General features: G+C 57.9%; 2 protein-coding genes and 1 long non-coding RNA gene across 3 annotated transcripts; 1 reads left to right on the top strand and 2 right to left on the bottom strand.

The window, feature by feature from the left end:
- The first annotated feature begins 8321 nt into the window (after positions 1–8321).
- CKMT1B (creatine kinase, mitochondrial 1B) lies at positions 8322–31409 on the top strand. Its single transcript, XM_074966723.1, has 9 exons — positions 8322–8621; positions 18484–18682; positions 22064–22159; positions 25657–25878; positions 26778–26863; positions 29710–29833; positions 30046–30180; positions 30644–30769; positions 31183–31409. Exons 1-9 carry the CDS (start codon positions 8473–8475, stop codon positions 31297–31299), a joined length of 1254 nt encoding a protein of 417 aa, XP_074822824.1. The 5' UTR covers positions 8322–8472; the 3' UTR covers positions 31300–31409.
- On the bottom strand, positions 11149–19018 carry LOC141995467 (uncharacterized). The gene is made up of 3 exons (XR_012641323.1): positions 18874–19018; positions 12025–12091; positions 11149–11323 (listed from the first exon to the last, which is right to left on the bottom strand). It is a non-coding gene; the product is annotated as an uncharacterized LOC141995467 (long non-coding RNA).
- A 325-nt stretch (positions 31410–31734) lies between the features above and the next one.
- On the bottom strand, positions 31735–56664 carry STRC (stereocilin). Its single transcript, XM_074964528.1, has 28 exons — positions 56607–56664; positions 54317–55312; positions 54188–54212; positions 51947–53225; positions 50173–50235; positions 49790–49900; positions 49445–49611; positions 48779–49046; positions 47076–47257; positions 45761–45893; positions 45037–45219; positions 42828–42866; positions 42316–42483; positions 41916–42059; positions 41743–41801; positions 41512–41635; positions 41253–41344; positions 39607–39742; positions 39325–39524; positions 39152–39242; positions 38223–38391; positions 37660–37829; positions 36091–36246; positions 35741–35883; positions 35278–35426; positions 33982–34079; positions 32870–33017; positions 31735–31808 (listed from the first exon to the last, which is right to left on the bottom strand). Exons 1-28 carry the CDS (start codon positions 56662–56664, stop codon positions 31735–31737), a joined length of 5625 nt encoding a protein of 1874 aa, XP_074820629.1.
- Between the last annotated feature and the right edge of the window lie 235 nt (positions 56665–56899).

The following is a 56899-nucleotide window of genomic DNA, read 5'->3' as shown; positions in this document are numbered from 1 at the left end:
CTGAGCATGTGGGCAAGATTCACCAGCCAGATACCCAGGAAAGAATTCTCTGTAGTAACTCAGATCCCACCCCATCTAACAGAGGTTCCATACTCTCAGAACTCAGAAGGCAGTCACTGCTCAAATAGCAACAAATCTCAGGACTTCTAAGCCTTCAATATGCCCCATCTCCTCATTTTAGGGTTTTTAGAGTATGTGCATTACAGTCTTGTATTTAAGGTGGAGCAAAGTTTGGGAAAAGAAAGAGACTTTGGACATGAAATCCTCCATCTACAGTGAAAACAGGTAATTACATTTCTGACCAAGCAGAGACCAAGGTCTTACATTCAGCTAGATAACTTACATCCAAGAGTCTTAATAGAGTTGATGGAAGAAATCTCTGGCCCATTTATGTGACTTCTTAATACATCTGAGAATACTGGGGAATTCCAGGAGGCTGGAAGATTGGTAATCATAGAATCATAGAATATCAGGGTTGGAAGGGACCTCAGGAGGTCATCTAGTCCAACCCCCTGCTCAAAGCAGGACCAATCCCCAACTAAATCATCCCAGCCAGGGCTTTGTCAAGCCTGACCTTAAAAACTTCTAAGGAAGGAGATTCCACCACCACCTCCCTAGGTAACGCATTCCAGTGTTTCACCACCCTCTTGGTGAAAAAGTTTTTCCTAATATCCAACCTAAACCTCCCCCACTGCAACTTGAGACCATTACTCCTTGTTCTGTCATCTGCTACCACTGAGAACAGTCTAGAGCCATCCTCTTTGGAACCACCTTTCAGGTAGTTGAAAGCAGCTATCAAATCCCCCCTCATTCTTCTCTTCCGTAGACTAAACAATCCCAGTTCCCTCAGCCTCTCCTCATAAGTCATGTGTTCCAGTCCCCTAATCATTTTTGTTGCCCTCCGCTGGACTCTTTCCAATTTTTCCACATCCTTCTTGTAGTGTGGGGCCCAAAACTGGACACAGTACTCCAGATGAGGCCTCACCAATGTCGAATAGAGGGGAACGATCATGTCCCTCGATCTGCTGGCAATGCCTCTACTTGTGCATCCCAAAATGCCATTGACCTTCTTGGCAACAAGGGCACACTGTTGACTCAATATTGTTGTGCCAATATTCAACAAGGACAAGCAGGATGACTTAGGTTGCCAGTCAGCATGACATCAGTCCAGTGATGAGCTGCCAAAATCTTAACAACTGGTTCCCTCCTCACCCCACGAGGGGGTCGTGGCCCACCCCCGCCCCCCGGGACTCCTGCCCCATCCAACCCCCCGCGTTCCTTGACGCCCCCCCCAGTACCCCTTCCTGGAGGTGAGTTGGGGCGGGGAGCAGTTCCCCTGCACAGCCCACCCCGCCCCCCCACCCCCGCCACAGCTCACCTCTGCTCCGCCTCCCTGGGCCTGAGCACGAAGCCACCGCCTGCTTCTCAGACGCCCAGGCTTCCCGCGTGAACAGCTGATTCGCAGGAAGCCGGGGGCGGGGCGGGGGAGAAGCAGAGCGGGGTGGCGCGTTCAGGGGAGGAGGCGGAGTGGAGGTGAGCTGGGGCTGGGTGTGGGGCGGGGAGCTGCTGGTGGGTGCTCTGCACCTACCAAATTTTCCGCATGCTCCTGGGCTGGAGCACCCATGGAGTCGGCACCTAAGGCGCCACTTTTGGCCAGTGGTTAAATTTAGAAGCCCTTTTAGAACCGGTTCTCCCTCACAGGACAACCGGTTCTAAAAGGGCTTCTAAATTTAACAACCGGTTCTAGCGAACCAGCTCCAGCTTACCACTGCATCAGTCTCAGGCAAAATAATTGAAAAATGTATACAGGATTCAATCAATAAAGGAAAACAGGTCTTGTCAAATGAACATAATTTAATTCTTTGATCAGATTACAAATTTGGGTGACAAAGCTAACTGTGTTGACATATATATTTAGGCTTTGGTAAGGCATTTGACTTAGTATCACACAACATTCTGTTAAAAACTTACACCATACAATATCAATAAAGCACATGTAAAATTGATTAAGAACTGGCTGTTAGATCTCAAAAAATTAGTTGGCAATGAGAAATCATCACTGAATGGGGTGTTTCAAGTGGGGTGTTTCAAGTGTGGGGGGTCCATTTTAGTTTTGATGGTATTCAACATTTTTATCAATGCTTTGGAAATAAATATAAAATCATTGCTGAAAAAATTTGTGAATACCACAAAGCTTGGTGGATTGGTAAACAATAATGGGGACAGGATAGTCATATAGAGCAAACTTGGATTGCTTAGTAAGCTGCTTCTATTCAAATCAAATGTGTTTTAATACAGCCAAAGGTAAGGTCATACAGAGGTACAGAGAATGCCTACCATACCTATAGAATGGGGGACTGTATCCTGGAAAGCAGTGTCTCTGAGAAGGATTTAGGGGTCATAATGGACCAGCAGCTGAACATGAGCTCCCAATGCGATGCAGTGGCAAAAACAGATAATGCAATCCTTGACTATACATCCATAGGACAGGGGGATCATGAATAGGAATGGGGAGGTGACTGTACCTCTATATCAGAGGGGTAACCGTCTTAGTCTGGATCTGTAAAAGCAGCAAAGAGTCCTGTGGCACCTTATAGACTAACAGACATATTGGAGCATAAGCTTTCGTGTGTGAATACCCACTTCGTCGGATGCCTCTGTATGGTATTGGTGAGACCAATACTGGAACACTGCATCCAGTTCTGGTGTGCACACTTTTAAAGTGATATTAAAAATTGGAGAGGCACAATAATATTTGGGGACTGGAAAAAATGCTTTACAATGAGTAACTGAAGGAACTCTGTCTGCTTAGCTTATCAAAAAGAAGATTGAGAAGTGATTTGTTTAGAGTATATGAGTATCTTCACAGGGAGAAAACACCAGATCTTAAAGGTCTCTTTCACCTAGTGAAGAAAGGCATAGCAAGAACCTATGGCTAGGAGCTGAAGCCAGACAAATTCAAATTACAATTAGGTACAGATTTTCAGCAGTGAGGGTGTTTAACTTTTGAAACAAGCTTCCAGTGAAAGTTGTGGATTCTTTATCTCTTGATGTCCTCACCTCAAGACAGGCTGCCTTTCTTATTGTAACTCTCCAGCTATGCAGGGCATAACAATTCCTATGTGCAATAGTCTGCACTGACTATATACATGAACTCTCTCTATATATGCTGTCTGCATATATATACTCTAAGGCAGTGGTTCTCAAACTTATTTGCTTGGGTCCCTCTTCTTTGTGTCTGCAGCTGTTTACGTGCCTTCCCCCTGTTCCCCCCCCCCCCCGGCACCAAGTACATATACCGCCAGCCAGCTCTGAAGGCAGAGCAGAGAGCAGCGGCTGCTGGCCAGGCACCCAGCTCTGAAGGCAGAGCCATGCCAGCAGCAGCACAGAAGTAAGGGAGGCAATGTGGAAATTGATATTTCTCATCACTTTTCGCAGCAGACTTAGCGTCCCATTGCCACCCTTACTTCTGCACTGCTGCTGCTGCCACCCCAGGGCTGACAGCCGTAGCCCCACTGTCTGCTGGTGAGGGATTAACAGGGGAAGGGAGGAGGAGAGCCCTAGCCCAGGGCACTGGTTGTCAGTCCCGGAGTGACGGTGCTCCAGCAGTCCCCACCTCCTGGGTGTGCACAGCCCTTCTGCATGAGCCCAGCCACCCGGGGCTGACAACCAGCATTCTTCAAAAAAAAAGGGCGGGGCACACAGCTCGCACTTCCCTGGACACATTCCCGTGCCTCTCTTGGGAGGCCCACCCCATAGTTTGGCCCGCTGTTCTAAGGCATTATGGTAAAGCTCACTGTGACCTCAGGGGAGTAGGATCAGGCACAAAAGGAACACTACTTGCTCCATCATTTCTGGATGTAAAATGCTGACAGTAAGCTATCAGAAATAAGTTAACATTAATTGTTGATGTATTTGACAATAAAGCCACCAAGAGAGTAGTTATGGCTCATGGTTGGTATCCATAACCTTACAATAGTGCCCTGGTCTGCCAAGTTTGTCTCAGAATTAGTTATACCAAGCAATTGTCAATGTTGGTATTTTCCAGGTGACTCTGTAAATACAACTCACCTAATAAAACTGAGTTAATATGACAGAATCTGGGTTTCTATAACAAATGTAATATAGTTGGCAACCTCTTTATTAACTGATAAATAGTGTTCATGATCCTTTAAATATGCATAAAATACTCCAGATAAGAGAACTACCACAGGGCTAAGAGACAACCCCTACCCCAGAGAGGTCACAGCCAAGGTTTGAGACAATATGCAACAGGTGAGGAAACAGACCTAGTGGGAGGAGGGAGGACAAGGTAACAGTAGAGAGAAGGGCATTAGCGGAAGTTAGTAGTCCGAGGCAGTCACCAAACTAACTAGTAAATCCAGATTTTCCCTCTCCTCCATGCTGAGTTTCTCATTAAGGCCAAGCCAAGTTGGCAGCTTTCAGCTCCTACCATGCACTTGCACTTGGTGCCAAAGGTCATTGTAACTACGTGACAGCAACCACCTACATGCACCTCCCAACAGGTAAACATGGCTCAGACACACCTTACAGCAGTGGTTTATCAAGAAATGCAAATAGAAGAACCTAAGCAGAAAGAACCAAGGTCACTGGAACAGAGCAAAGACAGACACGGTTTTGTCTCAGTGTTGACTTTAATTAAGTACAGTAACTAATGCCACTCATATCCTGAAGTTCTGCTCTGTCTTACCCCCATTGTGCATTCTTAATCCAGTGAGAGAGAGAAGATGTTATTTCTGAAAGGCATGTCCCAGACGGGGACCACAGAGAGGAAGAAGGGAAGTGTGATACCTGCAGCTCACATCTCAGGGGAGAAGGGTCTGGGTGACAGAGGGATAGGTGTGACCCACTATGGGGCAGGGGGAGAGCCAGACCATAGGGTATGTGTGTAACAGAGAGAGAGATGAAGCAGAGGAGAACTCAGGAGAGATAAGAGTGTTGCAATATTACTCAGCTGGCTGATAAGGTAGCTCCATAAGAGGAATGGATTATTTTGCTTATCACACAAAGATAACTGGACAAGTACGAGGGAGTGTTATGAACCAGGCTCCCACCTTTTGTGTAAGAGACAGAGGTGACATTTGAAATAAATAATTCATTCCCTTATCCAACTGTCCAGCAGCACGGCACACCTTACAAACAGCCACGGGGGTTGGAGAAGAGACGCAGGAGGCTGAGCGTGCCAGGTAGAGGCTCCATTAAAAAGCTTACATGGAGCTTGCAGTCTGAAAAGGAAAGCCACACATGAACTGTAGACGAAAAGACAAGCACACATCTTGTTAATAATAATTTTATTATCATGGCGCCTAGAGGTCCCAGTCAGCATCAAGAGGACCTGCTGTGCTGAATACTACACAAATACAGTGAAAGAGAGTCCCTGCCCCAGAGGGCTCCCAGTCTTGTTGGCTGTTTCATACCAATTTTCCCCTAGTCCCAGCCTTGTGACAAGACACAGCTAAGTCCTGGCTTCCTCTTGGGAGCAAATCAGCAGAAAAGGGTGGGAATGTGTAGGAAAGGGGTGAGACCTCCCCTCTGCACTGCCTGTGAAGTGGGGCCAGTGCTCTGGGGAGAAACGTATGCCATTCTAATGGGTGTGCAGTGTGTGCACTCCCCATGCACGCTCACCAGCCCCAGGAGAGACTCAGTGTCCCCATGTTCCCCGAAGAGCCACCATCTCTGCTCTGCCCTCTACATGGACTCACAGACTCCAAGACCTGAAAGGGGCCACTGTGATCATCTAGGCTGACCTCCCATATAGCACAGGCCAGAGATCTGCCCCAAAATAAGTCCCTTTGAACCAGAGCATAGATTTAAAACAAAAAACATCCAATTTTGATTTTAAAATAGTCAGTAATGGTGAGTCCACCAAAACCCTTGGGAAATTGTTCCAATTGCCCTCCTGGTTAAACATTTACACCTTCTTTCCCCTCTGAATTTGCTCTGTGCAAATTGCAAAATGAACAGTATCAGGCATAATCTGCCTCCCACGCCTCCAGCCTCCTTTCCCAAGTATCCAGGGCTGAGGTCTCCCATCTTCTTTCTTCCTCCACTCCTTCCAACCATCACCTTGATCCCATTCCCTCCCACCTCCCCCATCTCCTAGGCTCCTAGGAAAATGGCTCAGGGCCCACACCCTGAGCTCCACTGGGAGCTGGGTGTGGAGCACAAAGAGCAGGTACTGTTGCAGTAGGGGTTGGGACTGCTGCACAGCTGCAGAAAGAGACTTGGTGCCTGGCACATCTTGGAGTGTGGGGCACAAATCTGGCTGTAAGCTCCCTGATCCATGAACCACCGAGAGCTGACCTGGTCCCAAGGAGCACCATAGAACAGCCTCAGGGCTCGACAATGTTGGAGCAGAGGGGCATACGCATCCTCTCCCCTTGGCTCACTGCAGTGCAGCGCAGTCTGCCATGGGCCGGGGCGGGTAAGGCCTGTGAGCACTCCCTGGAGCTTTACAGTGCCAGCACATTCAGAGGGCAAATGTCATTGCACTGTCATTGCACTAAGCCACCTGTATTGCTGAGTGCCTCCATTTTTGTGTGTGCAAATCAAGACACACTGAGCCCATTTTTTAGAAGTGCCAAAGCCCCACAACATTTTGGCAGGTCAATAAGCAGCAATAGACTCAGAAACAGAGGGCAGGGCAACAAGCCAGGGCAACTGCAGGGCTGGAAGGAGGCAAGTCCCTGCCTATGGGAGAACTCCACAGCTGCTTATGGTAAAGGAGATGACTGCCGGGGAAGGAGTCCTGTGGACAGGAATCTGGCGGTCACAGTGGATCACAAGTTAAATATGAGTCAACAATGTAACACTATTGCAAAAAAACCGAACATCATTCTCGGCTGTATTAGCAGGAGCGCTGTAAGCAAGACATGAGAAGTCATTCTTCCGCTCTGCTCTGCGTTGATTGGGCCTCGGCCTGTCTCATTCCAGGAAAGATGTGGACAAAGTGGAGAAAGTCCAGAGAAGAGCAACAAAAACGATTAAAGCTCTAGAAGACGTGACCTTTGAGGGAAGATTGAAAAAATTGGGTTTGTTTAGTCTGAAGAAGAGAAGATTGAGAGGGGACATGACAACAGTCCTCAAATACATAAAAGGTTGTTACAAGGAGGAGGGAGGAAAATTGTTCTCCTTAACCTCTGAAGATAGGACAAGAAGCAATGGGCTCAAATTGCAGCAAGGGAGGGTTAGGTTGGAGATTAGGAAAAACTCCCTAACTCTCAGGGTGGTTAAACACTGGAATAAATTGCCCAGGGGGGTTGTGGAATCTCCTCATTGGAGGTTTTTAAGAGCAGGTTGGACAAACACCTGTCAAGGATGGTCTAGATGATACTTAGTCCTGCCAGGAGTGCAGGGGACTGGACTAGATGACCTCTGGAGATCCCTTCCAGGCCTATGATTCTATGTCCCCCCCAAGACTCCTGGCGCAAGGGGGGTGGTCAGCTCAGCCAGCCGCCTGGCTCCCTGGCAGGGCTTGCCCAGGGCCTGGCTGGAAAGCGGTTTCTAGGTGTGTTTTATTAGCTCAGTTCTGCGTTTGGACTTTGCTCCGGCCGCCTTCCGCACCTACCCTGCCCCGCGGCACAGACTCCCCAGCCTGCCCTCGCCCAGGGGCAGCTCGGCCCCGCAGTGCGCGAAGCAGGACCAGCAGAGCAGGACCAGGCGGGCCACACGGGCCACGGGGCTCGCCCAGGCTCGCATCCCGCCTCCAGCTCTGACCCTCCCCGCAGCCCCGAGCCAGCCTGCCCCGGCCGCTTCCAGCTCCCGGGTCCGGCTCGCCGGCCAGCCCTGCTGCGCTGTCCACAGCCCGGGTGCTGACCCGGGCGCCCGCACCAGGAAACCGCCGCCGAGCCCCGAGGCGGCCCCCGGCCCTGCCCCGAGAGACCCGGGCCGCGAACATCCCCGGGGCCGCACGGCTCCCGTCCCCTAAGCGCCGGCAGGGCAACACTGCAGGGGTGGGGGGAGGGCAACACTGTAGGAGCGGGTCACTGCAGGGGGAGGGTAACAAAACGGGGGGGCTCCAGGGGCCGCAGGGAGGGGCTGTGGCGGGGGGTCCAGGGGGAGCGGCGAGGGGCTGTGGCGGGGGGGTGCAGGCGGCAGTGGCCGGGGCAGCAGGGGGGAGCACCGAGGGGCTGCGGAGGGCGGTGCAGTGGTGGGGGCCGTAGGGGGCGCGGGGAGGGGCTGTGGCTGGGGGGTGCAGGGGGCAGTGGCCGGCACCGCGGGGGTGGGGGGCAGGCTGCCTGTTGCAGGCTGGGGCGGCCAGGCTGGCACGCTGCGCTCCTGAGCTCACTGCGGCTCGCTGTAATCTCCTCTCCTGCCCGCCCCCACCCCTCTGCGGAGCGGTGCCTATTCCCATCACATCCTGCCTCCCTCCCCGTCTCTCTCCCACTCTCCGCGCCTGGCTCCAGCGCTCCCCGGCTGCCTCCCCGAGCTCCAAGCGCCCCGCTCCAAGGCATGGCTGGCACGTTCGCCCGCGTCCTGTGCGCTCGCAAATCCGCCGGCCTCCTGGCCGTGGTGGGAGCCGGGTCTCTGGCCACCGGATTCCTGCTCACCCAGGACGCGGTCAGCGCTGGCGAGAGGCAGCGGCGCCTCTACCCGCCAAGGTACCAGGCGGGGCTCGCTGCTCTGCCGGGACCCTCCCTGGGCTCGGTGCAAAAGCTAGAGGGGGGCTTCGCTCTCCCAGTGTGGGGAGGGGGCGCCCTTGGAGCCAGGGGGAAGCGCCCTGGGGTGGGTGCGGGGGGCGCAGACGCTTTGGGGGCCGGGCGGGCTGCGCGGCTCTCCGGCCCGTGGGGGTTGGGGTGGGAAGGAGCCCAGCCCGGATCGCCCCCGAGAAGAGCCGGTCCCAGCTGGCCGGGTCCCTGCAGGCAGCGCAGGCTGCTGCTGGCGCCCCGAGCCATCACGTAGCTGCTGCAGATCTCGGGCTGCGCCTCCCCCGGCGGCTGCGGCGGAGAGGGACCAATGTCTGCCCCGGGCCACTCGGGGAAAACCCCCAGCCCAGCTCCGCTGCGTCTCCCTCGGGGCAGGGTCGGAGCCGTCCTGGCTCCCGGCCGGGAAAGCTCCGGGCCCGGGATGCTCAGGAGGAGCACGTGGGGCCGGCGTTCACCTGCTGATCCGGATGAAAGCGCCTGGAGCCCGGGCGCGGAGCCCTGCCCGCAGAACGCAGCAGGCGCGCCGGCTTTGCCGGCTGCGGCTCCCGGCGCCCTGCTTCCTCCCCCCGCGGAGCCGCGCTGTGCCCCAGGCAGGCCGGGCAGCGCAGGCGGGAGCGCACCTGGAGCCGGACGGGACGGGCCGGCTCTCCTCCCCCGGCGCCTGCTGGCTGGCTGGGTCACCCGCCGGCTCCGGGCCTGGCCCTGCCCTCGCCTGCCCAGCGCACAGGGGCCGGGCGGGTGGCTGCGGCCCTGCGCCAGAGGCAGGGTCTGGCGGGCGCTGGGGACGCTCTGCGGGGAGGCTGGATCGCCGTGTGCGGGCTCAGCTCTGGCTGGAGGTTGCCTTGGCTGGAAAGCTCCTGGAGTGCGAGCAGGGGGCTGGAGTCCTGGCGGGCAGCGGCTGCAGGGGGCTGGAACCGTTTGTACTGTGGGGGGCTGAGAGCCATTGAACCAAACGGTAACCCTGTGGGATGGAAACCACTGCAAGCCAGGGGGTGTGGTAGCCTCCCAGCACCCTCATTCCAGCACCTATGGGTGCTAGTGATTGGGGCAGAGGATCGGCCTGCGATTCCCCCCCCCTTCCACCCCAAGGTCTGCAGGTTACATCCGGAGTCCTGTGACCTTGGGCAAGGGAGTTCTCTGTGCCTTGGAGCTAAGAGCACCTCCTGCCTCAGCATAGGCCTCCTCCCTGCAGGCTCTGGCTGAGCCCACCGGGCTGCAGCAAGGTCTGTCCATGTTTCATGCTCTCAGGGCCCCTGGAGCAGCCCCTGGCCCTGGGAGTGGCCCTGGGGAGGGCTGGGCTGGGCCCTAGCTCCCAGGGGGCTGCAGCCAGGCTCTGAAGAAGCTGTAGTTCCTGCACAGGGGAGCTTTACCCTTGGGGGAGGACATTCCACAGGCTGGGACGTGGAGGTGGCAGGCAGCCAGCCTTCGACGCTTTGAGGGTTAGAGTAGGTGATATTTGGGTCTCTTTTAACCCTCTGGCTCTAGGCTGGTAGCTGGGGCATGGGCACTATACATACTTTGAAAGGCACAGGCCCTGAGACAGCATGGGAAAGGCCCCATAGCTGGACAGAGCAGCCATGAGTTATCCACATGGCTCACTGCTAGGGTGACCAGATGCCCCAACATTAGGGGCTGTCTTATATAGGCAACTATACCCCCCCCCCAAAGTATCCTGCTTTTCCACACTTGCTATCTGATCACCCTGATCATCCTATGCCTGGCATGTGTGCTCCTGGCCCGGCTTGCTTTCCCAAGAACCCTCTCCCCACCCTCACCCCTGCCCTCAGTGACTGGCCCAAGCGCTCCCACCCAAATCTCTGTCCCCTACCACCTCCAGCATGTCAGGGCTGTGTTTGGGGCCACCAGGGAAAGACATGAGTGACGGGTTGTGACGGTGCTGCCCATGGGAGCCTGCTGTGGTCAATCAGGGTGAACTGCAAACAGAATGGGGCAGACAAACCCCAGACGCTGGTGGATATTTCAATACTTAGATTTACCCAGCCAGCACAAAACAGCTTCTATAGCACCTCCCTGGTTAATCAGACGTCCAAACAATGCAGTTCCCTTAAAGTATCCAGCCTCAGGCCTCCATCCAGACACACATGTCAGATATGATGGTGATCATTGAAAATCTTATTTCATCATATAAAAGAAATGGTTCTCCTGACCCCAAAGGACCAAGCCCCAGACCCAGGTCAAATGATAACTTAGATCTTACCCCAAATACACACTTATAGTCAATTCTTATTAACTAAACTAACATTTATTTAAAAAGAAAAGAGAGAGAGTGTTGGTTAAAAGATCAATATACAGACAGACTTGAATTCAATTCTTGAGATTCAGATACATGGCAGAGATCAGCTTGTCATTGCCAAAAGTCCTTTTAGAAACAGTCCATAGGTTACAGTCCAATGTCCATATTAAGGGTGACTCCAGTCAGTGACTGGGGATCTCAATCCTTATGGCTTAAGGTTCCCCCTCTTGAAACCCAAAGCAGATCTGAGATGAAGAAGGATCATGTCCCAAGGTTTTTATACATTTCCTGCAGCCTTTTGGCCTGAGAAAACAATCGGCTTCACTTTCCTTCTCCCAAACATCCTGGCAATTAGCACAGGGTCATTTATCCATTAAACAGTTCGGACACAGGTTACCACAACCTTCAAAGAGACATACAGACAATAATACTATGTCACTCAAGTGTCTTCCTAAATGTTAATATTCCTTTTTTGATCTTTGAATCAAAGCTACAGCCATAGACAAGACTTGTTTGCTGACATCACAAGACCTGAGCAAACATCTACTCTTCTGTCTCTAACAATGCAGGCTGCATTTCAAAGCTCTCTTCATTTCCATCTCTTCCTAACCAGTCTCTAAAGTTCGGCCATGGGTCAGGTCAGTCTGGGAGTTAATTAACTCTTTCTGGCCCTGTCACCTTTCAATGAGATATTAAATTACACTCATAACATCACAGGGGTTCATGCTAATGTAGGAGGACTAAAGCAATGCAACGAATCAAGAGCACAAGTACCAACCTCAGGGCAGGCTGTTAGGAACCAGGGCACAAACTCCAGGCTGGCAGTGATTTCTGTACAGTACTTAGATTGCACCAGCTAATTACCAAATGTAAACCCCTGAGGCACTGCGACAGTAGCAGCCGTGTTAGTCTGTATCCGCAAAAAGAACAAGAGTACTTGTGGCACCTTAGAGACTAACAAATTTGTTTGAGCATAAACTTTCGTGAGCTACAGCTCACTTCATCGGATACATAGAATGGAACATATAGTAAGAAGATATAAGTTCTCCTGTTCTTTTTGAGCAATATTCTAGTTACCCAAGTCCCAAAGGACCAGTCACTTACCCCAGGTCAGTTGCACCTTAGATCTCACACCAAAGACAGCACTTGTAGTCAATCCCATACAGATTTACTAAATAGAAAAAGGAAATCAGAGCATTATTTACAAAGTTAAAGCAAGCAAACAGACAAATGAGTTAGTCTCGGTTTCTAGAGGTAATAGAAGCTTCTATAATCAGTCAGCTCTATTTGTCCTTTAGGGCTAACCCAACCTAAGTGGCTGGGGATCTCTTGCTTTTGCCTCAAGGCAACCCCCACACACACGTATTCCAAGCAGCAGGGATAATCAGTTCCTTCTTTTTAGGGGTTGTGTTCTCCTCTTCCCACATGCTTTCAACTGCAAAGCTCAGTTGATGGGAGGAGTCTCTTGCTTGATGCATTTTCACTGGGAGGAGGCAGAACCATGACAAAAGTCTTTTGTCCTCTTGTTGAAGGTCCACAGGGAACTTCCAGCTGCAACAAGCCACAGGAGTCCATCTGGTATCGCTCAACCTTTCCTGTTGGGAAGGTCATAACACCTTCTGTTGAAGCTCAGCCCTTCACCCTAATTAACATCTCTCTGCTCCGTGGGGATTGACAGACAGAGGCCCCAACATTATAAGAACTTATTGGACATTGTGTTTTGCCATACGATTTTTCCAACAGCTGTCTGGATAGGTAGAGTCCCCCATTACTACCAGGCCTTGTGTTTGGGATATTTCTGTTATTTGTTCTAGAAATGCCTCATCCACCTCCTCTTCCTGATTTGGTGGTGCACAGTACACCCCTACCACAACGTCATGCTTATTTAACCCCTTTTTACACAACTGGTCTACCTCCCACCTCTTTCTGGATCTCAGAAAGCGTGTATATGCTTGATGTACAATGCAACACCTCCTCCCTTTTTACCCACCTGTCCTTCCTGAACAAGCTATACCCCTTTATACCAATCTTCCAGTCATGAGACTTACCCCATCAAGTCTCTGTGATGCTAATTAAATCATAAGCTAAATGATGTACTAATACTTCCAGTTTTTTCCCCATACTTCTTTCATTTGCATATAAACATCTAAGATGTTGAGCAGATTCCCTTACTGATTTCTTTCTTGATGCTTCTATTGTAATTTCCCATACCCTCCACCCCACCCCAACATTCAACCCTCTCTTACAGTCATCTTTTTTTATAGGCTTTTGTCATCTGTCCCCTTTGAACCTAGTTTACAGCCCTCCTCACTAACTTGCTAGTTGGTGCCTCTTGGTCTGCTGAGAAGAGGTGGGGTGCACCTGACCTTCCTTCCAGACCTGCATCCCATTGTCAAGGAAGTCAAAGCTGTCCCATCAACACTATCTGCATAGCCAAGCATTCATCTCCAGGATGTGTATTTCCCTGCCTGGGCCCTTACCCTCAGCTGGAAGGATGGACATGAACACAGCCTGTGCCCCTGCCCCTTTACTCTGGCCCCCAGAGCCCTGTAGTCACTACTGATCTGCTCAGGGTTTATCCAATTGGAAGACCCAGACTCGCAGTGCGGCTGTGCAGCAAGGCTTATGAGCATTCATGTGATACTTTTGGAACTGTTAAATATTATGCTCATTGCTGGCTGAATTATGTGTCTCTTTATCTGTCAAAGAAAGGACAAAATCTTGCACCAGTTAGGGCACAAAAGTGACTGATCTCTGTAGACTACAATCACCTGGCTTTGGATAATATTCAGAGGCTTTCATTTTGGCTATTTCAGACCAAAGGATTAAAGTGGTATTATTCAAAGCCACTTCTTCATTTGAAAGCATTTTGTCAGGCTCACTCACAAGAAAAAAAGTCATCCAAATGTTTTGTAGATAAAGTTCCTGCTTCAGATTATAGCATCTTGGGTAGCACCAGCTAATGTTATTGTGCTGCATAAAATAATGGTGGACTTGCCTTGTCCATGCTGTGCATGGACTGAAATTGCAGAACCATACATAGTGTTTCTCACCTTGCCTGTAATGGCAAGATGGTTCCACATCTGAGGGAAGTAGGGCTTTATACCTTGGAAGGCGCTTGGAGATGAGCTTTCTTGTTGTACATAAGATCATTGTCTCTCTTCAATCAGCTCAGAAAATGCCATATCACAAGCTGACTATTGTTGCAGTGTAACTGGATGGTTTTGCTTTATGATTAGTTTTACTAAAGTAGGAAGAAAGTCATGGTGAGTGATTTGATTGCTAAGGATGCAGTTTGTCTTTCCCAGATATTCTGAGCAACATGTCACCATCTCCTCTCAGATTGTTCTCCCAAATGTTTCTATTTTACGAAGTTTGCCCTTGTGGGTTTCTCTCCGGCAAAGCACTGCAACAGGACCAGTTGCTGGAGGATGTGCTTGCTCAGGTGGCTATAGAAGTGGGTGAACAAGTTGCTCTCTGACCAGATTCAGAATTTGTCTTTCCTGGGTTCAATACAACTCTGACATGTGCCAAATTCAACTTCCTTGTGTATTTCTGAAAGCACCCCCCAGGAGAGAGCATTGGTGGCACATCATCTAAACTAGAAAACTCATCCAGCAGCCACCAGTAGACTTCACTTCTCCTGCTTTCTGCTGCTGGCATCACCAAATTCTGACGAGCACTGGTGGCTTTTGACAGTTTTGCCTTCTTTTCATTTTCTTGACAGATAACACATATTCAAAGTTTGTGAAGAGTCTCTCTCTTTGATGTAAGCTTTAAGGGGCTTGTATCCTCTATGTCTTCATATATTATAACTTCCCTGTGGAGGTAGAAGTCCCAGAGTATATTGTTATATTTCATTTGGTACAATATACAGATCTAAATTAGCACAAATCTGTATGTTAGCATCCAACTTGCTGTTTTTGTTTAGTTAGCACTTTGATCCAAGTGCAATATGCAGCTGTGAATTGTCATCTCCAACCCTAATGCTGACCTGTGCATAAAAGTATCACTGAATTACAAAGCTAGTTTCTAGAATATTTCAAAGGCTAGTATTGCATGCATAGGCAATTACAAACTAAACCCTTTTGCCAGGCAGACTAGATGTTATTTTGTATGGAGCAAAGCTTACAGCTGGAGAAGATTACATTAGAGAAGTTCATGTATATTTACATCTACCCACTACGCAGTACAAACTAAGAACATGTAATCTACGGCTACTGGTTCACAATATTCAGTGTGACACTGATCTGGTCAGCAAATTTCAGCTAAAAAACATAGAAAACTATTGTAATCCCTCCTGAGATCCTTTGACAATTACAAATATGTGATGTGAAAATATTTCATGTTAGTATATTGCAAAATGTTGATATTCACCACTTTTGTCACGTGCTAAACAGCTTAATTTCTGAGAAAAAAACTTGTTGATGGAAAACCAACACAAATCTTTTGATACATTGTTTGGTAGTATTGACCCAAACCCCATATTAAGGTTTTGAAACTGACCAGTAATAACGGCAGTCACAATCACGTTGCAGTGTCTCTGTAACTGTGCAAAAAATGACTTTCATTCTGGGTACCGTTGTTTCACCTCACCTACAGGCTTATGCCACCACTTGACAGCTCCACATCATACTTCATCGAAACATACATAACAGAAGCTTTCTAACGATCTATGATGGGAGGGGGGTGTACATGAAATTCCAAAAATAAGCTCCTTTGTTGAGAATTGCCCCATACCTATTGGCTTGGCCTTGCCTTGAACAGGACCCCAAAGGCTCAGAGACCACAAGCCAAAGTACAAGAACCCAATATATATTATGGCTGAAAAGGAGATTTAACACAATCTCCTGATTTGGGGCAGTGAGTCAAGATTGTTTGGGGCAGGCAACCCTGCAAAGGTCAAATGGGGGTCCCCCCAGTATTCAGCAGCCAGTAACTGGAGCCCCAGATGCCACGATGCTTTCTCCTAGGAGATTGACAGTATCAGGCCATGACCCGCTTCGTACAGAAGTGCTCTGTGGCTGTGACGGACAGACAGTACACAATGAACAGGTGCCAGCAGGGGGCTCAGGAGGAGTGCTTGGCACACTCCTTGGGTTTTGTAGGACCAATCAAAACTTGTGCCCTGCAGATGGTTTCCTTCGGCAGCTCTTTACAAGTGGAGCCCTTAACGCCTTACAAGAAGCTGCATTCTGCTGAAATGTCCAGCCCCGGCTGGAGCTGCTCAGCCAGCTCTGCAGACACTGAAAGGCCTGGGGGCTCCCCGCTCTTCCCCTGGGGAATCTGCCCAGCTAGAATTCACAATGTCATGGGGAAGAGGCTGTCGATGCACACCTGGGACCAGCAGCGTGTGTCCATGACAAGGTGCGTCAGGTTGTACATGGGGCAATAGCTAGCTTGTGGCAGAGGGCAAACACCAGTGTGAGGAACACTGGAACCAGCCAGGCTATGCTGCAGGGTGGGACACGCTCTCCTTGGAGCTGAGGTGGTCTGGACCAGCTTTACTCCTGCCAGCCCCTACTCCTGCCAGCTTGAGGCAGTATGGGAAGGAAAGAGCGCTCAGCCTGGAGCAGACTGGATTTAGTCCCCCTATGGAGCAGTCAGCCCGTGGCCAGTGGTGTCTGCTCAGAGCAGTCAGCAGAAGCTGTCCCTCCCTTTCTCCCCACCCTGGATTCAGAGAAGCTGCAGGGCCTTGCCTAGCCCGAGGGCCCACTGTTCCCATGGAGGCAAGAGAGGCAGACACATTCCTGGGGCCCCACAGTGGAGGCGACTGCAGTCACAGAGCTGTGCGTTGTATCGCATGCCGGGTGGGGGAGGCAGCAACAGAAGGGGACTGTGATTGCTACAAATACCCCTGCCCCGAGGGCAGCACCTGTGCTGAACTGCAGTGTGCTGCTCCCGAACACCAGGAACCTACCTCAGCGGGCCAACGTCTGCTGAGCTCTGGCCCCCCAGCATCCAGCTCCCACCCAGCTTCCCTCCAATAGCCTGACGAGGCACCCCTCACGGGGCTAGAACACGCTGTTTGCAGTGGGGCTCACTGGTCACCTCTGTATTTTCCTAGGAATGGGAATGCTCTGGGTACCTCTGTCACCCCCTAACTAGGATCAGAGCACCTACAATGGGGGCTGGGGACAGCATATGCTCTCCAGGACGGAGACTGGCCCCATGACCCACGGCAGCCGCTGTCTAGCACTGAAAGACTCATGCAAAGCCTTTCGCCCTTTTGTCTGAGCTAACAGGTGCTTGTCTCAGATTGCCCCATTAGCAGGAGGAAGGGTTCAGCTCACAGAGGCTGTGGCCAGGTGCCCTCCCTGCCAAGCCCCCAGTGAACACAGGAAAAGCACAAAGCTTCTCTAAGCCGAGAATGAGGTCAGGAGAAGAACTCTTGTTAAGCTGATTAAAGGCAAGCGTCTCCCTAATGCAATAAACTGCACCATTGGGAGCAGTTCTTGACAGCTGCAGATTGGGGTCACTGGATCCTTCTCTGTCCTTCTGTGCGCCCTTCCTTCCTGTCCAGACACCAGCAGCCAAGGTAACACCAATGAAGGAGCCAAGGGGTGCAGGGACCCCAGGGGCAGTGGCTCACAGATCTATCCCTATTAGGAACAATCCATGTGCTTGACCCTGTACAAAACACACAGGATGTGGGGCCAGATTTTCAAAAGCCGTGGATGGCTAAAGTTGCAGACAGGGGCTAGTGGGCTTGTGGAGAGCAGGCTGGACACCTAATTCTATTGACTGGAAGAGAAGAAAATATGGATCTGAGGAGAAATAAACCAGAATGGAAGCTCCCAAATTCTTAGAGCCTTCAGAAAACCTGGGCTGGGTTCTCCTGCCAGAGCAGCCCCAGCCCCCTCTTTGCCCATTCTCCTCACTCCTGCCCTGCAGCCCCCCACTAGCCCAGCCTGGGCTCCCCTTTTCTTGCCACATGGATGGTGAATGGAAAGACATTTATTCTGTTTTGCACCAGCAGCGAGCTCAGGGCTGTGTGGGACAGGGGAACACAGCCTCCACTCAGAGGTGCTTACACAGGGGCAGGCCAGGGAGGAGATGGTTGTGTTTGCGCCTGGTGGAAGTGACTGGGGAGTAGGGGCTGAGCAGAGAGGGGTGGAGTCCAGCACCTCAGTGCAGGGAGGCAATTCCTGGCACGGGGCAGTGCGGGGGAGGTAGGGGCAAGAGTCACTGTGGAGTGTAGGAGAGAGTGAGGTGGAGCAAGGCCAGAGGAGGTAGCAATGGGACTGGAGCTGGAGGGAGGTGAGAGGAAGCCAGTGCCTTGCATGGGGCCAGAGACGGAGATCCTTGGCATTCACATATGGGAAGCCACGAACTTGCTGCTTCAGCTAGGCTCCCATCAGTCTGCAGGGTCCAGTAGCGATCTTGGCCGACGTGGTATTCCCTCCACTGAGGCCTCCTCTCCACTGGGGGCGGAGGACGTGGAAAGCCGAGAGGGAGCAGATCCCAGTGCCCTGACACACGAGCAGGACACACTGAAATCCAAAAAGGCCAGTGCTCCAGCCCAGAGGGTTAAACATTCCCCATGTTCTGTTCTCCCCACAGCGCCGAATATCCAGATCTCCGGAAACACAACAACTGCATGGCAAGTAACCTGACCCCTGCCATCTACGCCCAGCTCTGCGATAAAACCACCCCCAACAGCTGGACCCTGGACCAGTGCATCCAGACAGGCGTGGACAATCCTGGGCACCCCTTCATTAAGACTGTGGGCATGGTAGCTGGTGATGAAGAGTCCTACGAGGTGAGCAGCTGCCAGAGCTGCAGAGCAACTCAAACGCGTCGCATAATAATCTTAGCAGCACAAAAACCCCCAGCCTCAGCCAGACAGCATCTCATGCCCCAGCACTCACGAGCCCTGCACCATCACCCATAGCTTGCGCATGCATCTCCTTGGCCTCACCACACTGTGACCTCTTACCGTCAGACATTTACCTGATGGAGAATAGCATCTGCAGGGACATGGGCTCCTAGCCCTCCTGCTTTAAGGGCCCAGGGGTCACCAGCTGGGGTCAGGATGACCTGCCCATCTCCAGAAAAGCACTGCACAAGCAGGTGCATTATGGGACATCTGATCCTTCCGGACACACCCCAGCACTGGGCACTCTAAGGGACCCGATGGGGATCAAGAGGCGGGGCGGGGGGAGAGGGGAGGGATTCCAGCCCCTTACAGGCCATTGGCTGCTCCTTCAAGTGGTTCCTGGTTTATTAGAGTCTGGGGAACTTGTTCTAAACTAGAGGCATGTCTGCCTTGTTGAACATTAACCTGTACCAACCACTGATGCTGGCCAAAGGGCAGGCCAGAGGTATTCACATGTGCTCCTTCCCTGCCCTATATTCTGACCCCATAAACCCTCCCCACACCCACACCCACACAGGGCTTCCCTTCATTCTGACCCCATAACTACCACCACCCCCTGGTCACCACACATGGCTTCCCCCTTTCCCCCCACGCCAGTCACCACATGGGGCTTTTCTCCCCCACCCCAGCCACCACACAGGACTTCCCTTCATTCTAAACCCATAACCCCCACTCCAGTCACCATATGGGGCTTCTCTCCCCCACCCCAGTCACCACACAGGACTTCCCTTCATTCTAAACCCATAACCCCCACTCCAGTCACCATTTGGGGCTTCTCTCCCCCACCCCAGTCACCACACAGGACTTCCCTTCATTCTAAACCCATAACCCTCGCCCCAGTCACCACATGGGGCTTCCCCCCCTGCCCAGCCCCAGTCACCACACAGGGCTTCCCTTCATTCAAACCCCATAACCACTACCCCGCCCCAGTTACCACGCGGGGTTCCCTATACTCTGACCCCATGAAGAAGCGTGGCCTCACCAGGTGCACCCCCTGATGGCTGGGTGTGGCACAGGTGTTCTGGTTCCTTGGGTGGCTCTGATCCTGTGATGGATCACAAACCAAATGTGAGTCACCAATATGATGAAGTTGAAAATAAGCTAATACCATTCTGGGGTGTATTAACAGGAGTGTTGTATGTAAGACATGGGAGGTAATTGTTCCGCTCTGGTGAGGCCCCAGCTGGCGCACTGTGTCCACTTCTGGGCACCACATCTAGGAAAGATGTGGACAAATTGGAGAGACTCCAGAGGAGAGCAACAAAAATGATAAACGTTTAGAAAACCTGACTTTGGCGTCATTGTGGATAGTTCTCTGAAAACATCCACTCAATGTGCGGCGGCAGTCAAAAAAGTGAACAGAATATTGGGAATCATTCAGAAAGGGATAGATAAGACAGAAAATATCATATTGCTTCTATATAAATCCATGGTACGCCCACATCTTGAATACTGCATGCAGATGTGGTCGCCCATCTCAAAAAAGATATATTGGAATTGGAAAAGGTTCAGAAAAGGCCAACAAAAAAATGATTAGGGGAATGGACCGGCTTCCGTATGAGGAGCGATTAATAAGACTGGGATTTTTCAGCTTGGAAAAGAGACAACTAAGGGGGGATATGATTGAGGTCTATAAAATCATGACGCGTGTGGAGAAAGTAAATAAGGACATGCTATTTACTCCTTCTCATAACACAAGAACTAGGGGCCACCAAATGAAATTAATAGGCAGCAGGTTTAAAACAAACAAAAGGAAGTATTTCTTCACACAACGCACAGTCAATCTGTGGAACTCCTTGCAAGAGGATGTTGTGAAGGCCAAGACTATAACAGGGTTCAAAAAAGAACTAGATAAGTTCCTGGAGGATAGGTCCATCAGTGGCTATTAGCCAGGATGGGCAGGGATGGTGTCCCTAGCCTCTGTTTGCCAGAAGCTGGGAATGGGTGACAGGGGATGGATCACTTGGCGATTACCTATTCTGTTCATTCCCTCTGTGGCACCTGGCATTGCCCGCTGTCTGTAGACAGGACACTGGGCTGGATGGACCTTTGGTCTGACCCAGTCTGCCCGTTCTTATGACCTGTGAGGAAAGGTTAAGAAAACGGGGCATGTTTAGTCTTGAGAAAAGAAGACTGAGGGGGACCCGATCACAGGCTTCAATTACATGAAGGGCTGTTATACAGAGGATGGGGATCAATGGTTCTGCATGTCCACCGAAGGTAGGACAAGAAGTGTTGGGCTTAATCTGCAGCCAGGGAGATTTAGGTTAAATATTAGGAAAAACTTTCTAACTCTCAGGGTGTTTCAGTTCTAGAACAGGCTTCCAGAGGTTGGAAGGAAGGTTGTGGAATCTCCATCACTGGAGGTTTTTATGAGCAGGTTGGACAACACCTGTCAGGGCTGATCTAGGTTTACTCAGTGCTGCGTCAGCACAGGGGGCTGGACATGATGACTTCTTGAGGTCCCTTCGTTTCTATAATTCTATTATTCTAAGCCCATTACCCCCCACTACTTTAAGGGATGTCCCTAAACTCTAACCCCATAACCCCCCATCACTGCGCAGGCCCCCATATTGCAAACACATGCCCTCCCCATCACTGCCTGTGAGTGCCCTACACTCTAACCCCGTAAATGCCCCCACCACTGCACAGGGAGCCTACACCCTAACCCCACAGCCCCCCATTGGCAGGGGTTGCAGCACTGGGGGGTGGGGAGGTAGACACGGAGGTGGGAGGGTGCACCGGGGCTCTGGGGGTTGCAGTGTTTTGGCTGCCCAGTGGGGAGGAGGGAGCCTGGTTGGTTTAGGGCATTGCTGGGGGTGGCTGGGATGATCAGCGTTTTGCTGCCACAGCTTCATTTCTGTCCCAGGCAGAGTCTTTGCTGCACCATCTCTGAACTCCCCTGGGTTCCTGGCCTGCCTGTGCCCTGTGCATTCGCCCAGTCAGTTTCTTCTCTGTCCCTGCTCTGCAATCCCTGTCTCCACTGGCCTCTCCCTGGGAAGAGGCTGCAGCTAAGCTGCAATGCCTGTGCAGCCCACAGGCCCACTGGGTGGAGGGAAGGTCAGCGTTACAAGATGCACTGGACCCTACACGGAAGATGCACTAGGGAGCGCTCGGGCTGCAGGACAGTGCTGCAGGGACAGGCCATCTCCCCTTTCCCTGCACTGCCGGGCCGGGCACAGAATGGAGAGTAGGCCTATCCCCCAGCAGGCAGATGGCCCCCTGCTCCCCATGACTCCTCTCTAATCCCTGCCTTGTTTCCAGGTGTTCGCGGACCTGTTTGACCCTGTGATTCAGGAGAGACACAATGGTTACAACCCACGGACCATGAAACACCCCACGGACCTGGATGCCAGTAAGGTGTGTAACACCCTAGGGTCAAACGGTGCCAGAGGGCCAGGGCTCACTGGTGTCAGGTAATGATTCCAGCTGGCCTGACCTCTGCAGCGTCCCCAACTCCCTTATGGCCTAACCTGTATCTAATAGTGTTGTGTCAGGTGTCATTGGAAAACCGATAACACGCTGAGCAACAATAGTCTTGCATGGAGCATGTACCATAAACACCCAAGGGAAAGGAAATGGGAAGGAACTATGGCACTATGGTATGGTTCAAGCCGACAGGCCTGGCAGTGGGTAAACAGGTGTTTGCCAGACAAAGGAAAGGCTGACCCCCTCCTTCCAGGTGCAATCACAATTAATAATCACTGTCAAGTGGCCGTTCACTGGCCTATCGGAGGCTGGAGGGACAGATCGATTTGTGTTGTAGAAAGCAGCAGTGAGAAGACACCAGCATGTAGTCTTCTTCATCAGACTCCACGGCACCTTTCCTGCAGCTGGGGCATGGTACGAGTTCACTGGGCTAGCAAAGGGAGGGCAAAGAGCCCCCAGTGATCGTTCACTGAAGAAGACAAAGGAATTGAGCACATTGAACTTTGTGGGAACCCCTTCCCCGGGGGCGGGCAGCCTCTTGCTGGAAGGACGTATGGTAAAAATCTGACCTTGAACCAAGGCTGGAGTGGTGGTAAGTCTTAGTCACTACAACGTGTTTTATTTGCTTGTAGCCATTTCTGATTTTATCCCTTACACTGGAACTCACTACAACCGATCTTGTGATTAAATACACGTTTTACTTGGAGTCTAGGCCAGCCCAGTGCTGTGTTTGACTTGAGGTGCTTGTTAGCTTCAGTTAAAGCAACAAGCTGCTGTGGTTTTGTCTCTTCAACAGACCAACCAATCTTACTACTCCTCTGAACGTTCCAGGAGAGGGCTGGACGCTTCAGGGCAGACAGTTTTGAGGAAATTTGGGACTGGGGGGACTTGGTGAACAGTCACCAAGGCTGGTGGAGAACAGAGAGTGGCTGGGGTGTAACAAACCAGCTGCTGGAGTCAGAGTTGCGGGCTTGTCTGCTGGCTGGGAGGGTCCAGACAGGGAGCTACAGCATCAGAGCATTTTACGGGGTTACGGGACAAGCGGTGAGACAACCCCTCACTGGTCTGAGTTGTACCCCAAGCTGTCATCATTTCGTAGTCAAACAAGATTTTCACCTGGCTTGCTGTGTGGACTGAAGTTTTCCACTCTAAGCACTGGTAAAACCGTGTAAGTGATTGCCAAGTGCCCAGGCTGGGAGCAGTCAGAGAAAGGTTACAGGGTTATTGTGTGTATTTTGGGTACGAGAACTACAGAACAAAGACATTTAAAATGAATGCTGGTGAAACAGCCGCATAGCTGGAGCTGGCTAAGGTAGGAAAGGAGCAAAAAGCCCTAACAAGAGATGCTGAGAAAGCAGCAGGAGAATAGCAGAAATAGGAACCAGAACAAAGGGAGGGAGAGTGTGAATACCAACAATGGGACATGGACAGCGGAGCCAAAGAGCACTAGCAGCTGTGCACCAGTGAGCCCTGGAGCCACTGACAAAGGAGGAGGAGAGACTGCAGAGCCTGGACATGAGGGGAAGCCGTGGACAGAGCTCACAGGTGCTCTCTCTCCCCAAGGAGCACCCAGCTGGGAGGTTCATAAGGGCCCAGCGTTCCGTAGCAGCTACTCGAGGCAGCTTTATATGTTTTTAATGGAACGGATTTTACACAAGCATTGAACTATGGGGAATTGACAGAGGCCACACTGCAAAGGCTCCCGGTGGCTCCTGAGGTGAGGAGAACATTTCGAAACCTCAGAATGAAGGACAAGCTGAGTCCTAGAGACCGTGTGTATAAACCATGTGGTTTGATGAAAACAGGGGCAAGGGGAAGGAGGCAGAGGGCTGTGAACAGCTGTTTGATCTTTTTGCACAGGAGCAATGTTCTGAAGAAGCCAAACAAGCTATTTGGGATAAATCCCTGGCCTGTCCCCAAAACAGCAACTCCGGCTGATTCCTATGTACAAGCCAGCGTGGCCAATGAGCGCAAGCCACAGAGGAAAGGGCAGAAGCCCAGTGTTAAGTGAGGGGGGCATTTTGTCCCTGGGAAGAGAAAGGGTGGTTGGGAGTCCAGGCACTCACCTCCCCAGTCTTGCTCCCTTGCTAGAAACCACCATCACAGACCCCCTCTTCAGGAGAACAGTCCAAGAAGGTGCTACCAGAAATAATGGCCCTAAACTAAGAGAAGATAAGCCTACACCCTGCCCAACCCAGATCACTGCAGCTGTCATTAACACAGAGAAGCCTGCGGGGCCCCTCGTTAATTTTGTGAGGCCTGACTCAGAGAAAGTGGCTATGGAATTTATGAACGTTACCAAGGTGAATGGCAAAGAATGCATAGGAGGAGGGACCCAGTGCCCAGATTTCTCTGGCCAGGGAAAGCATGGTCAGAGAGACTGGCATGTTACCTGGCCGGGAGGTAGAATGCCTGGCACTGGGCAGATATAAAATTCCTATACCTCTGGCTAAGTGGGAAGGGTCAGATGGGGTGTTGGGCTGCATTCCTACGGAAATGCTGCTGGGAAATGCCGGCTGACCCGTGTCTCAGGCTGTGAACGTCAGACACTATGGTGAAATGGAATATAGTTCTGGGACCCCGAAGGGCATGGGGAAGACCCAGACTGCTTGGGGGAGGGAAGACATGTCTAGCTCTGGCTAGCAGAAGAAAGCAGTGTGCTTTCGGGTGTGGGGGGGGCCATGGAGCGGAGGAAAGTCGCTCACGTTCAGAGCTGGGAGTTAGTACCTAGGACTGAGGACACTGTCCCACTTGTCAGCTGCCAGAGTTTGCAGATGAGCAGAGGGCAGATTCTGCTGCAGAGTGCACAAGGAGCTGTCCTGGAGGGGAACCCACCAAGGGGAAAGTTGGACAGGGAAGCTCCCGTAGGGAAAGCCGAAAGCCCTGGGAAACCTTACAAGCACCTAGTTGTGCAGCCCAGCCCTGTGGGCAGTTAATGGTGCTAGGCCATAACTGCCCTTTTGCCGGTCTGGGTTGCACCCCAAAATGTGACATACAGGCACAATCAGAGCCCAGTACCCCTGGCACAAGGGAGGACACTGCTTTAACCCCCAACTGGGCAGAATGGGAAATGGAGGGCAAAACTCCTGGCTCCACCCATTTATCATTATGCCCCACCCACACATAATGAGACTCCACCCACTCACCCTGGGGCATGAGTCTTTTGGCAAAAATAATCAGCAGCCCAACGCTGGTTCCAGGCAGGCACTGGCTGCAGATGCTGATGCAGCCCTGGGGGGGGCAGGGGAGGGGGGAACACATTGTAACCCCCACATCTCACCCTCTGGGGGGCTTTTCAGACAAGGACTGACCCAGCTCCTACCAGCCAGCATTGGCTTCCCTTCCCCACCCCATCTGCCCCTCACTGATGACCCAGGCTTGCTCCCATCTTGGGGCTCTCACCTCCCACAGCCCGTTTCTACCCCCAGATTAAGTCCGGCTACTTCGATGAGCGCTACGTCCTATCATCGCGCGTCCGGACGGGGCGCAGCATCCGCGGGCTCAGCCTGCCCCCTGCCTGCACCCGCGCTGAGAGGAGAGAGGTGGAGAAGGTGACTGTGGATGCCCTGAGCGGCCTAACAGGAGACCTGGCCGGCCGGTACTATCGCCTCAGCGAGATGACGGAGAAGGAGCAGCAGCAGCTCATTGATGTGAGCAACCACACGGGGCCCAGGGCTGCCACGGGGTGATGGGGGACACAAACATCAGGGCCACCCCAGGGAGTGGGGCAGGGCCAGGGCCAGCCATGGGGCTGCTGGGGGCCGGGGAAGGGTATGACACAGATGGGCCAAAACTGGCAGGTGCCCTGGAGAAAGAACCCCAGAAATACTAGCTCAGCTTCTGCCCTTTTCTTCTCCCTGCCACTGCCCCCATCCCCCTCCCACCCCCTGTCCACCTGCCCTTCACACTCCTCAGTGGCTGCCCCTGCCTGCCCCACCCAGGTTCCCTGCCCTGCATGGCAGATGGTATCCGCTGCGTTGCTGGCTCTGCAGCAGGCTGGCTAGGTGCTCTCCTCCCAGACCGTGCGCACGCTTGGGCACAGCTGCTGGGATCTAGCTGGCTCCACAGCGGGCTGGCTGCAGAGGGGAACAACACAGCCATGCTGCTTAGTCCCAGGGGCCACGGACCCTGCAGCCCAGCACCTCCTGCGGCACTTCCCACTCCTTGTCTCCCTAGGATTGGCCTCCTGGGTGCTGCCAGCATCCTGCTGGGCCCTGCAGCCTCTGGACGCGGGGCAATTCCGGGCAGATCCAGCCAGAGCCTCTTGAGGCTCCAGAGCAGTTCCAGCCCCGGAGCAGACGCTAATGAAGGGGATCCTTAGGGACAGCCACTGTCGATCTTGCTGGGAGTTGGCCCTGCCCAGTGATTACAGCACAGATTGCCAGAGTGCAACTTGCAGGCCCCAAAGGCAGCTGGGTCCGCCCTGCACTGGGGAGCTGATCAGAAGGGGCACAGAGGAGGGCAGAGGCCAGAGCTCAGGGTCTGGGCAGGGTATCCCCTGGGAACGGTACTTGTGGGTGTCTTGCTCACGCCCCACCTCCTTTCGCAGGATCACTTCCTCTTTGACAAGCCCGTCTCCCCCTTACTGACGGCATCAGGAATGGCCCGGGACTGGCCCGATGCCCGAGGAATCTGGTATGGATCCACTGCTTTCATCTGGGCAGCTGACACCACACAGCCTGTGGGGCAAAGGGGCCTGGCAGAAATACCAGTAGGACTCCAGGCATTGCCCTTAGCCAGTTGCCATGGCCACACAAGGCAGCACAATACCCACAACTACACCTCCTATTACCCCCCCCATTCCTCTCCACACACACCCCCTTATAGCCACTTCCCTCTACAACCAGCCCCCCATAACCACACGGCCTCCACCCGCCCACCATGACCACATCCCCCTCTCTACAACCCCCCTCCCATCATCTTTCTCATCCTCCTCCATACACCCAGTTCAAACACTCCTGAGGGCTGACTTTATCTTCAGAGAGATCAACTGGAAGTTATCTCAGCCCTTCAATGTCACCACTCACTCACTACCAGGCAGGTTTCTAACCCGTTAATCAGTCTCGGGGCTCTTCTCTGACCCCCTCCAACTGATCAACATTCTTCTTGAACAGTGGGCACCAGAACTGGACAGAACTCCACCAGTGCCAGATACAGACGTTAAAAACCCTCTCTACTCTGATTTGAGATTTGCCCGTTTATGTATCCCAACATCGCATTAGCCCGTTTGGCCACAGCATCGCACTAAGAGCTCTTGTTCAGCTGACCATTCACCAGGACCCCCACCTCTTTTCAGAGCCCCTGCTTCCCAGTAGAGTCCCCTAGTCTGTGAGCATGGCCTAGAGTCGTTCCGACATGTTTACACTTGGCAGTAGGCAAATGCATATAAACTCATGCCCCACACATGTCTCATACCCCTGCTGCCCCCGCCCGTTATAACCAGGCCCCAGCAAGGCGCTTGCTTTTCCAAGAGAAATCATTTGTGGCTTGTTTGTGCTGTAGGAGCCAAACTTGGCTCTCCCCAGACTCCTTAGCCCAGGGATTCTCACAACCAATTTTCTGGTGGCCTCAAGGTGCGGCCGCCAACCCTTGCTGGTGGCCGCTCTGACAAACCTCTCTGTGCCTGCCCCCTGCAACCCTTCAGCGAGAGCCCATGGCCCCGGAGAAGGTGGGGGGGACTCACCAGTCACTTGCAGCGTCCCAGGCTCCCCATGCCCTGGGCAGGTTGGAGTGGGGGAGCTGCCCGGGGGAGCCCCAGTGACCAAACACCATAGCCACCTCCGTGGACAAGAGCTGCCCCCGGTGCTGCACACACTGGCCCCTCGTGTCTCCAGAGGCCCTGCCCAGAGCCCCTGGGGAGGCTGCGTGGTGCAGGGCGTCGACCCTTGCTGGTGGTGCCAGTGCAAACCCCAAGGTGGCACAACCCACTGCCTCGGGAACAGCTAGTCAGGAGCAATAGCTGTGTGCTGCCAGGAGGGGACGCGGCTTTGCCCCCCCCAATCTCTGCCCATGCTGTGGAGTTTTGTGGCTGCAGACAAATACGCTGGTGGCGGTATTTGAGACACGCTGCCTTAGGGAGTGTCCCCACTGCACTTACACACCGTGGCTGGCCTGTGCCCGCTGGCTGGGGGTGTGGGACTGTTTAACTGCAGTCTTCAGAGTAACAGCCGTGTTAGTCTGTATTCGCAAAAAGAAAAGGAGGACTTGTGGCACCTTAGAGACTAACCAATTTATTTGAGCATAAGCTTTCGTGAGCTACAGCTCACTTCATCGGATGCATACTGTGGAAAGTGTAGAAGATCTTTTTATACACACAAAGCATGAAAAAATACCTCCCCCCACCCCACTCTCCTGCTGGTAATAGCTTATCTAAAGTGATCACTCTCCTTACAATGTGTATGATAATCAAGGTGGGCCATTTCCAGCATAAATCCAGGGTTTAACAAGAACGTCGGGGGCGGGGGATAGGAAAAAACAAGGGGAAATAGGTTACCTTGGATAATGACTTAGCCACTCCCAGTCTCTATTCAAGCCTAAGTTAATTGTATCCAATTTGCAAATGAATTTCAATTCAACAGTTTCTCGCTGGAGACTGGATTTGAAGTTTTTTTGTTGTAATATCGCAACTTTCATGTCTGTAATCGCGTGACCAGAGAGATTGAAGTGTTCTCTGACTGGTTTATGAATGTGATAATTCTTGACATCTGATTTGTGTCCATTTATTCTTTTACGTAGAGACTGTCCAGTTTGACCAATGTACGTGGCAGAGGGGCATTGATGGCACATGATGGCATATATCACATTGATAGATGTGCAGGTGAACGAGCCTCTGATAGTGTGGCTGATGTGATTAGGCCCTATGATGGTGTCCCCTGAACAGATATGTGGACACTGTTGGCAATGGGCTTTGTTGCAAGGATAGGTTCCTGGGTTAGTGGTTCTGTTGTGTGGTATGTGGTTGCTGGTGAGTATTTGCTTCAGGTTGGGGGGCTGTCTGTAGGCAAGGACCGGCCTGTCTCCCAAGATTTGTGAGAGTGTTGGGTCATTCTACGCTTTCCACAGTATGCATCCGATGAAGTGAGCTGTAGCTCACGAAAGCTTATGCTCAAATAAATTGGTTAGTCTCTAAGGTGCCATAAATACTCCTTTTCTTTTAACTGCAGTGTAGCTGTCAGGGTTTGGCTGCAGCTGCTGGGATCTAGCTGGCTCCGTTCCAGCAGGGGCAGGATCAGTGCTCTCGGCCCAGACGGTGTGCAGGCTTGGCCTGGTTGCTGGGACCTCACTGGCTCCCCAGCGGGCTAGATCAATGCTTTCCTCCCGGATGGCGGTGCCACCTGCAAGCCAGAGCTGGCCCAAGAGTCTCCCACCGTGAGTCTGTCACAGGGGCTGACCCTGGCTGGGCACCTCCTGCCTGTGGGCTGCCCAGCATCTACCCGGCCCAGCTGTGGCTCTGGATGCTGACAAACTGTCCTCTCCCCCAGGCACAATAATGAGAAGACCTTCCTGATCTGGATCAACGAGGAGGATCACACCCGCCTCATCTCCATGGAGAAGGGCGGCAACATGAAGCGGGTCTTTGAGAGGTTCTGCAAGGGCCTGAAGGAGGTGAGCGCAAGGACGCCCCGGCCTGACCCTCCCGGTTTGCCCAGTGGAATGGCCCCCTGAGGGGTAGGCTCAGCCCACAGTGCCCAGTGTCAGTGGCTCACACTGGGGGGCTGCTGAGCCCCAAGCCCTGTAGCAGCCGGTCCAGGCTTTGTTTGGGCAGTGCTGGGAGAGCTGACCGGGAGGCTGACCTGCACTTGTTCCTTGGGTTCCAGGTGGAGAGACTAATCCAGGAGCGAGGCTGGGAGTTCATGTGGAACGAGAGGCTGGGCTACATCCTGACGTGTCCGTCCAACCTGGGCACTGGGCTGCGCGCAGGGGTCCACATCAAACTGCCGCTGCTGAGCAAGGTACAACTGCAGCTGTAGCTGCTCAGAGCAGGGCTGAGCCTAGGGGCAGGTCAGACCTCACAAAGCCAGGAGAACAGCCATTGAGGGTCCCGGGATTTGGGGCTTCTCTCAAAGTTGGGGGACAGGTACAGCAGCTGCTTGGTGTGAGGAGCAGTGCAGACAGCTCCGTCTGACACAGATCCGAGGTGGCCCTGGGCCCAGCCGCAGACCAGATTGCGTCCCATCTCCAGGAACAATGCCTACGGCAGGGCTTCCCGCTTCAGTTCCCTGCGCTCTCCTCAAAGGGCCCTACAGGGAAGAGACTCCCCACTCTCATTGGCTGGGCTCCCCGTCCCACACCCAGGCCTGGCAGCCTCTCCAGGCTCCTAGCTCCAGAGGCCCCAGCCCTGCTCTCCTCGACTGCCTCAGCAGGGACCCAGTCTCCCCTGCAAGGCGTTGACCCAACACCTCTCTGTGTTTCCAGGACACCCGATTTGCCAAGATCCTGGAGAACCTGCGGCTGCAGAAGCGTGGGACGGGCGGGGTGGACACGGCCACCACCGGCAGCACCTTTGACATCTCCAATCTGGATCGCCTGGGAAAATCTGAGGTAGCTGCCTGGGCCGATGTTCTGGCAAAGCCTGGCACGGGAGGGCACTGCCAGCAGGGTGGGGGCAAACGGCAGGCCAGCCGGCTGAGGGAAGCGCTGGGCTCCTGGCCCACGGACGGAGCCAAGCGGAGGGCTGTGGAGGAACAAGGGTGCTGTGCTGCTGTCTGGCACTGGGGGCCTAGGCTGAGGTGCGGGTGCCGCCTGCGATTACCACAGCCAAGGGTGTCCCGTGCTCGTGGGTGTGCAGGGCCTGCATGCCCAGCGCCTTACAGGAGCCAGGCCCTGCTCGGGGAGGGCTCAGCCAGGGGGCGGGGAGGGCTACCAGGGAAGTGTTGTGGGGGCCCGGAGGGCTGCTGGCTGCAGCGCTGCAGGAAGAGGCGGTGCCTGACTCAGGCTCTGTGTTCCTGCCTCAGGTGGAGCTGGTGCAGCTGGTGATAGATGGAGTGAACTACCTGATCGACTGTGAGCGGCGGCTGGAGAGGGGCCAGGAAATCCGCATCCCCTCGCCTGTTCCTCAGTTCAGGCACTAAACACGAGCCCTGCCTGGATGGGTCCCATCCCTGGAGCCCCCCCACCCCCGTAGCCTGACCGGTCCTGCTGGCCGTTGTGTTACCCCAATGCACTGCACCAGCCGCCATAAACCTCTGCGGCTCTAAGCCTGGCTCTGGCTGGTTCTTAGCCCCCAGCATCCGCTGGGGCTCCCGTCTCAGCTTCCCAGGGCCCTTGGCCCCTGGCTGGGACGCCCTGAGCCCACTCCTGGCCCTGCTTAGGGAGAGGGCTCCAGGCCAGGCCCTGTTGACTGGCTCAGCGCCAGAGGCTGCAGCTCCCTGGCTGAGCCGGCAGCAGGTGCCGGCGCCTCCCGACCCAGGCAGCCGTGGTGGCGGTCGCGGCAGGACCAGCGAGCACAGCGGGCAGCAGGCTGAAGGGTTTATTATAAACACAGGGCCCAGCCGCCCCTGCGGCTCTTACCCAACGCTGTACATCAGACAGAGCAGTGCCAGGGCGCTGGGGCCAGGATGGGGCCGGGCGTGATTCCTGCCTGCAGGAGGAAAAGGAACGTTAGCGCGCAGCTGCCTCCTCCCAGAGCCCCGGGCGTTATGCCACCTCCGGCCCTGACGCCGCTGCGCACGTCCTTAGTCTGTGGTCATGGAAATGCCCTGCCTGCCCATGGGCACGCCCAGCCCCCCGGGTACACGCAGACATGACCGCGTGCCAGCCCATGGGCACGCCCAGCCCCCCGGGCACATGCAGACATGACCGCGTGCCAGCCCATGGGCACGCCCATCCCCCGGGCACACGCAGACATGACCGCGTGCCAGCCCATGGGCACGCCCAGCCCCCCGGGCACACGCAGACATGACCGCGTGCCTGCCCATGGGCACGCCCAGCCCCCCGGGCACACGCAGACATGACCGCGTGCCAGCCCATGGGCACGCCCAGCCCCCCGGGCACACGCAGACATGACCGCGTGCCAGCCCATGGGCACGCCCAGCCACCCGGGCACACGCAGACATGACCGCGTGCCAGCCCATGGGCACGCCCAGCCCCCCGGGCACACGCAAACACAGCTGCACACACAGCCCCCCGGGCACACGCAGACATGACCGCATGCTCAGCCCATGGGCACGCCCAGCCCCCCGGGCACGCAGACACAACTGCACACGCAGCCCATGGGCATGCCTAGCCCCCCAGACACAACTGCACACGCAGCCCATGGGCACGCTCAGCCCCCTGAGCACACGCAGACACAACCACACATGTGGGGGCTGATGCCAGGCTCTGTGGGTTGGGCCTGGGGGCTCAAGGGCTGACTCTTCAGCAGGGATGAGAGGCTGGGCCCAATCCTGTGGCAAGGGGTGAATCCCAGGGCAAGACCCCAGCCCTGCCTGCTAGTCTATACCCCTGAGACCAGCCTGTGTGTCCTGCCACCCAGCCCCAGAGGGGAGGTGGACGCCCCGGCCTGACACGGGGCGGCTGCGAGCTCGCCAGAGGGAGAGGGCAGAGGCATGTGGGGCTCGGCCGGGAACATGCAGGAGAAACTGTTGGGGGCAGGGGGTGGGAACGAGGGGTGCGGGGGGGTGCGAGGAGCTGAACTCTCACCCCTGCCATCCTGGGTGACCTCCCCCTCGTACTGGGCACTGGCCACTGCTCGCCTCTGCTCGGCGCTGAGCCGCGCGTGCTGCTGGGGGGTCACGGCTGAGGCCTGGGCGCTGGTGAAGCCCAGCAGCTGGGCTGGGCTGAAAACCACCTGTGGAGGATCCGCAGCGTCACAGCACGGAACAGCTGGGCCAGTACCTGGGTCAGCACAATGACCACGGGGCTAAGGCCCTAGCGCCCTGGCTCTGCCCACGGGGGGTCCCAGGCCCCTGCCCCCCCGAGCTCTGCCCACGGGGGGTCCCAGGCCCCTGCCCCCCCGAGCTCTGCCCACGGGGGGTCCCAGGCCCCTGCCCTCCCCGAGCTCTGCCCACGGGGGGTCCCAGCCCCCTGCCCCCCCCGAGCTCTGCCCACGGGGGGTCCCAGCCCCCTGCCCCCCCCGAGCTCTGCCCACGGGGGGTCCCAGCCCCCTGCCCCCCCCGAGCTCTGCCCACGGGGGGTCTCAGCCCCCTGCCCCCCCGAGCTCTGCCCACGGGGGGTCCCAGGCCCCTGCCCCCCCCGAGCTCTGCCCATGGGGGGGGAGGTCCCAGCCCCCTGCCCCCCTGAGCTCTGCCCACGTGCGGGGGAGGTCCCAGCCCCCTGTCCCCCTGAGCTCTGCCCACGTGCGGGGGAGGTCCCAGCCCCCTGCCCCCCTGAGCTCTGCCCATGGGGGGGGTCGGGTCCCAGCCCCCTGCCCCCCCCCGAGCTCTGCCCATGGGGGGGGTCGGGTCCCAGCCCCCTGCCCCCCCCCCGAGCTCTGCCCATGGGGGGGGTCGGGTCCCAGCCCCCTGCCCCTTGAACTTTGCCTGGGGTGGGACCCAGCCCCTCGAGCTCTGCCCACAGTGGGAATCCCAGCTCCTTGCCCCCCTGAGCTCTGCCCACTGGGGGGGGATCCCAGTCCCCTGCCCCCCCCCAAGCCCTGCCCGTGGCAGAGGTCCCAACCCCCACCTCCTTAGACTTGACCCCTTTGTCCCCAGTCAGAATTCAGCTTTGTGGTTCGTTATGCTGGAGCTAGGCCCCAGCCACACGGCAGTGCAGGAAGAAGGGGTTTTGTGGGCACAAGCAGGGCTGCAACTCACGGTGAATTTGGGTGCGGGGATCACCGCGATGGCCAGCGGGGTCAGCGCCTGGATTTGCTCGGGGGCAAGTGAGGACAGGGCGATGTCCTGGAGCCCAGCTGGAGAGGGACATGGAGCAGGGCTGGTCACCACCCCAGGCTCTCCCTGGCCCCATAGCCCAGCCCCAAAGGGAACCGGGCACCAGAGACCAGCGCGGGCGGGACCGGGCTAGGTGGACCCCATGGTCTGGTCCAGTGCGGTGGTGGTGATCAGGGATGCACAGAGATTTTGGGGGGCCCAGAACAAAATCTGAAACTGAGCTTCTCCCCCACTCAAACCTACCACCCCTGAGGAGAGCCCCTGGAGAGTGTGTTGGGAGGTGGGTCTGAAAGGGGGCCTGGCCTGCACTCACCAGCCGAGGCGGCTCCTGTTCTGTGGGGCTGGGCCCAGCACCCCCCCTGCAGGTGTTGCGACCAGGGGCAGAAGTTCGCAGCACCACTCATGATTGGCCTGGCCATCCGTCCATCATGACGAGAGAGGGGCCACCGGGCAAACCTCAATGGTGCTGCATCCCCGTGCACCAGGTCGTAACATCACCAGGTTTGGGGGCCCTGTCAAACAGGGGACCCAGGGCAAACGCCCCCTCCCCTCCCCTCCCCACCCGCCCCCCAGGGAAGCCCTCATGGGGGCACTGACCTAGCTGAGATCAGTCTTCTGGTCTGGCAGCTGGAGCTGGATAAAGTCAGGCTGGAAATAAGGCCTAAATATTTACCAGTGCGTCATTAATCACTGGCCCCACGGCCCAAGGGCCTGGGGGAGTCTCCACCACTGGCCAGGCTTACATCCTGATTGGGGGTTTTCTGCTCTGGGTCATTGTGGGGTTGGTCTCTGGCCTGTGCTAGGCTAGTCGGACTAGATGGGCACAGCGGTCCCCTCTGGCCTTGGGATCTGGGACTCTTGAGGGGAGGGGAGCTGAGCTGGTTCCACTGAGCTGGTTGGACCCAGGGGCCTGGTCTAATGTGGTGGGGGAGGTTCCAGGCTGGATGGGGCCGTGGGTCTGAGCTGATGCAGGGGGCCAGGGCGTTCCAGGCTAGATGGGCCGTGGGTCAGAGCTGATGCAGGGGGCCAGGGCGTTCCAGGCTAGATGGGTCTGGTCTGTCCTACACACAGGGGACGCTAGGAGTTGCAGGGCACTGGCCAGGCAGTTCTGAGCAGAAGGCCCATTCCCACACTCCCCCACTTCACAGTCCTCGGCTGCTCTGCCTCCCACCACCTCTCCCAGAGCCCCACTGCCCCGCCCCACCCAGCCCCCCTCACCTGCCAGCGTTCCGATCTCAGTGAAGATTTCGGGGCCCCAGCTGCTAACGGGGCCGAATGCCAAGCGGGACGTCAGCAGCTCAGCCAGCGTCTCCAGCTGCCTCTCCGAGCAACCAAGCCGCAGGGAGCCCACGAACGGGGCAGCCTGGCTGTGGGAGAAGGGAGCAGAACCCATGTCAGACCCATCCCCCTGAGTCACTGCCTCCGCCCCCAACACCGATGGCCAGCTGAGACAGGGCTGGCACCCAGGAACCTCCCCACAAGTGCCCCCAGGGCTGACACTGCTCCCCTGGACCAGCACACACGTCTCACAACCCACTGCTGGACAACTCCCAATTGCCTCTCGCTCTCTGGCTGCTGGACTCAGAGCGGCATTAACACCTATAAACCGGGACTCTCTGAACTCCAGCCCCCAAAGGGCCCCTCCCAGTCCCTCCCTGTGGCTGCTCCCCCAGTCCCAGACCTGAACTCCCGGCTGTTCAGCATCCGCATCTCGTCGGCACGGAGACCACACAGGAGGTGCCCGAGGGCAGCCAGCTCTGGGAGTGCCAGGCCCTGCACACTCACCCCACTCTGGCGCAGAAAGCTGGAGACCGTGGCTTGCATCTGGGGGGAAGAGCGGCCCCTGTCAACATAGCCCAGGGCAGGCCCCTCAGCCCCAGCCAGACTCACACTCAGCAGGCAGCAGGGCTGGGCCCCAGCCCCGGATTCCCATGAGCCAGGGGCTGGGCTGGGAGGCGGAGCCAGGGGCTTTTGGGGCACAGGAGGGCTGGGCTCCTTGCCATGGCCCAGGGGCACTGAATGAGGCCTTACCTGTCTTGCTGTCCAGCCTTCCAGGACCCCCAGGACAGAGAGGGCCCCCCAGTTGGAGAGCTCCAGCTCCTGCAGCTCCTGCTCGCTCAGCTGGGTGGCCAGTAGGCCCAGCTGCAGGACATGAACTGGCTGCATGGGCTGGGCGGTTCCAAACAGCTGCAGGGAACGAAGGACAGGACAGCACATTGCAAGCATGGTGCCCCGCAGCACGGCTCCCCCTTCCCTCAATGGGCACGGCTCCTCCCAGCATGGCTTCCCCTCCCCGCAATGGGCACGGCTCCCCCTCCCCCCAATGGATGCAGCTCCCCCCTCCCCCCAATGGGCACGGCTCCCCCCAGCACAGCTCCCCAGGCTTTCCTATGCCCGAGCCCCTCGGAGGAGCCCTTCAGTGTCCCAGACCCTGAGGGTCCCACCCGACCTTCAGGGCAGGGCACGTGGCCCCCCCACCTCCGAGCCTCTGGGCCGCAGCCCTGCAGCGTCTTCCCCAGGAGCTCTGCCCTGCCAGTCCAGCTGGGCCGAGCTGCAGTCTCTGGGCGAGCGATGCCCAGCAGCACGCGCCTGCAGTGCCGGCAGGCGGCCTTGTCCAGCCAGAGCAGGTGTATTCGTCCCTGCGCACGGCCTGGGAAGGCCTTTGGGCAGCACAGAGCCGCCCGGGTTCAGCCATTATCCAGCCTGGCCAAGCCAGGCTCCCCGAGCCAGGCTGCTGAACCATCTTGGTTCCCCTCCCCCCGGCCCCGTTGTGTCGGTCCCAGGGGAGCTCCTGGGTCTCCCCAGAGGCCAGTTCTGATCCCAGCCCAGCAGGATTCTGTCCATGGCCGGAAACCTGCAGAGCTCACGTTGTTAGCTGTGAAATAACCCTTGGGCTTCCCATTGTCCCTCCAGATCCTGCAGTGATGTGGGTCCGTAACGGCCCATTCCTAGAGAGCTGGGGCCAGCCCGTCGGGGCCCTGCACAGGAACGTCCCCCCAGTACTAAAACAGACACGTCCTTCTAATACAAAGCGAATGGGGGTCCCCTTGAGCTGCTCAGAGGCCTAAGGAATTGCTTAGTGGGCTTACGCCCAGCGCTGGCTCTGCACTTATCTCACCCCAGACAGTCAGACTGACCCAGACAGCTCATGCCCTGCTTCAAAAGCGGCTTTTAACCGTTCGCTCTGCATCTAGCAATGCAAAGCACAGAGGGAAACTGAGGCACATACAGGCATCATAAAAATATTACCAAAATTCTCATATTTGACACAGCCTAGCGAGCACACCTCTCCCCCCCCCCCGTTCCCCACAGCAAGCCCAGCTTCCCCCACAAGCACAGCCCCCGAGCACTGCTGGCTGCCCAGCTGAGTGAGCCTAGATCCCCCCTCCCCCACTTGATGAGTACAGCTCCCCCCACCCTCTTCCCTGCTTCAGTGAGCTTAGAACCCGCCCATCTCCCATTCCATGCCCCACTCACACCCTTCAGTGGTACCAATGCCGGCTGGGACCTAACCACGCCGCTCTGTCTGCCCCAGGCCCCAGCAGTTTCAGCCAGGGCTCTGGCCACACCAGCGCCCCAGCACACCGGCTTGTCTCTCACCTGCTTGGCTTTGCCCAGCGCGGCGTGGAGCTGCTCGGGCGAGAGTGCGGGGTCCTGACTGATGAGACCCAGGCAGCCCTCGAAGTGGGACAGAGCCATGCTGGCGATCTGTGCCGTGCTCCAGGCCGCAGGGTAGGTGGCACGCATGTCAGCACAGCTGGGAACAGGGTCTGCCAAGAACAAAGTGTGAGCGCCCTCCGGCCAGGGTGGTGTCACCGAGCTCTGCCCTGCCCACCCCATTCCCCACAGACACTGCGGGGCAAGGGAGCTGGTGTGTCTGGCATTGGTGGAGCCTCCCCCTGAGGGGGGGCCTACCCTGAAGAGGAAGGACACATGGAGATGGTACTGCGCTGGAGGGGGGGCCTGTCCTGGGTTGGGAGGACACACGGAGATGGCACCGCGCCAGCTAGGGGGCCTGCCCCAAAGGGGAAGGACACATGGAGATGGCATCCCCTGGGGTGGGCTGCCCGGGGGAGCAGGAAAGGTGATGGTACTGTGCTGGGGGAGGGGATGGGGCAGAGCACGGGCAGTGCCAGTGGGGCTGTGTGACCCCGCAGTCTCACCTTGTCCCCCCACCGGGCTGCTCCTCACCAGCCAGGCCACCAGCGCCTCTTTCCGGCTCCTCACCCTTCCCTGGGCACCAGGGGTTTGGCACAGCCGGCCTGGCTCGCTCTGCTCCCACGCCTGCTGGCTCTGCAGCAGCTGCTCCAGGGTGTCTCTGCTCCGCACCTCCTGGGGGACACAAGAGTGAGCAGGGCTGAGCATGGAGCTTGCTGCAGCACCCACCTGAACGGGGCATGGCTAGTGTGGGACACACGGGGGGCACAGCACAGGATATGTGGGTGAAGGGGAGGGCGGGGCATGGCACGGCATGGGGGTTGGCGGGGCAGGGCACAGCCCAGCTGGCATGAGAGGCCCAGGACAGAGGAGAGGGGTGGGCCCCAGCACAAGACGCATGGGGGGTGGAGGGCAGGGACCAGCCTGGCCAGTGTGGACACGCAAAGGGATGGGGTGCAGCTGGTGTGGGGTCGGTGGAGGGACAGGGCGATGGGGCAACAGGGTGAAGCACAGGCAGGGCGACGAGACCCAGGACGGGCGGAGGGATGACGCGCAGGAGGACGAGGCAGAGGGATGGGCAGGGTGATGGGGGCAGGGTGATGGGGCGATGCGGGGAGGGGGCAGGCAGAGGGACAAGGCGGAGGGATGGGCAGGGCGATGGGGTGCAGGGACAGACAGGGCGATGGGACGGGCGGAGGGACGAAGCACAGGAGGAATGGAGGCATGGGCAGAGGGATGGGGCGGAGGGACAGATGGGGCGACGGGATGGGCGGAGAGACAGACCGGGGTGCGGGAGGAACAGAGGAAGGGGCAGAGGGACAGGCAGGGAGACAGAGGGAGGGGACGGGCGGAGAGACAGACCGGGGAGAGGGACGAAGTGCGGGAGGAACGGAGGGATGGGCAGAGGGACAGGGCACGGGGGCCCCGGTCTCACCCTTGGGATGAGCCGGATGCTCTCCACCGGTAGCAGGAACACCAGACGTCCCAGCTGCTGTATGTCCAGGAGGCTCCAGCGCTGCGGCGGGCTGCGTGGGAAGAGCAGGGTGAGGCAGGAAGAGGCAGCGAGTGGCGCCAGGGCCGGCTCCGCAGGGCTGGGGCCCGCCTTACCCTAGCACCCGCTCCGTCAGCACCAGCCTCCCCAGCTCCTCAGCAAACCCCTCTGCCAGGCAGGCCGCTTGCAGCTCCTCCAGGCGCAGCAGCAGGCTCTTGGGCTGGATGTGGGCAGCAGCCTCCGTGCCTAGGAACCCCAGCAGCGGGCCCAGAAGGTCCAGAACTTCGCCTGGGATCTCGGTCTCGGTCGGCGCTTGCTGGCAGGAGAGGGAGCAGAGCGGGTCAGGCCCTGCCCTGCCCTCCCTGCAGCTGCCTGCCAGGAACCCCTCCCCTCCTTACCAGGAGGCGCAGGGCCCTGTGGGCCAGGGCAGCCCGGCGGTGGGGCGGCAGTGCCAGCAGGCTCTGCGGGCGGCTGCTCACATAGTCCAGAATCAGCCTGACCGAGCTGTTGGGCAGTTTGTCCACAAGCTTCACCCTGAAAGAGCCAGAGACACCTCACTGCAGCCGGCAGGGCCGGGGTGGGGGGAAGCAAGGCCCAGCGGGGGGCAGGGCCCATGACGGGCCGGGGCAGAGCCAGGCGACGGAAAAGGCCAAGGATACAGCAGGGCAGGGCATGAGGCAGGGCAGGACTCCGGTTGGGGTGGGGTGGGGCCCGGGATGGGGTGGGGCAGAGCCAGGCAAGGGGTGGAGGGCAGCGGCTGCGACAGAGAAGTGCAGGGTCGGGTGGGGCAGGGCCCAAGGCAGGGCCCAGCAGGCACTCAGGAAACGCACCCACAGGTCTGGGGCACCAAGTCAAGGGTCCTGTGGGGACTGCTCCCCACAGGCTCTGGGGCTATACTGGCTGGGCCGGCGGCTGGGGGAAGCCGGCTCCCGGCTGTGCCTGGCCTTTGCCCTCGGCACCAGGAAGGCGAGGGGTATGGCACCCAGGGCCGGTGAGCTGTCTCCTCCCTCTGGAGACAGGAGCCTCCAGCTTCGTGCCGTCTAACCTCAGGGGTGCCTGGAGAGCAGCTTTCCTGAAGTCCTTCTGGCCAAGTCACCGCCAGTAACGCCCTCCTGGGCTTGCCCCCTGGGCTCGCTGGGCTTCTCACGAGGGGCGGGGGGGGGACGGGACGTGTCTGGTGTGGGGGCTCCTCCTGCTGCTTCAGGAGCCACTCCAGACCTTCCCACCTCAGGGCGTCCCCCTTGCTGACTGTAGCCTCCCCCTTTTAAAGCCCTCTGCCCTACCATGCCCGACTAGCAGGGCCAAGGGGTGGGGCTACCTGAGCACAGAGCCTCAATGGGGGTCTCAGTGGGGTCTGTCACACTCCCCCTTCTCGGCTCCCACCAGGCTGCTGCGAAGGGACCCAGCCGCTAGGTCCCTGGGCAGTTCAAGCCTCCCAGAATCCAGCCCCCAGGGTGTGGGGTGCTCAGGCAGAGCTGGGACTCGCAATCCTGGCTCTGATGGCTCAGACTCAGTGGCCCTGGGGGCGAGCTTCCCACCTGCCTCCCGGGAATTGAGTGCCAAGAGCAGAGACGTGTTGGGCTCTGTGTCCATGTGTGTCTGTGCTCTGACTGCCGGGAGCTCCCTCGTCCTCAGCAGGCCACCCTCTGGGGTGACCTCCAGCAGGGGGGTCTGCACAGTCAGCACTGCACCCGTGGGAATCTGGCACCTGGCCAGACTGCAGGTCTGTACCCTAGAGTCTGCCTAGGGACTCCAAGCTTGGGGCAGGGGTGGACCCTGCAGGTTTGGACTTCCCGCACAGCAGTGTGGTGGTAGCCAGCAGGGGGCACCCAATCAGATCTGTGACCCCAAGCAGGGGTCCCAGTGCAGGGGGTATCCATGCATGGCTGGCGGGGGTACCGGTGAGAGCAGGGAGGGGTATACAGGTCAGGTATGTGTGTGTGGGGGTACCCAGGTGGGAGAGGAGGGGGGACTGGCTCAGCACTCAGTACTCTTCCTGCAGCTGTTAATGCCCCATGACAGGTGAATCAGCAGGACAACCTACGGTAAATCCATGAGGAACTTTGGTCCCAGCCACACCAGCTCCTCCCCAGAGAGTCCCGGCCGCCTGCAGATTTCCTCCCAGACACACCGCCTCTGAGGACACAAAGTGAGGCTAGGCAAAGGAGACACACAGCCTCGCCTGGACCCGGCCAGGGCAGGTGTCCACAATGCATGTCTCAGAGCGGGGCTGGGGGCGCCATCACAGTGCAGAGGGCACCGGACGTCCAGGCCAGGGTCACAGTGAGCAACTCATTTCTTACCAGGCTCCCAGGCAGGCTGCTGGGACACGCATAGAGAACCCGGAGAACCCCCAGGAAATCCGCCCTCCGACTGAACTGCTGCAGGCTGGCACAGCCCATGCCAGCCGCCAGAGTCCCCAGCGCCCTGCCAAGGGGACAGTGTCAGACAGCACCTCGTCCACCACCCCACTCGAGCAGAGCCAGCCCTGGTGGGGCCAGACGCTTGGGCTAGGCCCTGCCACGGTGCCTCACCGAATCATATCCTGGCTCACATTGGTGCCCGCTTCAACCTTCCTCCAGAGGAACTGGGCCTGCGGAGAAGCAGGGAGGGGAGGGGTCAGCCAGGCACAGCAGCCCAGAGCCCTCAGCCCCGCTCTGCCATGGGAGCTTGTCTCCTCCCTCCAAACCTGGCGACAGCATGTTACCTGCTGCTGGGACCAGGGCAGCTCCCAGAACCGGTCGCTCTGCCCCAGCAGAGTCGCTGCATCCAGGCGCAGGAGTTTGAGGGGCACCAAGGGCAGGAGGCAGTCTGGCCAGATGCTCCGGGCCGGCTGCTCACGGCTGAGCCTCTGAGGGGGAGACAGAGCCTGTGACCCAGGAGAACACGGCACCATGGGCGGGCAGAGTGAGAGCCAGGTCCTGCTGCATAGGGAGCTGGGCTCGGCACAGCTATCCGTGCAGGCCCCTCAATACCCCCCCGCCCAGGTCCTGCCCACTCTGCACCTCCAGTGCCCCGACCTCTGCCCCCGAGCCCAACATCCCCAGACCCTCTCCTCTCCGCCCAGCAGCCCTCAGCGTCCCCTCCAGCCCCCAGCCCCCTGGTACCTGCAGAGCCTGCAGCAGGGCTGCCTTCTGGGGGGCCGAGAGCAGAGGCAGAGCGGTGGCCAGGCATTCACATGCCTGGGCCAGGGTGGGAGTGGGAATGGCCTGGAGGGACTCGGGCCCAAGGCCTGGCAGCAGGGGGCATAGCCTGCTCACCACACCCTCCGTCACCTGCCAGGCAAACAACAGAGGAGGAGATTTGGAGGGGGGAGGTGCGAGGCTGGGGGGCGTCCATCCTAGAGCCAGGAGAGGGGGGGCAAGGGGGCTGTGCCCAGAGCAGGGAGGGCTGGGGGGGGGCATAAGGGGCTGTGCCCACAGCAGGGAGGGCTGCGGGCCTGAGGGGGCCAGTGGGGGGCCCAGGGGTGGAAGGCCATTACCAAAGCAGAGACAAATTTTAACAGGGCATGAGAGAGGGGGGCACCACATCTCAGGCTACGGACACTGGGCCTGCTCCCACCCTGCAGAGCACTTCAGGGGAGTCGGGGCAGCTGCTCTGGGGAGAGCCCCACACTCACATTCTCGGTCCGGACAGCCTGCGTGAGCAGCACAGACGCCTGGAAGAAAAGATGAGACTGTGAAGAGCTGGAAGCTGGAAACCTAGCCTGGGGCTGCGGGCCAGGCCAGGGGCAGCTTGCAGGGCACGGAGCCCTGCACAGTCCTGTGGCATCAGGGTCTGTGTGACGAAGCGGGACTGTTCTTAATGTTTCCTCTGAATAGTGTGGGGGTGCCTCAGTTTCCCCCGTGCAGTTCTTAAGTATCTAGGGGGTGGGGTAAGGGTATATGATCATTGCAGAGCCTTAGAGGGCAGGGGTCTGGACACAGAGAATGGCCGACACACTGTTTCCTGGCAACTGATGGCCTGGCCCTTCCCCCCTGCAAAGGGGCCGACTGAAGGTGTTAAAAAACAAAAAAATTAGGTGGCCTCCGGGCCGGGAGAGAAAGACAGAGGGCAGGAGGGGGTGGGGGGGGGGTGGGAGAGAGTTTTGGTTTGGGGTTGGCTGGGACATGAAGGGAGGCCCAGACCCAGGCTTTGGCCTCCCTGCCCCCCAAAATGGACCCAGCTGAGGGGTCCTGTTCTCTGCACCTACAAGCTCTGTGTTAGACCATGTTCCTGTCGTCTAATAAACCTTTTGTGTTACTGGCTGGCTGAGAGTCCCGTCTGACTGCAGAGTTGGGGGGCAGGACCCTCTGGCTTCCCCAAGACCCCACCTGGGCGGACTCGCTGTGGGAAGCGCACGGAGGGGCAGAGGATGCTGAATGCTCCGAGGTCAGACCCAGGAAGGTGGAAGCTGTGTGAGCTGTGTGTCCTGCAGACAGGCTGCTCACAGAGAGGAGACTTCCCCAGAGTCCTGACTGGCTTCGCCGGGAGCAGGTCCAGAGCATCGCCCGGTAACTCTGTGACAGTCTGTATGTGGCTGCCCAGGCTGCAGCATTGGGCAGCTTGGCAGGGCCATTGGTATGTGTGATAGAGTGGGAATTTTCTGTAATACTGTCTTAAATCCAATGTGTGCCTCAGTTTCCCCTGTATTTTGCATGGCTACGGGGTGGGGGAGAAACTGTCTGCTCTCAGGGCCCCACCTCATCTCCATGGAAACCCAATCGCCAGGTCACTGACATGGACCCCAAGGGAGCTGAAGTTCCCCGCAAAGTGCCAGCTTGAGCCCAAAGGCCGGGGAAGGTGCAAAGACAGGAGCCGGCTGCTGGAGGGAGTCGAGGCTCTCACCGGGGACCTGACGAAGGAGCTCAGACCGAGCTCTTGTCTCCACTTCCAGCACTCCAGCAGCCCAGCTGTGCCCCGCAGCGCTTCAGTGCAGACACTGCCGACCCGGTGTGGGGGTCTCCTGCGGGTAGGAACCCATCTACCCAAGAGGCACTGTCTACACCGGGACCCAGGTTGGCTTAACTCAGGGGGGTGGACTTTTCACACCCTTGGCTGATGCGGTTAAACCAACTTGATTTTCTAGCACAGACCAGGCCTGAGAGAGACAGACCGAGCCTGAACTGGGCTTCACGGCAGCGGGGCTGGTGAAGTGCTCTGGGCTGGCCAGCATGGACCTTCATTTCTCTGTGCTGCCCGAAGGCCTCCCTAGGCTGTGTCCAGGTGACTATAAACCCGACTGTTTTCACAGCGTGCGCGTCCCTGCAGCCGCTGGGCGAGGTGCTTAGTCCCTGCAGAGTGGGTGAGTCTCTGCCAGGCTGTCACAGTTGGATTCGCCGGGCAGAGCTCATCCTGTGAAGCAGGAGGGCTGGAGCCCCAGAGGGTCAGTCTCCGGAGGCAGGGAGGCTGCACGGCCAACCCTGAAGGATGAGTGAGCCCCTTTGGGGGACTGTTCCAAAACTGGGGGTGTAGCACTGATCCTGTGGCTCCGCCCGAGCACTCAGCTACCTGATCTTTGCCAGAGTGGGGGGTGATGTCCAGCTGCCCGTGGGCAGGGCGGCCTGTACAGGGCAATGTGTGCCCTGCACACAGTGAGCTCCTGGGATGCCCTGGCACATGGAGCACCTTGGCAAGCCCATGAAGGCTCCAGGTGGCTGGGCTAGGCTGGGCTGGTCACCCTCCTTCCCCACACAGGGCCTCCAGCAGCCAGCAGTGTGTCCCAGACGTGCCTGCCTCAGACCACGTCCCTGCTGCATGGTGTGGCCTGATGCCCAAGTGCGGCTCCAGGTATGAGAGACAGCAGGGGGCACTGGGGCTCAGGGAGGGTGAGCAGGCTGGGTACTCACCTGGGCAGGTGTCAGGTGTGCAGCCTGCAGCTCTGGAAGGAGAGCCCTGACCTGTGCGGCTGACAGGCGCTGCAGGAACCTCACCCCCAGCTCTGGAACAATGCCTCGCCAGGCGCGCAGCTCCCGCGGCCGGACAGCAGCCAGGCTGGCAGAGCGCAACAAATCCGCCAGCGCGTAGGCGACCTGCAAGCAGGAGGGGAGAGCATGCTGGAAGGGGGTGTAGGGCTTGGGAGGATATTTTGGGGGAATAGGAATTCCAAGTGATCCTTTCCCTGATTCTTTGTCTAAATCACTTGGTGGCGGCAGTGTACCCTCCAAGGGCAAAGGGTTTGTGCCTTGGGGAAGTTTTTAACCCCTGCAAACAGAGCCAGCTCAGCCAGCACCTTGCCCATCAGCCATGTTCCCCTGCAGCTCAGAGCAAGAGCCAACCAACACGGGCCCTGGCCACTCAGCCGTCACCCCAGCAGCCCCCCGAGCCAAGCCCTTCACGCTACGGCCCCTGGGCTCCCGGCATGATGGTATGCAGAGCCCAGCCCTGGCCCTGATGACTCCTCTGCCTCGCCACTTGGCACTGGCTCTGCCCCGAGGCTGGCTTCCAAGGGGCTTTTGCTCCCTCCCAGAGGGAGGCCAGGCCTGGGCCTACGTCCTGCTGGCCCCACGGCTTGGGGCAGGACAGTCATGTTGCTGGCACACACACAGGAGCCCCCACAGCAGCTCCGCTCACCCGTCCGTGCTGGCGCAGCACCCCATTGGCAGCGCATGCTAGCAAGCTCTGCTCCACTGGCCCCAAGGGGTCACGCAGTGGGGCCAGGGCCTGCAACTCTTCAGGGCTCAGATAGCAAGCAAGGACCCCCAACCTGGAGAGTGAAGAGAAGTCCCTTAATTGGGGGCAGGAGCCTGGGCCCCACAGAGTGAGCCTGCCCCAAGGAATGGCATCACCCTGACCCCCCACGGGCCCTGCAGTGACGACCTGACTCCCCACTACAGGCCCTGCAGTGACAACACGACCCCTCCGCCCCCCACGGGCCCTGCGGTGACAACACGACCCCTCCGCCCCCCACGGGCCCTGCGGTGACGACACGACCCCTCCGCCCCCCGTGGGCCCTGCGGTGACAACACGACCCCTCCGCCCCCCACGGGCCCTGCAGTGACGACACGACCCCTCCGCCCCCCGTGGGCCCTGCGGTGACAACACGACCCCTCCGCCCCCCACGGGCCCTGCAGTGACGACACGACCCCTCCGCCCCCCACGGGCCCTGCGGTGACGACACGACCCCTCCGCCCCCCGTGGGCCCTGCGGTGACAACACGACCCCTCCGCCCCCCACGGGCCCTGCGGTGACGACACGACCCCTCCGCCCCCCGTGGGCCCTGCGGTGACAACACGACCCCTCCGCCCCCCACGGGCCCTGCAGTGACGACACGACCCCTCCGCCCCCCACGGGCCCTGCAGTGACAACACGACCCCTCCGCCCCCCACAGGCCCTGCGGTGATGACACGACCCCTCCCCCCCCCCCCATGGGCCCTGCGGTGACAACACGACCCCTCCGCCCCCCACGGGCCCTGCGGTGACGACACGACCCCTCCGCCCCCCACGGGCCCTGCGGTGATGACACGACCCCTCCGCCCCCCACGGGCCCTGCAGTGACGACACGACCCCTCCGCCCCCCACGGGCCCTGCGGTGATGACACAACCCCTCCCCCCCCCCCACGGGCCCTGCAGTGATGACACGACCCCTCCCCCCCCCACGGGCCCTGCAGTGATGACACGAACACACACACACACCCGGGCCCTGCAGTGATGACACGAACACACACACACACACACACACCCGGGCCCTGCAGTGACGACACGAACACACACACACACACACACACACCCGGGCCCTGCAGTGACGACATGACTCCCACAACCTCCCCACAATGACACAAACCCCACGAGATGACACGACCCCTACATGGCAACACAAGCCCCACGACCCCCCTCAGGCCTTGCAGCAATGACACGACTTCCCCAACCCCCCGCGGGCTCCTCTCACCTGTGCACCTGCTCCTCACCGGCCCCACGGCTCATGTTTATCAAGCTGTGTGCCACATGGCGCCCCTGGGCCAGCCCCAGCCGGACGTCCTGCCAACCCTCTGCCAGCCCCTGGATCTGTGCAGCAGAGACAGGCCTAGTGCACTCGAGGGGCATCACCACCAAATCCTCTGCAACACTCAGCTGCCAGGGGCATGGGGGGATCCCAGCCCCTGGGGGTGCAGGGCCTGGAGGTGAGGATCCTGCGAAGTGGGGGATCCCAGCCTTTGGGGTGCACAGTGTGACGTTATGAGTGTAATATAATATCTCATTGAAGGGTGACAGAGCCAGAAAGAGCCACTCTCCTTACATTAAAAGAAAAGGAGTACTTGTGGCACCTTAGAGACTAACCAATTTATTTGAGCATAAGCTTTTGTGAGCTACAGCTCACTTCATCGGATGCTGTAGCTCACGAAAGCTTATGCTCAAATAAATTGGTTAGTCTCTAAGGTGCCACAAGTCCTCCTTTTCTTTTTGCAAATATAGACTAACACGGCTGTTACTCTGAAACCTCTCCTTACATTAGTGATCACTTTAGATAAGCTATTACCAACAGGAGAGTGGGTTTGTTTGCGGGGAGGGAGAAAACCTGGATTTGTGCTGGAAATGGCCCACCTTGATTATCATACACATTGTAAGGAGAGTGATCACTTTACATAAGCTATTACCAGCAGGAGAGTGGGGTGGGGGGAGAGAAAACCTTTTGTAGTGATAAACACCCATTTTTTCATGATTTGTGTATATAAAAACAAACATCTTCTGTATTTTCCACAGTATGCATCTGATGAAGTGAGCTGTAGCTCACGAAAGCTTATGCTCAAATAAATTGGTTAGTCTCTGAGGTGCCACAAGTCCTCCTTTTCTTTTTGCAAATACAGACTAACACGGCTGTTACTCTGAAACCTATGGACTGTTTCTAAAAGGACTTTTGGCAATGACAAGCTCATCTCTGCCGTGTATCTGAACCTCAAGAATTGAACTTGAGTCTGTCTGTATATTGATCTTTTAACCAACACTCTCTCTCTTTTCTTTTTTAATAAATGTTAGTTTAGTTAATAAGAATTGACTATAAGCGTGTATTTGGGGTAAGATCTGAGTTATCATTTGACCTGGGTCTGGGGCTTGGTCCCTTTGGGGTCAGGAGAACCTTTTCTTTTATATGATGAAATAAGATTTTCAGAATTTATCATCCTATGTTTGACGTGTGTGTCTGGCTGGAGGCCTGCGGCTGGCTACTTTAAGGGAACTGCGCTGTTTGGATGTCTGAGAACCCAGGGAGGTGCTATAGAAGCTGTTTTGGGCTGGCTGGGTAAATCTAAGTATTGGAATATCCACCACCATCTGGGGTTTGTCTGCCCCATTCTGTTTGCAGTTCACCCGGATTGAGTGACCTCAGCAGGCTCCCACAGGCAGCACCGTCACACAGGGCATGTGGGGATCCCAGCCCATGGGGTGCAGGGCCTGGAGGGGTCCCAGCTCATGGGGGGTGCAGAGCCTGGAGGGGTCCCTGCCCTTGGGGGTGCAGGGCCTGGAGGGGAGGCTCCTGAGGCCTGGGGATGCGGGAACACTGGGACTGAGCCTGGGAGGCAGGGAGTGACACAGAAATGGCCCTGTGCAACAGAGCCACTGGCCCCAGGACAGAACGGACATGGAATCAGCCCCCACCAGCGGTGACTTTGTCAGGGGCCAGAGCTCCGACACGGCCGAGCCGCCGGGCCCTCTGGTTGGACGGTGCCGCATCCCCACCTGCTGAGGAGTGAGCTGCACAAAGCGACGAAGTGGCAGGTGAGGCAGCAGGGGCTGGATGGTGCGGAGGAAGCCCGAGCGCCACGTGGGCACGTCCCCGAGGAGCTGAACCTGCAGCAGCAGCTTGGCAAAGGCTCTTTTCTGCACCAGCTTCATGTGGGCGCTGTGAGTCCCCAGAGCCGCTAAGCTGGAGGGGCGGCACGTTAGAGCTGGAGTTAGAGCTGGCACGGCCTAGAGAGAACCCCACTGAACTCAGCCCGCCCAGTGCCAAGCTGGCTTGGCTCCCCTCCCCCAGCACCCCCAGGAGGCACCCCAGCACCTGCTCCTCAGCCCTGGGGCACCCCCACGCTGGACTGGACATGGGGGAGCTGGGGGTCAGAGCAGGGGCTGATCTGGTGCGTGTGTGAGGGGACCGGGGCACACTACAGGGCGAGTGGGTTATGGGGCACGCGGGGCACTGGGGCTCAGCGTGGGAGTGGCATTACCAGGTGTCAGGGGCTCAGAGTTGGGGGGCAGTTTGGGGTGAGACGGGTCTATGGCTGAGGCAGGGGGTGTTACGGGGGAACGTTCCAGGGCCTCACTCACACGCTCTCATTGGCCAGCAGGGCAGGTGGGACCCTCATGATGTCGGACACGGCCATGAACGGTATGAACTGCGACAGGTCAACGAAGAGCTGCGGGGTGAGCTGGGGGAACCGGCCCATCAGCTGCGAGGCGAGAGACTGCAGCGCCTGCTCATCCGACATGGGAACCTGCGGGAGCAGCCGGTTAGGGCTCCCCACACTCTGGCAGGACCCCAGCCCTTGAGGGCCAGATGCCCCCATGCCCACACGAGGAGACCCCCCTAACGTGGGCCAGTGGCCACAATGCACCCTCGTCTCTAAGGCACCAGTGACCTCCCCCCTCCCCCCGCAGGTGCATGCTGCCCACCTGCAGCCGGGGCCAGGAGCGGTGCAGCAGGGACAGGAAGCGCCGCACTGCCTCGCTCTCCGCCGACAGCAGCAGCTGCTGGAAATTTTCCTGCGGCATCTGCAGGTATTCCTGTGGGGAAGGACAGAGCGTCACAGCGGGGCCCACGGAGCTGCGTGGCCAGGGCGGGGCCCAGCAAGCCGAGTAGGCTGGAGTCCCCATCAAACACAAGAGCTAGTGCCAGGGCAAGGTGCATGGGCTGCAGGAAAGTGGCAAGTGTCTTACTGGAGTCCAGGGCACCCGCCTCACCCGGGGGCACCTATGAAATCTGGGGCCGCGGGGAGGGGCTCTTGTCAGGGAGGGAGTGGAAACAGCTCCCAGGCCCTGCTGAGCGGGGTCAGTACCTGCACAAGGACTTCCAGCACCGGGGAACCCTCTTCTCTTTGGATCAGATCCCAGAGCACAGGCTGCAGGAGAGAACAGGAGAGCTCTCAGCAAGGGACCCTCTGCTGGCCCTTCCCCCAGGCACCCCTCGATCCCCAGCATGCCTACAGCTACCCTCCGATCCCCTGGGAAGGGGAATAAACTGCATTTGCCACTAGGGCGCTGGTGCCAGAGACAGAGAGGCCAGAGGTGGGACTTCTCCAGAGCTCTTTCCCTCTGTCACTCTCCTGGCCCCAGGACAGTCCTGGATTCCAGCAGACCAACAAGGGCTCTTATTCCAGAGATGGGTTAATCTGGGCCCCTGGCTGTGCAGGCCTGATCCTTCCCCACAGCGCAGGAGTCACTGGGCTGTCTGATGCAAATGGAGCAGGGGAACGCCAGGGCAGCTGGGACTGTGCTCCCTGCAGTGGGCCACCGTGAAACCAAAAGGAAACTGCGTTAACCAAAGGCCTCCGGGCCCAGTGCTGCCCAACGGTACCAAGCCTGATGGGACCCAGAATCTCAGGGGGAGGTTTCGGGGGGACTACGCAATTGCTCAGCTGGCTGTTAAATTACCCATTAAGCCAGTTCCAGGGCTGGCCCCCCACAGTCGCTGCTGGGGAGAATCACAAACAGGGCAGCTCGCAGCCGAGGGTTTGCTGTCGGCCCTCGCCCCAGGCTCTCTGAGGGGGTCTGCTGGAGCTCGGCACATGGCTATAGGCAGAAGGGCCACTCCACCCCCACAGGGCATGGAACCTAGTCGAAGGGCTCCCCAGCAATGAACCCTAGGAAGCAGCACGAGTCACTGCAGCTCGCAGGCCCTGCCAGAGAGCGCCGCTGCTCGCCCGGCATTGCTGGCTCCCGTTCTGGAAAGATGTGCTGGGCTAGCTGGGTGGCCGACAGTCCTCCTGGGGCTTCAAGGGGGTTCTGGGTTCAGCAGCAATTCACAGACCTCAGTTTGCAGCTGCTCAAAGCGCTTGGTCTCCTGCTCTCCCGGCAGGTTTGCCTTCCATGCCAGACAGCTCTGCCCTCGGCATGCCCTGTGGACACACACCAGCCTGCCCTGCACATGGCATCTGCCTTGGGTGGTTCCACCACAACCACTCCTGCACTTTGGCAGGGGTTAGACTAGATGGCCCTTGTGGTCCCTGTGGGTCTATGATTTGTTTAGTCCAGGCACATGAGAGGGGAGTATGGGTGAGGGAGGGGGCAGTGGGCTAGGACTCCGGAGACTGCAGATCTGTTCCCGCCACTGCTGGGCTGCAAGCCCTCATGCACCTGGTGTCAGGCTCCGTGAGAAGCTCAGCTTTCATTGTGAACCAAGCACGTGGCTGCAGAGGGAGCCTTGAAAACAAGCTCCAGAACAGCCCTGAAAGCCGGCGGCCAAGCAGCAGACACAGAATTCATTCTCTTGTCAGATCTCATGGTGTTTAGGGCATGACTCAGGGTTTCTGGCCTCCCCAGGCTGGGACATAGTGTCCTTGCAGCATCCAGTGCTGGGGGGCCTGCTCTCCACGGGAGGCTTGTGGTCGTCATGCAGAGCTGATGACAAGAGCAGTTCGGGATCTGTCTGGCCCCAGGCCACATGCACAAAGTGGCTGTGTTGGGGCTTGCAGCCCTGAGCGATCCCACACCTCGGGGTGCACCAAAGTTGGAGCTCAGCCCCAGCATGGCTCATGCAGCGGACCCTGGGGCTGAGGCGGGCAGGGAGCAGGAGCGTCCCACCAGCCAGGGGCAGGGAGTGGCCCCACTCACACTCAAGCAGCTCAGCAGCTCTCCCTTGAAGGAGGCGTCATGCTCCTGTCTCAAGTACTGGCCCACAGCCCGCAGGATGCTCAGGGAGGAGTTCACCTCCAGTGAGGCCCAGAAGGAGCCGTTGTCCAGGAGGCTGGAGAGCAGGATGGCCTCACTCAGCTGGTCCCTGGCTGCCTGCCCCACCTGGTCCAGCTCGGAGAAGGACAGGGTGAAGTCCAGCAGCCGCAGGAGATAGTTCATGCTGAGGATCCAGCGGGAAGTCTCCTCCTCGCAGTGCGTGAGCTGGGACACCAGCCCCAGCAGGTAGGACGCAGGGTCCCGGCACAGCTGAGATGCGTCCACGTGAGAGGAAATAGGCAGGATACCCAGGAAGCGCTGCAGGAAGCACTGCCCATTCTGCAGGGAGTCCAGGCAGTGATCCATGAGCCAGGGGTGGGAAGACACCAAAGACTGGAGGAGGGAGGAATTCTCACACACCAGCTCCTGGAAGCTAGCGGGGTTCACCCCCCGGCACTGCTCCATCAGGCTAGCATTCCTGAACGCCTGGGGGCTCCAGGCATGGAAATTGCAGGGATCAGAGTTCCTGAGCAGCGAGGAGTTCAGTGCCTTTGTCTGGAGCTGGCGGCCATGGCAGAGTCTGGAGATCCAGGCGCTGCTATCCGCGGATACCGCCTGCAGGCTCTCATTGGTGCACAGCCACTGTGTCCAGAGAGTCTGGTTTTCCAGAAAGCAGCTCCAGAAATCCTCCTGGCTCCAGGGGGTCCCGGGCAGCCCCTCCAGACATCTGCCGGCTTTGTGGGGCAGGGAGAGGTTGACACACAACTGCTCCATGAGAGGCTGGTTGGGACTGGGCAGCTGCAGCAGGGAGGCATTGCTACAGACCGTGGTGTTGAACTGGCCAGGGAAGTACTCCCTGCACGTCCTCACCCACATGGAGTCCCCGCTGGTGGAGGAGGAATACCAGGCGGAGCTGGAGCATGCGGCCCCCAGGCCTGAAGGCGGCTGGCTGGAGCTGTCTGAGCCATTGAATAGGCTGCAGTAAAGATAGGCAGTGAAGTTGGAGATGCCGGGCAGGCCTGGGATAGTGTCATTGCAGGCAGACTCCATAACCTCAGCTGAGGGCCAGGGCTCACCCCAGGCGTCTCCAGACGCCCTCTTTGTGACTTGGGGGGGCTTGCGGGCAGGCTGCATGCAGCTCAGGATTGGTGGAGGAGATGGGAAGGTCCTAGACCTGAACCCCAGGTTCCGGGCGTTCCAGCTGATGTTGTGCCTGATGCCCCTGTTAGCAGCAGACAGAGGAGCTGGTCACGCACCTCGCTGAGCCTCCATCACCCTCTCCCTGGAGCCCATCTGCAGGGGCTGGGGAAATCCCACATGCTCGCTCTCTTCCCAAACCCTCTGGCCTTGCAATCCACACTCCACAGGCCAGGGCCCAGGGACACACTCTGCTGTCTCAGTCCTCCCACCGCATCCCCCATGCCCGGGCCCTGCCTCACCGCATACCCCTCAGCCACCCCCTAGCCACGCAGCTCCTCGCCCACAGCATAAGCTGCCTCCGCCCCCAGCAGGTTCTCCTCCTCCTCTGTGCAGCACTCAGCATTCGCCTGGGACCTGGGCCTCTCTCACAGGGAGTCCCACAACTTCCCCGCCTGACCCCAGTCCCCCCTGGGCCAGGAGAGACCCCTCCTCTCCCAGGCAACGCAGCCTGCCCCACAGCAAGGCCATGGGGGGCATCAGCACCTGTGCGGGAACCAGCTCCATACACAGCCTGTTTGTTAGGGAGTGTCACAGCCACGGCTGCCATGTGATATCCCAGCCCCCTAGCTCGCACAGCTTCCCCTTGTCTTTGCAGCCCCTGTCCATGAGGAAGGAAAGGGATGTCTCTTCCTGTCCTCCCTCAAGAGGCCAGGGACGCAGCCACAGAGCTCATGGGCCCAAGGTGGCCACAGCAGCTAGCACTGTGTCTGCCATGCTCCCCCTCTGCCCCGGCCCAGCCAGGCCCCGCTCCGAAAACTCCTCCAGTGACTCTCCCCAGGCAGATGAGCAGTCGGCTCTGGACCTAGGGCGGGCCAGAGGAAGGTTACAGCCGAGGCTTCTTTGCTGAAATCCCAGGAGCCCCTGAGCCCAGGACTGGGGTGACCCTGCGTAGAGCCTGGCACGAGCAGGGGCTTTCCATCTAGCAGCGCTGGGAGCCCGTGGGTCTGACGGCCGGCCACGCGCCGGCCCGCATCCATGACTCACCACAGCAGGAGCTGCTGCAGGGTCCCTGAGAAAAGAGAAGGGAAGGAATGAGTGAGCGTCTGGAGCCAGGCTGTGCGGCCCGTGCCTGGCACCTCAGTGCCCCATGAGTCCTGGGAAGGAACGACTCACCTACGGTGCACTTCCCCCCTCGATCCGACTGAGGGACGCCGAGGGCCACCGAGACCTCATCCACTAGCAAACTCGTCACACGCGAGACCTTCCTTCTGAAGCTGGTGTAGAGCGATCGGCCCACCCTCCGCAGGAGACGCTGCTTGGCCTCCTCCAGGGCCCCCCACAGGGTGTCCGCGGAGCCCCCCCAGGAGTCCAGCCCTGGCTGCTTGGTCCGGGAGATCTGCAGGAGGCTGCTGGCACTGGGGCTCAGGGAGGGCAGCACGCGGAAGGGTTTCCAGCGGTCAGGAGCCAGGACGGGGCCTTCAGGCTGCAGATGGACCCTTGGCGTCCAGCGGGTGCCCTCAAACAGCTTCAGCAGCTGCGACATCCAGTCTGCGCTGGAGCTGCAGTTCCCATGGCCTGTCAGGGTGCAGTAGGTGCCCTGCAAGTCAGGGCTGCCCTGGCCCAGCACCCCAGTGGGCAGCGCCAGGGCCTCCCCCAGGCTGCTGAGCCGAGCCCAGTTCTGCTGCAGGAAGAGCAGCAGAGTCTGGTCTCTGCGGAAGAGGCTCAGCAGGCTGTGGATGAGGCTCTGGAGCATGTCCCAGTCACGGCTGCCCCTCAGTGAGACCAGGACGTCCCTCAGCTGCAGAGTGGGGGTCGGGGAGGGCTGAGATAGGAAGTGCTGTGGCAGGCTCCCCCAGGACTTGCCCCCCAGCTCTTCCAGCTCCTGCTTCTCCAGGTGCATGGAGATGTTGTAGAGAAAGCCAGAAATCCAGCTCCTGCTGCCGCGGCTCTGCCACAGGGCCCAGAGGGGGGAACTCCCGGCCGTAGGCAGGATTCCCAGGGACTCCAGCCCCACCAGCAAGCTCCTCACCAGAGACTGCACGTCCTCCTGCCACCTCAGGCCTGCTGGAAGGCTGGACGGGACAGAGCCACCAGACCGCCGCCCACCCTCCAACATCAGGAAGGAGATGAGGTCCCGGACTGGGACCCTGTGCCGTTCTGGGGATACTCCTGCAGGGGAAGCCAAGCTGGCTGAAATGGCCTGGAGCAGGGCCCCAGACTGAGAACAAGGGTCACCTGGCCTCATACCCATCAAGGATCCCATCTACCTGCCCAGTGACTGTGGGTCCACATCACCCTGCAGCCGGTGATCAAGCAGCAATTCCCAGCCAATCAGGTGCAGCACATAGGCTTTCATAGCTGCCCTTCTGAAATTTTGGCTCGGGCCCCCCTGCCTGGGCACCTGGGAGCACGCTGGGGCAGGGCCGGTGTCTTTCAGCTCTCTGCCAAGTGCACGGTGCCCTTCAGGGCTCCATAAGGCAGGACCTCCCCCAGCAACTGGCTGAGTGAGGGGCACTCCCCTCCCTCTCCCCTTCAGCTCCAGCGTGTGCAGGCTGCAGGGCCGGGACTTGCACAGCACCAGCCATGCTGGTGCTCATCCAGCCCTACCAACTGGTGACACCTGCCTCACGCCTTCCCCAGGTCTCCGAGAGGGGCTGAGCACCTGCAGCTCCCCATGCCCCAGCTCAGTGCTGCTCCAGACCTGGCTGTTGAGGAATCACTGGGCCCACCTGTGCATGGGGTCTGCTGCCGTGACAGTGCCTGGGCTCTCAGCACCACCTTTGCATGTTCACCTCCCTGTCCCAGCCCTGTGACGCGAGAAACGGGTCATTGCTGTAGCCAGGCACACGCCACTCCCCAGAGAGCTGCCCACGGCGTTACTAGGCGCCCTCTCGTAATGCACAAGCAAAGGGCACCAGCAACACTGACAGATGGCACGTTTACATCTGATCCAAGGAAATACCTTTTCATGCCACACAGTTCATCTGTGGGACTCCTTGCCACAGGATATCACTGATTGGCCCAGGCAGGCAACATCTTCCTGCTATCAGGGGCTATCCTGCTGGGAGACACTAGGGCACATCTGCCTGGGCAGACAGACTTACTCTACCTCTGCTCGAGCTAGCATGCTAAAAATAGCAGTGCGGCCACTGGGGAATGGGGGGGCTGCGGCGAGCCACCCAAGATCGGCCCAAGGGGGCTGGGTGGGCTTTGACTTGGCACTGTCCTGGGACAGGGTTTTCAGCAGTTGGCCCCAGTCAGGCCCAGGGATGTGAGGCTAGCGGGTCTGCAGGCCTGACCTCCCCTGCCACCCCAGCGCCTGTGCGACGGCAACCTGGGTTTCTGCTCCCTGCTGTCCCCTGGTTCCCTTGTGAAGCTGAGCCGCTGCCCCTCAGGAACGTACCCCAGGAAGAGACGCTTTGCGTGCCGATGCCCCCCATGCCCCAAGCGCCTCCACACTCACCCGCCAGGGGCAGAGGTTGCAGCAGCAGCAGCCAGAAGCACCAGGGGGACAAAGCCATTTCTCTGTGTTCTTATGCAGGGCAGGAGCCCCCAGAAGCCAGAGGCCGGGGAAGCTGGTGGTCACAGGGGCGTTCAGCTGGACTGGGGAGTGGGGAGCTTGCTGTCAGGGAACAGGACCTGTACCATGACACCAGACACTGTCAGTGGGGCTGGCAGGCGAATCCCTGATCTCTTTCCGCCGGCCGAGCATTACTTACACCCAGGAAGGACGAGTCCAGCTCAGTGCTCACCTTA

This window comes from Natator depressus, chromosome 10 (genome assembly GCF_965152275.1).
Source record: "Natator depressus isolate rNatDep1 chromosome 10, rNatDep2.hap1, whole genome shotgun sequence".
Classification (NCBI taxonomy): Eukaryota; Metazoa; Chordata; order Testudines; family Cheloniidae; genus Natator; species Natator depressus.
The sequence above is the reverse complement of the archived record's forward strand: the minus strand, read 5'-3'. Positions and strand labels throughout refer to the sequence as shown.

Bases quoted from the DNA above. Each gene is read 5' to 3' on its own strand.
- STRC (XM_074964528.1), bottom strand. From the start codon at position 56,664: ATGGCTTTGTCCCCCTGGTGCTTCTGGCTGCTGCTGCTGCAACCTCTG. The intron at 49,612-49,789 runs GTGGGCAGCATG...CTGCTCCCGCAG, and splicing joins GCTCCTGGCCCCGGCTGCAG to GTTCCCATGTCGGATGAGCA. The intron at 35,427-35,740 runs GTCTGGGACTGG...CTTCTCCCACAG, and splicing joins CTGAACAGCCGGGAGTTCAG to CCAGGCTGCCCCGTTCGTGG.
- CKMT1B (XM_074966723.1), top strand. From the start codon at position 8,473: ATGGCTGGCACGTTCGCCCGCGTCCTGTGCGCTCGCAAATCCGCCGGC. The intron at 22,160-25,656 runs GTGTGTAACACC...TTCTACCCCCAG, and splicing joins CGGACCTGGATGCCAGTAAG to ATTAAGTCCGGCTACTTCGA. The intron at 25,879-26,777 runs GTGAGCAACCAC...CTCCTTTCGCAG, and splicing joins AGCAGCAGCAGCTCATTGAT to GATCACTTCCTCTTTGACAA.